This window comes from Eucyclogobius newberryi, unplaced genomic scaffold, assembly GCF_026437365.1.
Source record: "Eucyclogobius newberryi isolate DKJ021-1_F unplaced genomic scaffold, fEucNew1.0.hap1 SCAF_13, whole genome shotgun sequence".
Classification (NCBI taxonomy): Eukaryota; Metazoa; Chordata; class Actinopteri; order Gobiiformes; family Gobiidae; genus Eucyclogobius; species Eucyclogobius newberryi.
In genome coordinates, this window is record NW_027315757.1 from 28175122 (window position 1) to 28245358 (window position 70237).

Genomic DNA, 70237 nt, shown 5'->3' on the forward strand with positions numbered 1-70237 from the left:
AACAGAAAGATGAATGCAGCAGTGTACGGAGAGCTCCTTGGGTTAGGGTCAGACCTGCTCCAGTGCTGCCCGGTGGTCGAGTGGTTGAGTCACAGCACACGTCTGCCAGGTCCGCTGAGTCGTGAGTTTGAATTTTGAAGTTTTGAAGTTTGCATGTCCTTCCTTTTCTCTCATCCCCCATTTCACACTGTCTTTCCTGTCTAATAAAGCCTAGCGGTCAAAAATCATTAAAATAAAATAAAACAAAAACACTAGTCCAGAGCGCTCTGGACTCAGGGCCAAAGGTTCCTCTGAGCACACAACCAGGATAACAGAAGTGGCTACAGGACGACTCTGTGGATGCCCTTGAGTGGCCCAGCCAGAGCCCAGACTTTAACATCTCTGGAGAGCTGAAAATGGCTGTGAACCGATGCTCATCATCCAACCTGATGGAGCTTGAGAGGTTCTGTAAAGAAGAATGGGCGAAACAGTCCATAAATAGATGTGCCAAGCTTGTGGCGTTACACTCAAAAAGAAAAGGGCTGTAATCAGTGCCAAAGGTGCTTCAACAAAGTATTGAGCAAAGGCTGTGAATACTTATGTCCCTATGTTATATATACATTTGCAAAGAATTCTAACAACCTTCTTTCGAGGCAAATAATCAATTGAATATATTTTGTGTTGTTACATGACAAAAAGGGGAAGTGTAAATACTTTCCAGATGCATAGGCTACTTAAACAGATTAGCAAGAGGCCTAGACTATTCATGTACAAGACAACCTGGATAGAGTATTCAAACCACATGCAGCAAGTAAAGTAATGTCAAAAGTAACTAAAGTAAATGTACCGGTACGTTACTAGGGAAACCTTTTGGGTATCTGTTTACTTAAGTAACTTTTACAGTGGATACTTTTCACATTTACGTCACTGCAGTTGAAATCATCTGTACTTCCTACTCCGCTATCTTTTTTTTAACTGGACTGAAAACATTGTATTTTTCCTTATGTTTTTAGCATGTTTATGCTGACATCCAGTTTAAAGCTTTTGAGTTCAAGTTCCAGCTTTGAACCAACCAAGAACATTTAGCCTATCTAAAAAAATATTGCCTAAATAAGAAGCTATGAATTCAGTCGCTTCCACTGACTAAAAAATCAGCACCATTTTGAAGAGTTTTTAAAAATGTCTGTGAAATACTTTTACTTATTTGCTGTAAAAGTACATTTTCAAACCGCAATGCTACCAATAAATCCAATAAGTACTTTTACTCACACTTTAGGTTCTTTTATCTGTTACAATTCCTTAAGTATTGTATCTTTTCCTTGCTGTATCTGTACAACTGGTAGCAGCTTGTCAACACTGCACCTGGGACGATTCCACTGCAGAAAGTCCCAGACGTCCAGCTCCATTGTTAAACTCCTTCCTCCTGTTCTTTGATCGTCTGACCAGCTTGTGTTGTTGTTGTTCATCTTGAATTTTAAACGCATCAACGCCTCAGATGATTCACATGAACTCAATATCCACCTTGTCAACATTTTTACAGGTCACATGCGTTGCTTGCAGCGGCATGAAAGCCACGGTTGCGTCCAGGATTTGGCGCGACGGCGTTTGGTGCTTACATTCTTCAGGCCTCAGTGTGGTGTTCCTGTGAGGAGGGGCCCGGGGTCAGGTTCGGACACTGTGGGGTGCAATGTGCTCCTTCGTGTGGTCGAAAATACAGCAGAAGGGCAGAGGAAGGGGGCTGGACTGTGAGGGGGAAGGCCTCTGCGAGCTTCTGGGAAACCGCCTGGGCCTGATTGGAGGCTCGCTGGCCGCACATGGGTTCACTTTATACGGGTGGAGCGTCCCGGGACCACAGAGACCTAATAGATCCACCTGGGCCTTTAGCAAACATCAGCAGCCACAAGTGACTCAGTAGAGGACATCCTATCATATTTTGGTTCAGCCGGGTCCACATGCAGTGGGGGAAAGTTCACTGACTTAACAGTTGAGTGCGTATGACAGGTTAGACTACACATATTTCACAAAAAAACTAGTGAAATTGATTATATTTAAGATTTAGATCAAAACGTTGCCTAGTTTTCCACAGTTTTACCATTTTAGTCACGTTCCTGGTTGGAGGTGAGCAGCAGATGTGACATGAGGTAATCCCACAACTATTACTATAGCGACCAGATTGTAAACAAGGCCAAAATCCATGTATAATAGTTACGCTTTGTCAAAAAAAAGAGGCTAATGCCAGATCACGTTTGGTGAAATGCTTGTTAAAACTGTCCAAAAATGTGTCAGTTGTGTGTAAATTGTCGTAGCATTTTGGAGTAAATGTCGCTTATTGATGACATAGACAGGTTATGTTCCATTTTAGAACTCAGCGCTACTTACTGTAACTTATATTTTTCAGATTTTCTTCAGAACTGAACTGCAACTCGACTGATGTAAAACTATGATAACTATTTACCGCAGATTCTATCCCACCAAACTAAGTCATAATGAGAAACACATGAGAACCTGTCATATATGCACTTTTGAGTAATTTTTACTATTGCAGGTACTGTGTCTGTCGACTACTTTCTACTCCATTACATTTTTGAACTGGACTGAATAGTAGAAAGTACTTTTCATATGGTTTGAGCTGTTCTTTGTAGCACATTCAGCCCCAACTTTAAGCAAACAAAAACAGACACATCAAATTCACATAAACAAATAAGAAATGCATAGAAATGGATCTTTGTTGACCAAATAACAGCACAATTCTCAGGCTCTTTTTTACCTAAAGTATGTATTCCTCCTGTATCTAAACTTTCACTTCACTAAAGATAATTGTGTACTTTGTCCACCATTGGTCATTGGTGACATGTCCCGTGCCATGAAGGCTTTTCTTCTTGACTGAGTACATCTTGTTCCACTCAGATCTACATCCTCGTCCTTCTATTGTTAGTCCACTAGAACTGCTGGACATATCAGTTTCGTCAAATCTCTTGAGTGGGTACGTTTTAAAGGGGCATTTTTTTTATCCACGGAAATCTGAGCAGGCCAAGAACAGCACACATGGTACAAGATGCAAAAAAAGTCCCTTCTTTTCACTGTGGTGCATTTCCTCAGCTATTTTATTTTTCTGCTGTGGCAACATGCCTCGCATTTCCCATCAGCCACGGTCACCTCCTCTGGCCCCTCTATAATTCTCTCAAACAACAGCATCTCACTTTACTGTAGCAACACAAGTGGGCTATTGTTTGACTTCAAGGATTACAGGCCCTTTTTGTTGATGTGACAAGGTTTGCATGTTTGTATCTCAGTTTACAGGAAAAGGGAGGAATGCCGCATTCTGCACAATGATGGCTAAAACCAACTTATTTGAACAATATCAGTCGGTTATCCTCGTCGGGTTGCACTCCAGACTGAAGCTGTTTCTGAACTCTTTGGAGTAAATGACTGGGCTCTTTGTGAAGCTGACACTCTGTAGCTTTGGCCTCTACTCTCCGATTTACTCAAATTAGAAGTGGTAACGAGCTCTGCCCAGAGAAACATCACATTTCAAATCCTGCTCAGATTTTGAGGGGGTAAATAAGGAGGAATGGACTGAGAAACAATAGATTGAGCTGTTGTTGGGTCTTGGCAATTCTTATAAAGTAGAAATAAAAGTCCAGGCTATAAAATGGCTTTTGAAATTTGGGAATTTTAGGCTTATTTTTTTTATTCGTGGGTTTGAAGTACAAACTGGTCCTGATTACCAAAATGGTTGATTTGACTGAACAAAAAGCTTTCTGGACTGTTTTACATGGCCAGAAGCTTTGCAATTCTCTTTTATCAAATGATTTAAACAAATATGTCTAAATGGGGAAAAGTCCCTCCAGTTTTACAGGAAATTATGCCGTGAATTATGAGTGCATTGAAAAAACTTCTGCATGTCTTCATATAGTATCTAATTTACAAAGGAGATAAGGCAATTTGTCAGTTTCTTTATTTGGAATCAACAGTATTCACAAGAAATTCACTGTCAGGTCTCCCTTTAGCAACAGAATGATGAGATATTGTCCCAAATGTCAAATGTCACGTCATGAATATGCCAATTGCCTAAAATGACACAATGGCTGAAGGTTTTTCTTCACTTTGCTGACTCCAAACATGCCCTTCATTGCAGCTCTTTTTAATCCGCTGTGTTTCCTGTACTGCCCCTTCCACTGAGGAAAAGTCATTTCTATTGATTGCTTTTCCAGGCATCATTTAATATGATACATATTCACTTGTAAATATCGACCTTTCCCCACTGTGCTGACATTTATGCCATAAATACCTTAAAATGCGCACAAGTGAAAAGGAGATGTAATAAAGCTGTAAATAAGGCCACAAAGGGACATTACGTGTTAAAAAAAAAGAAAAAGCCTTTGGTGTGGAGCCAGGAAGGTTAAGTTTCAATGGCGCGTGCAGCATTTGTGAATAACGGGTCAGTCTGGAGCTGATGGCAAAAGGCGCAATTTAGGTGCAGTCAATAACCGAGACGCGCTATTAGCAGTTTGTGGTGCACAGCGCCACCTGCTGGAACATGAAGACAAATGAACACATGGTTTGGTGGGACTAGAGTAATTTTTTTTGCACATCTATATTTTTACCCGTTTAAAAATATACTTAAATCACACAAAAACATGGCTTTCACAAAATTTGAGAACAGTTAGTTTTGAATGTAGGGATTTTTTAAAATAAATTGGGCTGATTGGTCATCACTCAACAGTAGCAATTAAAAAAAATATTTAAATGTTTCTATTGAATTTTAGGTGATAAATGTGTGTTTGAAGCTGGAGCTCAACTTCAAAACCTTTAGACAGAATGTGACCATTAACTATCCCACAAACCATATGAAACGCTGCTTACTTTCTACTTTTCAGTCCAGTTTTAAATCTTTAATGGAGTAGACAGTAAATATACCAGCTCTTAAATCAAACAAAGTACATGTAAAAAGTATCTTAAAAACGACTAAAGTACAAATTGTTTTTCCTTTTGTAACCCTTCACCACTGGATACTACATATGCCTTAATTGTAGGGAACAATTGAAGATTTAGTAATTGAGAACGTTTTTTTTAAACAGAGTGAAAGTGCAGTTGAAGTAAATATTTTATTTTTCCTTCACATTTCTCTATTTTTATTTTATTTTGACTAAATGACAATGACAGAATTCTTAAAACATTAGCCAGTAGCAACAGAAACGGTACAATGAAAAGAATGACAGAAATGAACACATTTGCCCAATATACAGTTTAGTATATACAAGTATGTGATAAATAAAACCAATACTGTCTCGATTTATGATTGTTTTGCATCATCTTTGTTTTAATATCAATGGGGGAAGGAGTTTAAACAAAAGATGACAGAATAATGATCAGCAGGCACAAAGTATACAAAAAATATGTAGTAATCAAACCAGAATGCAGTGACAAATTTACTTTAGATTATTTTGGCAAAACTTTGAAAAGCTTTGTCTTTCGAGCAACGCGTGACATGCACTGCACTGTGTCTTTGGAGGACATTACATTCCTGACAATGAGCACATTAAGTCTGGTTTGATCCTGAGACGCCCAGATCCTCTTAAGCTTCCATACGCATCACTATGGAAATACCACTGATACACTCCAACTATTAAGTATAATAGCCTACATGAGCACTATTGCAACAATATGGTACAACTCTTAATAAACTTTCACTTTAAAATGAATTGGTTTAAATTAACAGATAATTGTCTGGTTCTGATTAACAAAAAAGCATGACACAGATATAACAAAATAAGAACAGGGAATTACTCTCGCTAACCAGCAGCATTTTCGTGTTTAACCTAGAGCACCAGGCACTATTATAGCCACAAATGAAGTAACTATTAAATTTAAGGTTAGGCTTTTCAGTAAGAGTAGATATTTGATGTAGCAAGGGTTAAAACTGGACCAACCAATGGCCTGGCTACCTTCTTTGGGGAATGAAATGAGCACTGAAGTAGCAATTCATCCCAGGACCCTGGGTGCAACCGTAACCTGCTTCCACAGACCTGCAACTCCGCTATTCCTCTGCTTTATGTCCTGCCCACAGAGAAGAGAGGCTCATATATCTCATTCCACTGTGGGCAGCACTAAAGTGAAATAATCGAGGATTTGATGAGGCACGGTTTTGCAAATTGAATTGCAGCTCCAGTCCAGGCAGCTGCTACCTCACCTCAAACAGGATGTCCCACACGGAGCAGTCCTGCCCTCAAAACACCTTTCGTTTGGTGAACAGACTGGCCTTTCATTCCTAAGAGGGATCTGCATCAAAATATGCTTTAAAAAGTTTCTGGAACAATCTCCCAAGTGGCAACATTTTAAGAGAGCTGTACTTCAATCTTTGTATAAAATCCATCCGACACACGGCCTCTCTAACAGTTTTGACCTCAAAATGAAACAAATGAGAATACAAGGATGACTGGAGCTGACAAAAAAGCTGTAAAAATAGCCATATTTTAAAACATTAGAAATTTTCATTACACAAATATTTTGGTTTAGCATACAGCTGGTCAGACCTGCTGAGATTAAACCAGGTGTATGGGACATTTGTATTCACAGGTTATGTTGTTTTTAAAGGAGGGCCCGCGATGCCAACAGAGGGACATCCCCACAGGATTTGGAAAGAGGCTCCTGCTCCCAGCCGGCACAGTCCCAGGGCCAATTCAGTCAGAGTCCAAGCGCAAGACCCTGGAGAGGTCAGGGGCAGGAGTGGCCTGTGCTCCGACAAGTGCAACCATTGGAATGAACAACAGCTCTAGTGCCTCTTAATGGACGAGACCTTCTTCTTCCTTGCAGCAAGCATCTCATAGAAAGGGTCTCTGCTGATGGCAGCTCTGTGACACAACAGGGAAAGATTTCATTGTTAATTGTTAAAAATTAGGAGTAGAGTCCCTTGGGGTAATCGATCAAGATGGAAAAAAATCAAGACGACCAGTGGGAACAGCTGCCTTACTTGATACTGTTCATCCATTCATCCTTTTCCTCTGCTGTTGGGGCAGAGATTCGGTAGAAGGTATGGTTGCCCTCGACAACGCGGCCATCTGCCTCTGTTTTACAAGCTTTAATCACTTGATCCTTGTTGTCAGGAATGAACAGCTCAAAACTATTCTGTAGACAAAGAGGAATATTTAGTGTTTTTAAGAGTCGTTTTGTATCGCATTGACCAGCAGGGGGAGCTAAACTTACAGGCTTCTTGTCCTCAACTTCCCTGATGCTCAAGTTTTCTAATGGGATGATTCCTCTAGGTTCTTTGTCCTGCACAAATACACCTTATAAACACATTGAAAAACACACAAAGCAAATCTGCCGTGACAGAACAAACTTACAGTTGTGTACTCAAAGTAGTAGAGGCAATTGTCTGTGAGGATGAACCATCGCCTCTTCCAGGTTTTTACACGTCCCCCTGTGGAGCGGAGGGGTCAAATTAGAGGGGCTAAAGCGATGAAAAGACTATGATGGAAATGGAGAGATGAAGCACCAGGCCGGGCAGCAACAGGCAGACAGATGTATGGCCAGACAGACACATGAACACTGCTCAATGCACCCTTTCATTAAACCTCATGAGCCCCGTCTAAATCCACGCCTCCATGTTCTGAATACTAGCATTACATGAGGTCTGTCGTGTTTAAAATACTCTTTAAATGTACAGTATTTTTTTATAATCTTACCCTTTTGTCTGTAAACTGTTTAGTTGTTTTGTCAATTTTAGTTTACTTTTATTCTCTATGTAGGGCAGTTCCAAATGAAGTTAAAGCCGGTTCAGCAGTGAGGGGCTTTCTTGTTAAAATGCTCAACACTTGTGGCTGACCTTTGACCCTTTTGTTACCCAAACTTCCTGAGAGAAGATACCTGATCACAAGAGCAGATGGAGGGTGAATTGTGGGAGGCAGCCAACATGAGAGGCCTCGGCTAAAAGTTAAAAGCCCAGGGCTAAGCTTTCTGTGTCTATAGGCTGTTTGTTAATCAGAACATCCGGCTAAACCAGAGAAGAAGCGTTTCCAGACTATGCAGTCCCACCACCGCTGTTAGTGCAAACCTATCCACCAGAAAACTATGTGAAAGTATTAAACATCTAGAACACACTTGTACTATCATATAGCAACAGTAGCGCTGCATATGATAAGGCTTCTGCCCACATCGGTCTAAACATGTGAGAATCTACTTTGGACAGGCAGATCGCCACTAGATAAATGCAGACAAACACACAGATGAAATAATGGCAGAATCACAGGTTGAATAGTTGATTGGTTTGGAAGATTAGATTTGCTGATGTTCGATTCCTACAGCGGCAAAAATAGAGTAGGAGCCTCCTCCCGTGCAACAATGTGTGGAGCGAGATCTGGCGTTCCAGCGGATTGTTGCAGGGGTGAAGATGGTGCTAGGCTGAACCGGTTACTCGAATACATCGGATGACATTTTAAAGTACCCTTTAAAATGCAGGATGTAGGGATTGGTAAGTAATTTAGTTACACGGCGCCCAGTCCAGTCTAACATCCTGCCGACCACAGCCACGCTGGTTTTACAACTTTAGATTCTTATTAGCAAAAGCAACATGTTGAAAAAGGTGCAGTATTCCCTTCCATGAGCAGAAAAAGAGCCAATTGTGTGTCACATGGAGTAACTTTGTTGTGCTCGCTTGTATGGAGATGAGGTATAATGCAACTTTCACCAAAACAAGATCAAAAGACTGACCACCAGAGCAAACAGAGAAAAACAGGTTTAAAGTGCCCAGCAAGCGGTCACTAAGTAGCAGCTCCCTGAACCGAGGCCTGGCCCCTGGGTGACAACTCCACCCGCTGAGATAAAACGCCGTGGACCACCAGCTCAATAACAGACTACGTGTTTGATGTTTAGATATCGCCCAGTCAATGGAGACAGACAGTAAAAAACATTAAAACCCTGTATGGAAAAGAACAAAAGCATGGCAGACCACCAAAAGCACCGAAGAGCTGAGGAGATGGACTAGCATTAGAAGAGCAGATGTACATACCTCCTGAGGAAAAACAACAGCCAAAATCATGGGAACAAACGAACAAACGAAGAGGAAAAGAAACAAAATCATCAAATTAAATGATAAGGAATTACAGCACCACAGTCCTGTTAATTTGGTCCAAGGAGGGTTTAATTTAATGCTTCACAGCGTTGACAAGTCGGCGTAGTTCGTGTGTCGGCCCACAAGGGGGAGTCGTTGTGACTGTAAAACATGTGTCATTTACTGTGAAGCATTAGATCAAATATGAACCTCATGTTATTTACAAAACCATAACTTCCACCATGATTGTTGAGACTCATTTTTCAGTTAATTGTGTAGACTTTTTTAAGGAGGTCAGTCGTTTTGTTTGGAGATTGTTGCAACGATTCACAAGAGTGGACGGCAAAATAGTTTCATCGCTTGCGTTTCTTGTGAATCCGAACAACAAAAAGATGTGGCTTCAAAACAACTGAAAACATTTGACTTTAATGGCATTTTGCAGCTAAAACAATGGACTCACCCAGTTTGAGTAGCCAGCCCTCTCTGTCAGGATTAAAGAAAGTGTGTGTGAGGTCGTTGCCGTCATCTTCGGGGATTTTAAAAGGCTCGTTCTTTATGCTGTCGTACAGATTCTAGACAGCAGAGAGAACACGTTTTGAGTTACAATTCCCATGAAACATGACGGAAGAGACAAATGGAACAGGAGTGTGCCGGGTCTCACCCGGAGCAGGTCCTCGGGCAGGTCTCCGCCGTCGTTGATGCCTCGGTTCATTGAGATGAATCGCTCCACGGCTGGTTTGTCTTTCACGTTAGGGTTATGTAGACTTGTGTTCAGCATGATGATGGCAAATGACAGGATGTAACAGGTATCTGAAACAGGCACAAACATATTTTTAGATAAACTGAGGTGGAAGAAGAAGAAGAAGAAGAGTATGGGGTTAGCAAGCAAGGCTAATTATGTCTAATGTAGTGTTTAAATATGGATGTAAATGAGTAGAGTGAAGGAAGGGCTCTTCGGGGACCACAGTGAACACAAACTGCACACAGACTGCCTCATAGCAGTGGGAGGGGTCAGGGGCTGGGTGTGGGCTCTGAATATGCACTTTATCTGTACTGTTGGCCTGTGGAGAAATGTCATACATTATTCAACTCCATCTGCATCCATCTAAGAGGCAGTCATCAGTCCGATAGTGGAATAAATTCCAAACGCAATCTACATTCCTTTAATGCAGTGTTCTTTGGGCGACGTGATGTCTGTTGTATGAGCAATTAAGCAACAAGGAGAAGCTGAATGGCGTGCTGATCATGTGACAGAATATATCTTAAAGAGCGTCCTTGTACCTGTGGACTGAAAAACCCCAGGGTTGCATTGGCAGTAACGCTGAGCAAAGGCCTCCATCATACGGTCGATCTTCTGAGCTTCTCCAGGAAGACGGAAACTCCACAGGAACTGTCTGTGAGGAGACGGAAAAGAGTCATTAGAATAAGACATATATTACTCTGCGGTTAAAGTCTGTTTTGTTTTGTACCTTAAAGCCTGAACAAGGTTAAGGTCTGTGAATTCATGCAGCTCCACAAAAGCATGAAGCACCTCAATATTGAAGTCATCTCTGTGGAAAATAAATAGGACAATTAAATGGGTGAATAATATTGTCTGAAAATAAAAAAATAATAACTTCTGTCCCACCCGCCATCTCACTGATGACATCAGCCTTGAACTTTATACCCTTCAAAGTAAATTATATGCCCTGTGGGATCATGGGATGGATCTCACTGATACAAGTCATATCCAGTCAGAGTTCCCAGTGGACAAGTGACCAATCCTATCTCAGGTTCCCATAATATTTCCACCCTGCCTCACATCCTCAGAAAAGAGTGGTATGAGTAAGATAACTAAAGACAAATGTGGAGACGACTTAAATGTGAGCGTTTAAAGATGCGTTTATGGGTGTGTAAGGCACATTCACTCTGTTCTGCACTCTAAACTTTAATGCAGATAAGCTAAAAATAAAGTTTTGTTCTGACCTCTCTCCAAGGTAATCTCCGATGGCTGTTTTGTTAAGACCTTCTCCTTTGTAGAGGAACTGAGCAATATCATCACTTGTGTTTTTCAAGAGGTCATTCTCAATGAGGAACTGGATCCCCTGTGAAAGAAGAATACAGGTCAACTACATCCTGGTCCTGTCAGAAGACGCTCCTGTGCATATAAAACATTATCATTCTTTACCTTTTTGGGGTCCATGTTGAATTTCTTTCGGCCCATGGCCACTTGTTTATTCCTCTGCATATTTTTCCTGAAAATTACAGTACATTATTATGATGTCATAGTTGAAGTGGTTCTTGTCAAATGACACGCTCGAAAACTATTTTGGGCTCAAAGTTCACTTCATAAGTTGCCATGGTTACACTTCTACTTCAAAAAGGTGAGAGGTCACCAGTTTATTCCAAAGCATTCCTTTGGCTTTGTCAGCTCAAACCGAGGACCCTGGCTGGAGAATACAGAGCTCTCCATATAATGTCTTTGATCACACAATGCACTGGAAGCCTTAACGGGCCCGAGATCTGATCTGAACCGATAGTTCAGACCCGGCCGTACACTGCCTCCTCTGGGACCATGTATTGTCTGCTGCAGAGCCTACACCCACTGCATTATTGAAGGTGGTCTCCCTTGATGGGGGGGGGGGATAAAACATTTAGTGCCTTAAAAGCATAGCCAATTTGGGGGAAGGACCTGTGACGGGATTGGCCCGAATCTCCCATCAAACATGAATAATTGACCGCTTCATTTGCCGAGTTAATAGAGAGCAAGTGTGTTTGAGTGTTTTGCTCTTACCTCTCCTCCGTGGAGCCCAGGTTCTCGATCTCACATGTGACTTCTGCTATCTCATCCTTTAGCCTCTGTAGACGACATATACCATGTGTTGTAAACGTTTTGTTAGAAGAAGGATACGGAATTGCAGATGGAAGAGAAGGGTGTGACAGATGCAAACTACATGCAAAGTCTTCAGATAAAAAATAAAAAGAAACTATACATATACATAACTTTTCCTCTGTCAGATTTCCGATTCTGAATTTAATTATATAGATATAATATATGATAATACTAACGTGGTAGAATTGTATCAATGTATCGTGTTTGTTTTTAAGTAAGAACGTCTGAGTCACCTCCTGTTATTTAGTCTCATCTAATGTCATTTAAATAATTACTTCAATGAATTTTAGATGCATATATTATGTTACTATTGATCAAGCAAAAAGGGGTTAATTTTCCCTAAAGTTGAATGTACAAACAAATTGTATTAGATGATTTTACAACAGCCAAATTCTGATGTAAAATCAGCATTGCAACTTCAAAACTTCTGTGCGGTGTTTCCATCCGCGTCACGTCAGGTTTCAAAAGACAAGTGTCAAAATATCCTGTATGTGTTAATATACTGGAACAGAACTCTGAGTACACAGTAGTCTTGTATTTAAGGAACACATCATTTTGGCATCAACTGAAGTGAAAACATGCCTTTATTATCTTTTTTCAGCCTTGTCTGGGTAAAATTCTCATATTCACTGGCCTGTTGCGCTCTAAACAACTAATCGATTAATAAAAAGAGTAATCGCTAGACTAATTGATGACCAGGCCCTCCTCAAACTAGACCCTACAGACAGACGTACATGTGAAATGTAGTTTATAATAACCTATCACACGCCGCACAAAGAGGACATGTGTGTTTTAAGCCCTGCGTAATCACGACACATTCCTCAGATTCTTGACTCCTCGGACAAAGCTTGTGCTCTTGCAGGGAAGTGGGTGGCAGAGGTGGGGGTCCTGACTGTGGGAGGAGGTACGGAGGAGGAGAAGGGTCAGTGTCAATCTACAATGAGCAGAAGAAAGGGACGGCGAGAGGGACGGCGGGAGGGACGGCGGGAGGGAGGAGGGGAGGGCGGTGGCCCGAGCAGGGGAGGGGGGCAGTCGTGGTGGGCCGCACTCGTGAAAAGGCCTGGTGTCAGATCACGGCCCCTGGGTGAAGACATCTGGATTATAGCTCTCTGTTCTCTCTTACAGGCTGGTGCAGGTCGCAAATATCATCGTTGAGAAAACATTCAAAATGCCGATTTGAATCCAGGATTAGGATAAAAAGTTATTTTAGGAGCTTTGCTATCTTGTTAGTGATAAATAATTGCTTAAGACGCCCCCCCAGCTGTATTTCCTCTTCTATAAAAGCAAAAACATAACGTTTGTCTTTTTTTCCACCATTATAGAGTAAGTTATGAAGTAACTCGTGCGTAAACATGACGTAGTACTAATGCAATAATTACAAACATTTACAAATAGGTTTCATATGGGACCATTTGCTCTTCACAGTTTATATATTTAGAGATCATAAACCTTTGCCAAGAAAGTCATACCTTGGCAGGAAATTCTTTAAATTCCTCCCCAACTGAATGTTTACAGAGGCTTGGGAGAAAAATGGTAAACTCTAAATAAGGCAACAGTTTATCAAAACTAGCCACAAGCCAAAAGGAATTATAAAAAGCATGCATGTAAATGAAGTCTCTTTTCTTTGAACATTTCCTTACGGTGTTGGATCTTGGATCGGCCCATCAGAAATGTGACCACGTAAATACTACATTTTGGTCAGGATGTAGATTCACGGTGCCATTTACAGACTACACTTAAAGCATCAATCCCTTTATGCATCTTTCTACTTATGTTTTGTCCCTTACTATTTTAGAATGGTTGTGTATTGCCACATCTTATTGTAGATAGATTTTTTTCTTCCACAATCTTTTCTGTGTATCCGGGTCAGACCTGGGACTGGCAGAGATGTTTGGTTCCCTGGCTCACCATCATAAGTGAGCGTTTTGCTTGACCATTCACTGAAGATATTTACCTGAATGTCTTCCAGCAGCTCCTGTTTGCGCCGCCGGATATTCTCCAACTCCTGCTGTTCCTCTGGAGTGAGGTCGTCGGGCACTGAAAACACATCAGTAAAACATGTTCAGAGACAGATTCCTCATCTTCTAGTCTAGAGCTTATATTAAAGAGCATTTCTTATATTGCCACTTCTACATTTAAGTCAGCAGCGGTCAGATTTTGAAGTAAAAGAAATAGTCCAGGTCAGTCACAAAGTGCTAAGCTGCAGTTCCCGCGCAGCACAAATGTGACAGGTCTCAAAGCACCTGGCTGTCAGTCACTCTGAAAGTGGCTATAATTAGGTTGGTCTGAGCGGGGGACTGAAGGTCCTGATTGATGGGCACAGAGCACGTTCCTGCTCCTTCAAAGAAACAAACACCAGCATTAGGAGACACTACAACTGTATATAATCAGTGTTAAAGCCAGGAAATCATAGTAAATATTGACAATGTACAAATTCTTAAATATTACAACTGAGATACAATACACAAAGCATTTAATAGGATGCATTTAAGTAAAAATCTCAATTATAAACATCTTGCAAGATTTTGTAGATTTTACATATATAAAATGATCTTATTAGGATATATCAAAACATAAAAAGTCTATGTATATCTATGTAACATGTAGAGTAAAATAGTTTGCAATTAGGACTGAGCGATATTGACAATATATTTTGAGCGTATCTCTAACAATATCCAACAAATGTGCACAAATTTACGTCATAAGGCGCTGGTACAGCTAGCAGCCCGGTGTAAACGCTCTCTCTTCTTTCTCACACTTATTGTGCTTTATCTCCTATATTTTGTAAATATAGTTAGTATATTTTTTCTATTTTACTGTACGATAGGGACACGCGCTGGAATATTTTTTTTAATTCAACTGTTTTTGACTTTTTTCGGCTGGATTTGAGCGTTTTTGACGTGAGCTAGCTCCGAGCGAGTAATTTCCCGTATGGTTGGACATACTCCGCATTATTCCACTGTTGCTACGACACATTGCGCTGCTCCTCTCGCCTCCATCACTAAGGTCAATACTTCCCTCACACAGGAGGCCGTGTCAGTCCTTCAGTCAGGGGCGTCAGCGGCTGCTCAAGTACATTCTGTCACTGTTTCTCTGATTACACGGAGCACGAGCGCTGGGCGACCCCGCTGCCCTCGCCATTACACCCGCAGCACAAACCAAAGGTGAAACAGTCTGATGACAAGAGCTGCACCAACAGATCTGTGCCCACTAGGAACCAGGGTCACAGTTTAGGATCGCACAGAAACGACTAATGACAACATACCACACGCAAATACTGACACAAAGATGTTAAGTTGTACTTTACTCTGCACATGCGTAGAGAATGACTAGACTAGACACAAATAATCAAACTATTCACAATGTATAGCCCATAGTCTCAAACGAGATGTTAATAGTTGTAATAATAATTAGGAATGACAAGATTATTATTCAGTGTATCGATAATCGTAATTATTCAGGGCACAATATCAATCTAAGCAATTGTACGAACTAAAAAACAACAATCATGACCATTTTAGAAACAAAAATGTAATTTTGATTGAATCTACACGTGTATTAGAGTGTATTAAGGGAGTTATGGCTTGAGAATAAATGTAAAATTGTGATGTTTGCAACACTAAAATGTGATATCTTGTAACCAAAATGACTGAACTAGCTGAAGCGAGACAAAAAGTACAATTATACTAGACACACATCTAAAACAAATGGTGACATTACAAAGCAGGTAAGCAAGGTGAGAAAGACAGTTGTGCAAATCATCTTGAGAAATGAAGAAGAGTGGTTTAACATACTTTAAGTACAACCATTTGAAGTATGTGCTAATCTCAAAGCAAGCGGGGAGGATGGGCTGAAAGCAGGAAGCATGATGTCAGGTCGGGCGACTCGGGCCGCTTATAGAGCCACAGACACATGGAGAGATGGCGGGCCCCGGCACAACACAACCGCAGCATTCCGGGCTCAAAGGGCCACCACAAAGTGCACCCCGTGATGGGTTTGGAGAGCGGGAGAAAAGGCTATAATTCAACATCTCTGAGAAGATGGGGAAAACAACATTATCATTTGAGGGAAAGAAATTGGCAGTTCAAGATACGAAAACACCAAATAATCCTGAGATCTTGACGATTTAACAGCGAGTCGAAGAATCTATCGGGCAAAACTGACCCAAACAGGAAGGCTCCAAACCAGATCAGCGCAAGGAAAGGTCCGCCCACACTAACGCTAAAATATATAAGAGCGGAGAGATGCCATTTTTTCTGATCGGCGTAGACGAGAGCAGAGCCATTCACTTTGCTAAACGCTGATGGAGGCTGGGAACTCTGCCTAGCTGTCACTCGCCAAGACTCGGCATTGGCAAGTGAAATGAGCTCGTCATCAGAATCACAGGAGGTTAAACGGGCCAACTAAATTGAAGCGATAATAAATAAAGAGGCTATCGCACAGACAAAAAAATAAATAAAAAAAAATCAAATAAGTTTATGGTGATGATCCCATTTTAAAAGAAGAACTTACGGTGGAAGCAGCTGTTCTATTTATCCTCCGTGTGAATATAAAGAGTTGTTATAATAGCATATTTTCATCTAAATCCGGGACGCCTGAGCTGCGCGTCGCCCTTTCATCCTCCCGACCTTATTATTGCTAAGTGCAGTTTAACCCGAATCTCCTCCCGTCATATTCCACGTTCTCCCCCGCACGTCCTTTTGTAATATTGACGCGATTTCGACTATGCTAAAAAGTTGGCCGCGCCGAGCTACTTTTAAAGATCGCTGGGGCAAGGTGGCGGCAGGGGAGACGCCAATTATAGCTCTGCGTCCCATGGCAGCAGAGCCCGCTAATACTCGTCCCTATTGCTGTCCTGGCAGAAGACGCAGACATCTCATTTCCACCCAGATCACTGGAGAACTCTCCGTGGAAAATAAGGAAATTAGAATTCGGGGCTTGTAGACATGATGCCCCCCCCTTTTGCTGCACGTGACCCAATTTAGCGTCCTTAGCACAAGTCACCTATAAGTCAATAACCTCCTCATGTAATGTAGGCTGCACTTTTATAATAGATATCTTGGAGGATGATTAGAGACGTTTCTTGATTTGAAAGTGGGTGGTTGGTTTTTCCGCAGCAGATGGATGAAATCTGTGAATATGTTTACATTGCGACGCTACATACGATTTGCTGACGGAGCCAAAATGGAAGAGGATAGATTATTACACATTCATTATGCAGCCACGTGTCAAAAACGCAATTTCACAAGTATAAAGATGAAAAAAAAAAATAAAAAATTGCGTTTGTGGATTGATATTTACAAGTTTGCAATGTTTATTTCAGGTTGCGTTTCATCCTTTATCGGTCTTACAATTGCTCTGAAATGTACACTTTTTTAAAGAAGATCCATCCATCCATCTTGAATTGAACGATAACATACAGTAAGTGTATCTTTATTTTAGATTGTGTTTGTCATAAATAGCAATTCTGATCTAAAATGACTTGATAATTCAAACAAGTCCATTGACTTCCTGTTCAAAACAGCAGAACTGATAAGCCCCGCCTCTTCATAATAAAATGTCACTGTAACAAGCAATAGATGGTAATTTATATATTATTTATATGTTTTTATTCTTGAAAAGCATCTACGTGACATTTAACAACTCTACATGTGTTACTCAGAGTCTTCATTTTCAAATAATTACAACATACGTTCAGGGATGTGGGCGGGGATAGGGGGAAGGTGAAACCATGATTTTTCCAGTCCCAGGACAATACAGGAAACATGCATGCATCAATCTATATACAACATTGAGGAAACACTGTTGTAACAAGGTTAAAAGCTCATTAATAAAGGTGTTAACAATGACTGAACATTGGAACTACAAAAGTGCAAGTACAACAATGTGTCTGTTTATGATCATAAATCAGCGAGTAATGAAGCTTTTAGTATCAACACTAGACGACACTAATGCCTAAAAGTCTATGAACATCTCAATGACTTAACATTTCCCTGTCACTCCTATTGAGCTTTAGTCCAAACCAATGAGGTACACAGTTGTAAGAAGAAGCAGTCCACGGCATGATTAGATTTAATGCATGCAGTACAAAACAAACAATCAATAAAGTGAGGGGAGAAGGGGAAAATGGAGAGACAAAGCAAAGCACTCTCCGGCGCACCAAGGTCTATTAAATCACCCAAAGCTTTCTGATCTCCCGCTTTCAGCTAGTTCAACATAAAGCCAAGTGTATCGGCCTGATCTGAGCGGAATCTCTTTATTACAACAAATCCCTAAAGAACATTTCCTCATATAGATTTGAACTACATCGTCTGGACAAGGGATGACACGATGTCAAACGTTAGTGTTCCAGTTACCGTGGGAAAACAACACAATTGAAAGAATATTCATGATTACCAACAACTGAAATCTTTCGAAATATTTTCATTCCGATTGTCTGACACCTTACTATTCCCTACACTTGTGACCAGCTTTATGTATGACAAAATAATAATAAGTTCACGTGAAGAAGAAAACAAGTTATTGACATTTAGATTTTCTGGACTATATAGAATTAAAAAGCCTTCAATTTGATTGTAAAAAATCATCATTCCGTTTCCTTTTAGTTCTTACGATTATATTGTGACCTGAATAATCATATCAATCTGTCATCAATCATCTTGACATCCCTAATCTAGACCAATGACAGAAAGAGGGCTGAAAAGGACTCTTAATACAGGAGGTGGGTCTAAAAATACCACCTTTTACCTGTACAGCGTCACAACAATAACAACAGATGACTGAGAGGAACGGAGTGGTTAGACCGAGAGGTGGTTGTTGACGGCAGAATGGTCCTGCTGATCTGGATGACGTGGGATCAAAACAGTGGGAGCAGAGTTGGGACGTTTACAGCTCAGTCTTTGTGTGTCAAAGCAGCACTCGGGACATTCCTGGGGCAGGTCCAAGTGTGGAGACCAGCATCACAGCTTTGCAAGGGTCTCTCCTCCATGCCCTCACATTAGTCACATGGTCAAACATCAAGGACATGAAGCCTTCAGACACTAAACTCAGAACACTGCTCACTCGCCCTGTTGATTATCATTACACTGTACATCACACCTCTAGTCGAGCTTACAGAGCCAAAGCCATAGGACTGTTGTAAAACGACAGTAACACAACAATCAGTGAGCAGATTCCCATGTTATTACGCTTAAATAGTTACAGTACAAGCAAAACAAGACTTTATAACTAACCTGTACCAGAAATCTCCTTTATTGACACTTTGGAGTTGCTTCCTGGGTCATCATTAGCTACGTTCAGGGACTTGAAGGCGCAGATCCAGGCGTCCACATGCCAAGCAGCAGGGGCTAAACTGTACAGCGCAGCTCGCATCAGAGTGAGGCAGCCGGCACAGCTCTCCCACCGACAGAGCATATTTGGGAAGGATCCTTACTCACCTCCTCCCTCCCTTTGGCTCGCGCTCACCGCTTCACCATCAGGACCGTCAACAAGCAGGCTCCACCCAGTGGCCTGTCTCTGCCATATACAATATCAAGTGTCATCTATATATGTTTTATTTATGGTATATTTGTGTGGGAACGTGGGAACTGTACTTCTGTTTGAATAAAAATCATGTCCTTTAGTGTAATATAGACACATTTCCAACACGATTGTGACATTGAAAAAGCTTGATACTAATGATTATTTAAAAAAGAAAATATTTACTGAAAATGGATTGTCATTTTAGAAACAAAACAATAGCTTAATTTTTTAACCTTACATAAGTTTGAATAAAAATTATTGTAAAATTATCAAGGAAAGGTCCAAGTTGACTTATTTAATGATTTGTTTTCTGTATAAATCCTTGGGTGTTAATCAAAATGAGTATAGTGTATTATTATTAGTTTTATTATCACTTAGTGTCCAGGTATCAATTGTTGCATAGTAGCCTTTACATTACAAGTTGCATTCTCTTTCTTTTGCTTATTGTTTAAAAAATAATATCCTAAAAACTCAAATTGAACTATAAAAACCAGTGTTAGACCTAAAGACAATAACAAGAGTAAATAGAATTGTGATTAATCAAATCTTGATCTGCTAATCTGTAATAATTGTGAAAATTATTATTCTTTAATATGTTAATACAGGTCTATGCTCGAACCCAACGCTCATGCTAAATTGCTGAATAAGTTATGATATACCGTTTTTGCCGTCATACTGCGCCGTGTAGGAAGGACAAATATATAAATGAGGGAGTTGCCGATAAAAAGTTATGACTAATACTTTTTGAACAGATTAGGTCATCTGCCGTTCAAGTGGGACATGTCTGTGTGACTCAGCATTTAGTATGATCTGCTGTCCACTCAGCCTTGACCCATCACGCCACTGGCCATCACCGTCACCTCCCCTCAACTCCCAAACAATGGGACTGTTCCGACGCCCGACTATAACAAGCTTGTATTTTTACCAGAACAATGCATCAACTCACTGCTGACACGCCCAGTCTCTGCTGCGCTGCACATTCCTCCAGACTGTTGCATTGCTGCTCGTCATGTTGTTACGACATGGTGAGTCTCTTGTCTCATGGAAGCAGATGTGTCTAAGTGATGAGTGACTTTTGTGTTTAACAGAAACGGGGACGAGACTAGACGAGGAGGCGATGGTTTTTAACTAGTCTTCTAGTTAGTACATATAAAGTATACTACTTCATAATTATATAAGGTAAATTTGACATGTGTTTTATTAATTTTTATTAAGTCTGTATAGCTTGTATAACCCAACAATTCTCAAAATACTGTCACGATTATTCCAATTTCATTGTTGTAGCCCAATTCAACATACTTAATATGCATAATTTTGTGCATAAATTAGCTGCACAAACCATTTTCACTCTGTCACTAGAAGCCAAAGATCAGAATGATTAACAATAGAACAGAATAGTATTTGTATGTTCCAAGATAAAAACTGAAATTTGTCGACCACTTCAGATCACACATAACATAAAACTGAACATATAAAATCAGGTTTTAGAGAAAATACAGTTCACTTCACGCCTGGATGTGAAGTCTACAATGTGACATACAACCTACCATAAACTGTTAGAACACACATGACACATAATGGTCACATTAGAAGCATGTGTTGTGATGCTAATTATGGTGTAAGTGTATCAGTGTTGGATCGTTTACTCTACCAGGAAACTACCAGTTTCTATAAGACTGTTATTACTGGGAAAGTATCACATTGCTGTGTGGCTTTTGTTCTCCCTTTGCACAAAGGAAGCCAGAAAAATTATTTGAATAATTTCCAATCTCAAAACTATCCTGACGAGCAAAACTCTTAGAGAAGCAAATAAGTAACCAGGTGCTTTCTTGACCAAATGTTCCATTTTAAAATGTTACCAGTCTGGATTTAGACCAGGCATAGAACTACCACAGCTGCTACCAAAGTTAGAAATTATATTGTTATTGCATTGGATAATCAAGAATGTGTTGTTTGTGTTGATTTGTCAAAGGCCTTTGATTCAGTAGATCACTGTATTCTCTTGGATTGTCTGGATGCTTTTGGGTTCAATACAAATTCTAAAAAAGGGTTTACAGATTACCTGACAAATAGAGCTCAAGATGTTTCTGCTGATGTCTTTCAATCTGAATGTTCTTACCTTAATAAAAAGGTGTCAATTGGACATAATCTAAAACACGGTAGCATCCACTTGTATGCAGATGATGCAATTCTGTATGCTAAGTCTCCTTCTTGTGCTCAAATGATTCAAAATATGAAATATTGTATGCCTTTTAATGATTTTAAAGCACTGCGAAAGGACTACCCGCAGTACTGGTGCACTTGTTTTTTTTCATATAATTTTATCTCATATTGAATGTATAAATGTGTTATTATGTATTGGTTAATTTTACTGAATGTTTTATTTGTGTTTTAGTATCCTGTGTTAGTTATTTATTTATTGTTGTGTTTTAACAGGATAACTGTAAAAAAGATAGAATGAATGAACAAATCAGAGCTCCAAATCTTTGCAGATATTTTCGGGGAAGTCACACTGCTGTTCAAACAGACCCTCCCTGTCACCAAACCAAGAGCACCATGTTGACAAAGTTTGCCCTTGGTTCGTTAGCTGTGGCTGCGCTTCTGTGAAGGAATGCTGGGAACAGAGAACAAGTCTGGATTGGCAACAAGATCATACTACATATGGCATGGCTTTCCTGGGTACACTCCGCTTCAGCCGAACCCAAACACAAAATATAAACATCCGGCACGACTGACAGCTGCATGGACCATACCAAAATCCTTTAAACCCAACAAAGACCAGCCTAGAATAATCATTTGATACAGCATTTATCAACACTGGTGTTTTATAGGTCAATATTGAGGCTTACATTGTGAGGCTTAAAGGCAGGAAGGGCTATTTCTAATCATAATAGACACGTTTGTCTTTCAAGGCCGCCTGCCTTGATCCTTATCAGAGGCTGCTCTGCGTTCAGAGTCCTCTCACTCACAAACCCACGTATTACATGAGCCGTAGAGAAACAGTTCTCACACAAAGTAAGTGGCCCAATAAAAATGAGATGCTTTTCTGAGAAATAAAAACTTCAAACACAGAACATGGTCAAAAGAAGGACTAAAAGATGTGGTTTTAGAGAAATAAAAAGTTGGAAGCTACAAAGACGTGAAAAAATATATAAAATTTAATAAACTACAGAGGACCCCGTGTACCATAAAAAACAAACGTACTAGAATTTTACCTGAACCACTGAATTATCTTAATAATTATGATGCAGCTTAATGGAAATATTCTGAAGAAAACAAAACCCACACAAAAGACTAAACACTACTTCCTGTTAAGCATATCTGGCAAACCCTCTTCCTGTTTCAGAGTTTTCTCAGAGTTTACTCGCTGAGTGAAAGCTGTTATGTTGATGCACTCATCCGGTGAGAAAATGGCTTCTCCTTCCTTTGCGTAATCCATGGGCTCTATAATCCGGAACAATGTCAATATCATAAACAGCGGCTACTAAAACAGAGATAAGATGCTGAACGAAGTGGGAGAAAGGAAACATCACAACAAAGCAGCAAATTACATGTTCACACTTTAAAATGAGACTGTTGGAAAGGAGAGAAAGCTTGAGTAAATAATGCAAGAATAACACAATAAAATAATCATCACAAGGATTTTGATGGTGGTTTTGATGTATTATTCTGACAACTTAAAAAAGCATCAAACAAATTCAATTGAAGTTATTATTGTTAGACCCATTTCGACCCAAATCAAAAGTGATACTGTCCTTAGACTGTTAACAATGCACATACTGGGCGTTGTCAGGTTGCCAAAACACAAAACACCACACATAATAAGACGTCCATTAGAGCTGCACCATCTCATCCGCACGGAGAAAAGAGCGGTAGATTGCATCCAAACGGCGCACATAGAAAGCTTAAAATACAATTACGCGGAAGAAGATGGCGATTATCAACCCACAAGGGCATTAGTGCCAGCCAGGCCCGGGCACACAGTTCAGCAATCGCCATTACAGCTCTCCGTGTCCATCACCGTCACACTATTAAGTACTTTTAACCCCACTGACCACCCAGCACCAAGTGGCACACACACAAACAGCTCCTCGGGGGGGTTCACCCACAAAATCAAAGCTGGGGTACTACAATTTGTGCCAAAAAAAACATTAATACATATATATATATATATATATATATATATATATATATATATATATATATATATATATATATATATATATATATATATATATATATATATATATATATATATATATATATATATATATATATATATATATTACACACAGTTTCCCAGGCTTTACATGGGGAAAACAAAAGGCCAAGGCACATAACCGGATCAGTCTGACAGAAATCCAGTGTGTACTCTTAACAAGATTACAGCGACGCAGATCAGGGTGCCAACCAATCCAAAAAGAAACAGAAGTCCTATTACAAAGGCTTTGAGTGTGTTTCTAAATGTGTTTTCCTTAACTTTCGCACACATTAACACAGTGTGGCGACAAAAACAGTCTGTGTATAATGTCACTCTTTTCAGATGTCAACACAATCACTAGCCATCAAAATAAAATATACTATTGGAGAAGTATGTTATTACGACAGTGTGCAATGTAAACTGTGCCAGACTTAACAGCAGCTCACACCTGTTGCTGTTGATGGCTCAGCAGCAGTAAAAAGGGCATATATCGTTGCCATGGTGCGACTTGTACTTCAAACAAAAGCAGTTTTGCATTAAAGACGGGGCAGGAAAACAATGGCAGACGAAGTTTTGCGCGTGGGTATTGGGAGTAGGATTCAGACATCTATGTAGAATAATACAGCGATAGTAATTACTGCAATGACAACTGTAAACACAACATTTTCCGTGATTTTATTCCTAACTAAATCAACTTATGAAGCCAGTGCCGTAAACAAGGCCAGAGTGTCGAAAGGGCATTAACCACCATATTACATGTCGACATTTCACGCACAGATTCGACTCATAAATAAACAACTTTAAAGCGTGGTCTTTCACGTCGAATTCAAAACAAACATTAGATTTGATGCACTGAGAATACGACAGGCACGTACTTTGCGACAGTGTTGCGTGAAATACGGACAGTTTCACTCACCTATCCCGTCTTCCGACTTTAGCACCATGCTGCCGCCGCCCGCGTCTCGCTCCGTTTACAACAAAGTTTCGAGAGTAAATCGGAGAAAGAAATGTACCGGATACGGACGAACTCGAATCTAGACCGTACTGTGACTTCGAATAAGTTCTTGTTGTGGCGTTAACGAGTGTCTAGAGGAAGGATTCGTCGGTAAACGGAGGGTGGCGGTGTCGACAGCCCTTAGGAGCGGTTAAGACGGAATCTGCCTGCTCCAGCATCAAGACGGCGGAAGTGAAGCAACGCGCGTCCACTTGATGCCTTCAGAATAAAAGATGTCACGCGTATTTACTGTAACACGTTGTAAATACCGTGTTACGATTTCACAGTTAAATATGAAGACGCAGTAGTCGCTCCACTTATTTTACTATATTAAGACAGCGGCACGCAACAAAGACGCGAAAATTCAAAAGCAATCGGGCTGGTTTGGCGGTAATGTAACGCTGTGGATGCCAACCGTCACCAAAGAAGAAGAAAAAGCTTGTATGATAGTAATGAGAGAGAAAGAGAGAGGTGTTCTAGAACTACAAGTACTAGAACTACAAAGTTGAACTACAAAGTGAAACCTCTGGACGTGTAACTGAAATTTAAAAAAAAAAAAAATTGCAACTTCGATGACAAATCCCCCTCAAAAAACTACAAGACAGAGAAATATCAAAAAACAACAGCAAGAATCGCACAAAAAATATCTACAAAAAGAGCGTTCAATTACAAAAATTGGACAAGAAATGCGACCCATGAAACAGTCTGAAAAACGTATTTCTATTAAAATTAAAATAATAACGACCTACAAGAATACTCGGCAATAATAATGGCAACATTTATTTTGAAACGTAGACTTCCTTTTCATGTCTACTTTCTAGTCGTTCGACTAAAGGGAACAGACAGCACCAAATGGCCTAATAGATCCATGCAAATGGCCCAGATGACGCATTTGCTGCTTAGGTTTAACCAAAGTGAAGAGGGGGCAGGGTGAGTGGCACATGGGTTAGGTTTGGTTCACTGAACTGTTGAGATTGCACATCTTGTTCTGTTCTCCTCATCCTTTTGCATGGAGTCAACAATTTTCAAATGCAAAATGTCTTATATAACTCTAATGGCAATGGTGCATGTCAGCTGTCTGGAAAAGCTGAGCCTGTCTCTACCTGTAGACTTTGTGCACTGACAGAAGGAATGTAAGATCCAAAAGTTAAGAAGACAGTCATGCCGCCAGTTTCAGTGAGAACATCTTGGCAAATCAAAAGCTTGATTCTCCCAGCATTTTGTCTGTAACATATTGTGACTCTTGAATGCTTTGGTTGTGTTGGCCGGCTCTCACAGTAAGGTCTGTGTGATGTGACCCTTATTCATCAGAGATGAAGCAGGGTTCTATCGAGGCGGCCTCTTGAGCAGAGCACCACACTACAAAAGCTCAATCAGATAGTGACTTTCGCTGTCTTACTTGTGCCTCACTTATCTGGATATACAACCATTTGCACATTCTTTAAATGTTTTACTTATCAAATTACAGCTACACTTAAACATGTGACAGTGGCACGGTCTGATTTGCCTTCAGTTCAGAAGGCACTGGTTTTGTCCTTGTTTAAGGCACTTCATTTATTCATCTTTTATTGTATCACATGTCATAAACAGATGCTACTTTATCATCACAGTACTTTTACTGCTTGAATACTTGGAAGTAGTATCTAGTGATACATTGTTCTTGTCTTTTAATCTCTATAAGTGTTGCGTGTACTTGCAACATACATAGTCTGCATCATCAGCAATAAGCACATCAAACCATAACACATCTGAAAACCATAGTCTGCGCCAAACATAATTTAGGATTAACACATGAAGACTTTGTAATCACATTCCTGTGAGCTATTATGAAATACAGTTGTTAAGGCATATAAGGCTCCCCTCAATAGTTCAACTTTCAGATTTGGACAATTTGCACAGATAGAAATACACCAAACTAATGGACTTGTACAGTGGAAATAAAACAGTAGTGATATACTAGAAAAGAGAAGCAAAGAGAGGCTCCTAATAACAACCTGCTCACTACACTAAATGATAGACCTATAGAGTCAAATATTATTAGGTATAGTATATTGTATACTATATTATATTATATTAGTGTATATAGTTATTCATAAATACCATCTTTTATAGTTTCAAATGGGAACTAAATCCTGTACTCAAGGACTAAATAAGATCTGTAAAAGAACTAGCCAGTACCAGGACTGAACCAAAAATAAACCAGAGTAATTAAAGATTAGTGACGTGGAATAATAACAGACATATTGCGCACTTGTTTTTATGCAAATACCAGACAAGGTACTATTACGATGACTTCACAGCATTCTTCTGCATCAGACTGGAGTTTATGCTCCATGAGTCACTGCAGGTTTGAAAAGCACAGCGTTTATTCGACAGGTGCAGTTCTAGGTAATGGCCCCTTTGGGTGCTTTTCAGGTGTTCTATAATTTTCTGAGCGTTGGAGAAGGAGAGCACACCTGAATGATTAATTACTGGAGTGAGACATGTTATATAAGTTTATCATAACTCCCACATGTCTAAAAAATGATTTCATGTTAAAGCAATATGCAAATGCTGTTTATGTTTTTACATTTTAACATTTGTAACATTTTTCAAATATCAAATGAAAACAATACCTTACGATTTTTGTACACAAATCCATAACTATTGATAATATCTCTAAGGACACAACTCTTGTAGTAAGCTATGTTGATAATACACAACAAAAAAACAACAACAGTATTTACAATTCTAAACCAAATGCTTGAAAATACTTTTTCATGTAAGAACTTCTCTCTTTCCCGGCAACAATTCTGAATTCTGATTCAGATTTATTTTTTTATCAACTTGGATGAAAAAATTCAGACATCACATGATCAGATTAACAGGAGTTTCCAAACTTTTTTCACAGAGGGCCGCATTTTGAAACTTATACGGAGCAAGAGGGCCACAAACAACCCAACAATTCAAAATGTTGCATTTTACATAGTTTTGATGCACTTTCCACCTTTAATAAGACTTGGAACATTCATATTAGATTGGTAAAACATCAAAATAATTTATATTTTCCAATTTTACAGTAAAAAGTACTACTTGTTTGTTGTTTGGACCAACCAAAATTAGTTTGAGGGCCGCATATTGCCCCCGGGCCGTAGTTTGGACATGCCTGGATTAAAACATTTACAGTGTCTTGCCCAAGGACACAAGAGGGACGAGATTTAAATTGCAAACCATGACAACATTATCTTGCTTACTGTCGCCCCCTACTGGTTCCATACGATACTCATTGGTCAACATGAACATGAACAAGAACATGAACTGTTTCATCTCCACATTCCTGGACATTCCTATAGCTGCTTAAACGTGATTGTTCTGTAATATAAACATATGGGCCAATGTGTTGCAGACAGAGAGACAGCTGCTCAATATAACAGGTCCTGATGAGGTGCAACAGCTCCAGCCTGTCAAGGACATCTCCTCAGGCACTTTTCTCTTCCTGTCTGCACATAACACACACTGTTATAACAACCTGCACACCACAGGCACATTCATTTGTCCCTTTTCCATTTGGATATAATGTAGTAGTAGCAAGGCCTAATTAAATGTCAATCAGATCTGAAAATATAGATATTTTTGCATGATTTATTTTCAACTGGGTGCTGTCAAAATGATACAATTGTTTCATATTTTACTGCTATTTTAATCCATGTCTCTCTTCATATTAGAGACTAAATCTGACACTATTGTTAGAGAAATTGTAAGAGAAATTGTGCATACATTCAAGGATTTAAGATCATAGTCCGTCTTTCTTCAGCTAAATACTTTTACAGCTTTGTCCACCACCATAATATGTGTTCATCAATAACTTGAAGCTAGCAAAACAGAAAATACTATTTATTTCCTGCTGTATTGTCAAAGCCTCTTCACTTCATTGCTGCTCATCAGGATAAAAAGGCAACCATCAAAGATCTTCTCTGGCTTCCACAGCTGCGAGCTCAAATCCTCATTTACATTCCCACACAGCTCATGTCGAAGGCGCTCACTGGCAAACGTAGCCTGGTTCAGCATCCAAATCTCTCATAAAAACGGCACTAACATGAATCACACACGCCTCACGTAAGAGGTGGGAAAAGTATTGAAATGGTTTGTAATGAAAATGGTTGCGAAAAGAGCTGAATAAAAATGAAAGAGGAAATAACTTGTGTTGTAAAGCATTTAAAGATGTGTTGTAGCATATTTCTGGTGGATTGACACAATATCGTCTGAATATATTTACCGTGAGGCTAAAAAAGAAAAACAATAATATACATTTTTGTCAATATCATCCACTGGTATGACACAGGTAAGCTACGAGGAGGCTTTGTCATAATATATAGAAACTCATGTACTCTAGTGTTTATAGGGAATGTTGAACTGTATTTCACATATGAAACATGCCCTATTTGGAGCAATTCACCATTTTAACTTCACATAGGCCAATACATCTTTATTTGTACATAACAATACTGTCATTGTGAATGTGCCTGTCCCGATAATTACTATAAGTGATCGGGGACCATATTTTTGGGGCTTAAAATTAGGGCTGTGCAATCTGACAAAAACAATAGGCTAATAAAATTGGGTTTATTCAAAGCACGGTATAATTCTGTCATATCCTACAATTTAAGTAAATATAAACTGCCTTCCATTACTTATAGATATGTAACCTCATTTGATTTAGGTTCAATTATAATTAATTTGTGCCCACTCCTCAGAAAGTCAGGGGTAAACTTGTTTCAAACCTCAATTTCACACAATTTAGCAAATTTTCCCATTGTCAATTAGAAAACACAAATGAATCTAATACATTTGATAAAATGCCCAGCCCTACTTCAAATATATTGTGCAGAGGAGGTCAAATTAACTATTTAAGTGTTTCATTATTATTTCTTAATTATTAGGCCCGAGCGCCACAAGCTGGCGAGAGGCCTATTAATCTCATAAGGCCGTGCGAAGCACGGCTGCGAAAGTGCGTACGTAGTGCGCACGAAATCGAGCGCGAAGCGCTCGCCCACTTCCAAACACTCACTAACGCACTCCTTCACTCATGCACGCCCCGTGCATACTAATTAGTAGTAGGAAAATGGAACATTACCGTTGTAAACGGGCGAAGCCTGTGCAAAAGTGCGCACTAAACGAGCACTTTACATTGAGATGACGACCGCGAAGCGGTCGTCATCCCCATATAAAGCACTCATTTGCGTAGCTCACGAATACGTTCCCCATCTCTTGCATGTTCCGTGCATATAAGCATGTAATGCAAAAATTGAACATTATTACTGTATAGAGGGCCAAAAACACAAAGTGGGCGGAGCCCACTCAAAATTAACGAAAGTACCCGTCAGTGACCAGGGACCCACACCATGAGGTAGGAAAGCGCGAGCGCTTTCCGAAAATGTATAGTTTATGATATTTGAAAAATGGGAAACATTGTTTTCGCATCGGAATATTCTTCTTCTTCTTCTCGGGACCAACCCCCCTATTTTTCACCCAGTGAACATTGACGAAAAGTCACAAAAATGTTCACACCTCTAAAAATCGGGCCTCTCTACATTCTGGCTATTTCCCTTTTCTAAAATAAAAAAATTGGCGCGTCAGCGCCCCCAAATGTACCAAAAATGCATTGAGAGATGGGAAATGACCCAAAAAAAATCTGATCGTAGAATCATGAAATTTGGCGCAGAGGTAGATGGTGACAAGAGAAGTAAAAAATATTATTACGGCAACGCCGTCCGCCCAACCAAATGTCGGCAATATTGCTTCAAAAATGGCTAAACATGACTTCGGAGTTTTTCCAAACGTCGTACTTTTACGAACTCCTCCCAGGGCGTTGGCCCTAAAAAGCTGAAATTTGGTGAAAATGCTACTGAGGAGTGGGACATCAAAAGTTATCCAAATTACATTGATACCTCTCACGGTCTGTGCGGCGAAGCCGCAAACTGTAGCTAGAATTTCAGAAATCTCCCATATTTAAAATTTCTGCCGTTTGCGCAGATAAAGTCCGAATAGCGTCAAATTAGAATCAGTTGTTAAACTCTTTGCCCTAAACCTACTTGAAGTGAAATAAATTCATTTGGCGCCACAGCGCCCCCTACAGATTTTATATGGAGGTTAAATGTTTAGTTTTGCGAAATTATATGAAATGTGACACACAACTCAATTTTAGCATCCCCATCAAAAAAGTCAATGAGACCCATGTCATAATTGTTATGGCGTTGCCGTAACGATGACCGAAACCTTTCATGTTATTCCAATGGGGAAATCGCCAGAACATGTTTACACTTTAGACTTTCACAAACTCCTCCCAGGGCGTCAGCCCTATTAACCTGAAATTTGGTGAGACTCATCTTCAGGACCATCAAAAGTTATCCACATTTTCATTCAAAGAGTCACGGTGTCTGTGCGGCAAAGCTGCACATTTTGCCAAGAATTCAAAATAAAATAGCTTTTTGATGGTAAAACAAAGGGGAGAAGATGTGACAGCGTCACAGATTCAGCAGTAGGCGTAATAAAAGGACAATTGGGGCGCGTTAGCGCCCCCTCCTCTTGCGGCGTGGCGGCGGTGTGGCGGCGGTGTGGCGGCGGTGTGGCGGCGGTGTGGCGGCGGTGTGGCGAGGGCCGATCATTGCCGCTTGCGGCTATATTTTTTCTTGTTCTTCATCGCTTTGAACTCTAATTTGACCCCCTGAACATGCTCAAAAACTCACCAAACTTTGCCCAAAATTCAGAATCGGCAAAAAATTTTGTTTTTTCTGGGCCATTTTTTTTTTCCTAAAAAAATGGCGCGACAGCGCCACCAACAAAAGTCAAAATACATTGCGCCTATGGGAGACGCCCCGAGGTCAACTTTGTCGTAAAGCTACGAAATTCGGAACACGCATTCCTCTTGTGAGGACAAAAAACAAATATTATTGTGGCCACGCCCCCAGACTTACCCTATGGCCGCCATCTTCCTTTGAAAATGAAAACACGCTGTGTTAGCCATTTTGTTCACGTCAAACTTTGACGAACTCCTCCTAGGGCGTTTTGCCCACCAACTTCAAAATCGGCGTACGTCCTCTGGACAAGTGGGGCCGCACATTTTGCCAAGAATTCAAAATAAAATAGCTTTTTGATGGTAAAACAAAGGGGAGAAGATGTGACAGCGTCACAGATTCAGCAGTAGGCGTAATAAAAGGACAATTGGGGCGCGTTAGCGCCCCCTCCTCTTGCGGCGTGGCGGCGGCGTGGCGAGGGCCGATCATTGCCGCTTGCGGCTATATTTTTTCTTATTTTTTTTTATAAGAGTTTATTCGTATGGTTATTGCATTAGTGGAATCGTTTCAATATCATAATTTATCTGGACATTGTAGCAATATATCAAACTTCTACATTTGTTGACAATGACAATATGATTTTAGCTAGACATATTCTATTATTTGCTGCAGCTCCAATGTTGTTTTTAACTATGAATTCCTGTAACAAGATTTTGACACAATCCGTCTCTTTTCGTCGATCTGATTTAGCGAAGACAACGGCTTTGTCTTATAAACACGTTGACAGTCTGCCTGGAGACTAAACCAGTGTAATCACCAAATATTATCAAACGCAGGAACGTGTGCTGACAGTGTCTGCCTGTGTTTTCTGGGACATAATGAATCACACTTCTCATACCCATACGAGTTTACTGTAACATCCACAGATAAGGGCTATAAACTCTGCCAAACTCCACGTAAAGTCGCTAAAGAGCTCTTAGAACCACTCATGAAAGGCAATGAACTCGCTGTGAATCACTTATGAATGAGTCATTTCAAATATAATCCAATCACTCCCACAGCGTTTTACAGTCACGTTTTGAACACCGTTACAGTTATAGGTGTCATGAACTGGCACCCGTTCATTTCTCACACTGGAAAACGGTATGTAGGGGGAAAAACAAACAAAAAACTTGACAATTTGCTTTGTATTATTATCTGTGCAGTTAGATAAGATTGTGAAGTGTACTAAATTTACGTCTTTATCACAAGTTTACCAGAGTATTTCAACTTTCCAACCTGAAAAGTAACCTTTATTTACTTTTTGAGTCTAAATAAATTATAAAATAAGCAACGGTGATGCATGTCCATGTCCAGAAATTCCTCTTGAAAATAAAGATATTTGGAAAAGGGAGATAAATAGTAGAAGTATAACGTTTTCCATCATTGTCAGAAGCACAAAAAGTCAATATATCGTCGATCGACGATATATTATATATATATATATATATATATATATATATATATATATAATATAAGATAAGATATTCCTTTATTGTCCCACATGGGGAAATTTCATTGGTGCAACGCAGGTAGATACAGAGGTAGATACAGAAGAACAGATCACTTATAGGAAGTCTGAATATATCGTCTTGTTTGAATCATACAGTTCCTCTGTCTTAGTAGTAGTTCTCTCCAGTTCACGTCCAGAAGTACCCCCTGTATTCAAACATTTCACCAATCCCAGTGCTGATTAGGTTATTTAGAAACCCCTGAGACAGCATTGCTTCCCCTTTCCCCTGCTTTGCTTTGCTTTGCTTTGTGCAGTCAGCTGATTCAACACAAACACATGTAAAGCCCGTCGTGTCGACCCATGTCCGGGAGCGCACAATGTCACTAAGGGAGACGTGCGCTCCACTAGAGATTTGAGCCCGAGCCTGCTCAAATCTACCTGGGAGTTGCTTATCCAGGTTAAGAGGGTGATTAGAGCTCACCCTGATGTTGTAAACACTAGGTTGGATTCTATAAACACAAGTATTTATACACGTATTGCTTTAAAACTAGTAATTCAACATCTAACAAATTATTCGACAATATTTGGGATGTTAACAATTCTATTATGTATTAAAATGTCGAAATTGTCCGATTTAGGAGAAGGCTTTGATACCTGGAGGCGTCTGAGCAGAATTGGCTGGGCACAAGAAGCTCTGAAGGCTGGACACGCACAGTTCGCTCACGGTCCCCATGGCTCTGGTGATGGCACATACAGCGGGCGTCCTGTAGCCTCCTCGACGTGAACGTAAAGTCAATCCAGAGCGGTGTGTCCTCAGACAGCCTCCTGGTTCTGCACCGGCGCCCTAATCCCCGGAGAGGTGAACGCACAGCTCGGCCTGTCACACTTTCGCTTCGGCCTGGATTCGTGCGCCAAAAGTTCTTCAGACTTTTTTTTCTTTTCGATGAGACTTCTGCTTTCTCCTGGTTCCTCATTCGTCTCGGGCTTGTGCCATCCTCCTCTGCTCTCGCTGCCTCGCTCTCTCCCACGTGCTACTTCACATTCTCATTCAGGAGATATTCAACAAAACAAGGGCGTGTTGTGACCACTGCACTGGGAACGCATTGACCACAAATATGTTTAGCAATATTAGGTTGTCAGCCAAAGCCATTGCATGACGGTCTTTAAAAGAGACAAAAAGAGTAGCTAATGTATTCAGTAAAGACTCTTTACTGAATACATTAGCTACTCTTTTAGTTTTAACTTTAGTTGCTTGGTAACCAGATGGAAAATAAGGATTTAAAAAAAGAAAAAAAGAAAGAAATTGGCATCATATTCAGTTGTTTATTCTAAATATTGCATGATTCACTTTTCATCTAAAAATTAATCGACCTGCTTGTTCCCATGAAAATGCTATTGCTTTAATAGTGTGGCAAGCCTGGGATTCTTTCACACTGCGAAAGGAGGAAGTGCACTTTTAGAAGAGCTTTTCTGAGATGTTGAAGTGAAGCTGGGGCTGGCCACACAAGCACAGCCAATCGACAATACTTTATTATTACATGCAGACAGCGTACTGTACATGGGTCTCATTTTTGTCACAAAGTCCTGCTTTGGGGGGAAAAACACAAAATGTACTAATTTACAAAACAAAAACAGGAACGGCAGCTCACCATTTATTAAACTAAATGTGTATATATGTAAAATACCTTGAGGAGCATGTATTCTTACTGTGAGTGGGGCCAACTATCCACAGTTGGACCTGCAACTTGGCCAGCTTGTCTCTGGTGAAAGGAAAGTGTAATGCCATAGTGTTGGCAAAGCAATGACCTCTCCATGGAGACAAGCAGGAGACACTTCACTTACAAACAATCACTTTGAGTATAGTAATAGTTGTTAGATTTTAGACTTGCCCAGAACTAAATTTGACATGTATTACAAACCACAACTTATGTTAAAAAGATTATTAATTCCCATGGTTTTAAAGGTTCAATTTAGCATCAACTCACACATTTGAACAGCTATTATTATAAGTCTGTCATAAATGTAACAAAGATCTGCTAAATGTGATATGGGCATGTCACAGGTGCAGATTCTGCCTCCACTGGCATTGCTCCCACACTTTCCACTGTGACAGGGGAAGTCAAAATTGCAGCAGCAGCAGCAGCAGCAGCAGCAGCAGCAGCAGCAGCAGCAGCACCAGCAGCAGCAGCAGCAGCAGCAGCAGCAGCAGCAGCAGCAGCATTGTCACGGGATGAAAAGCAGTCAGCATAATAAGCAAACATGTCTTCCATTTACAGAAATACTGCTGCTATAAATATGTCTAGACCTGAACCCCACAACAACAGCCGAGCGTGTGTGTGACTTGCAAATTTAGAATAGAAATGTATAGAATCAAAGATAAAATGGTGTTTAAAGGGAGGAATTTAGATGTGAAATACTTCCTCCGGTGGACAAAGAGTGTAACAACAGATTCCAGACCATTTCACCATCTAGTTAATCACTGCTAGTAGTTCAACTGGTGACTATGCTGCCCCTGAACATAGAGATGTAACATAACACAAAATACTATCTATCTATCTATCTATTCCTAAATGCATGCGAGTCCTGTATTCATATTTCAGTGGTTTCTCTAATTATTCCTGGATATGTATAAAAATGTGCACATGAAAAACTGATGCAGTTATTGCACTTCATTAAATCCTCTGCCCTACTTATCGAGATATATAGTTATACTGCAATCCCATGGAAGGAACCGAATGAATGAAAAGTGGAGGTGGGCAATATATCGATCATGTAGCTGCCATTTTGGGGCAAAGTCCTTGAAAAGGTTGTTTATCAACAGCTCACAGATTTCCTCTTAATAAACAACTCATTTGATGTTTTTCAGTCAGGTTTTAGACCTCATCACAGCACTGAGACTGCTCTTGTCAAGGTGACAAATGACATCCGCCTGAACACTGACACGGGCAAAGCTTCAGTCTTAATTCTGTTAGATCTGAGTGCTGCTTTTGACACTGTCGATCATGGGATCCTCTTACAGAGACTAGAGGACTGGGTGGGCATCACTGGCACTGCCCTAAACTGGTTAAAGTCCTATCTGGAAGACAGGAAGTACTTTGTTGAAATTGGTAGCTGTGTCTCAGACCACATGACCCTGACCTGTGGAATGCCCCAAGGGTCAGTCCTGGGTCCCCTTCTGTTCAACCTCTACATGCTGCCGTTAAGACACATTTTCACTGCGTATCAACTGACCTATCACAATTATGCAGACGACACTCAGATCTATGTTTCACTATCGGCAGGTGACTATGGACCAGTAGATTCACTCTGTCACTGCATCCAACAGATCAGTGTGTGGATGCAAAACAACTTTCTCTAGCTGAACTCAGACAAGACTGAAATAATCGTTTTTGGCCCACAGAAACAAAGAGAAAGTGTTAGCGGTCACCTCCAGAGTCTCGCTCTAAAACCTACAAACCAAATTAGAAATCTGGGGGTAATAATGGACTCAGACTTGAACTTTAATAGCCACGTCAAATCAATAACATGAGCAGCTTTTTACCATCTAAAAAACATTGCCAAAATCAAAAATATAGTGTCTAAACCAGACTTGGAGAGACTCATCTGTGCGTTTGTCTCCAGTAGATTAGACTACTGTAACGGCCTGCTCACTGGTCTCTCCAAACGAGTTGTAAAACAGCTGCAGTACATCCAGAACGCTGCTGCTCGGGTCCTGACTAGAACCAGGAAATATGATCACATTAGTCCTGTTCTCAGGTCTCTGCACTGGCTCCTGTGGCTCAGAGAATAGACTTTAAAGCAGCTCTGCTTGTGTACAAGTATCTCCATGGCCTAGCACCAAAGTACATCTTGGATATGTTAGTGCCATATGAACCATCTCGGACTCTGAGGACCTCAGGGACCGGCCTCCTGCTGGTGCCAGAGTCAGGACTAAACATGGGGAATCTGTGTTTCAGTTTTATGCAGCTAAAATCTGGAACAGTCTTCCTGAAGATGTGAGACAGGCTTCAACTCTGACAATGTTCAAATCTAAGCTAAAAACAGTTTTGTTTAGCTGTGCATATGACTGAAACAATTTTTTCTTTGCACTTTTCTCTTTTGTTTGTGATTTTATTAGTTTAGACAATCAGTTGGATTGATAATTTTTAATTTAGTCAATTTTATTGTATTTCTGTTTCTGTAATTTCTTTGTGATTTGAATGCATTTTTCCTGCTGTGTGAAGCACTTTGAATTGCCTTGTGTATGAAATGTGCTCTACAAATAAACTTGCCTTGCCTTGCCTAGATAATATTGTGAATGCTGTTTTGAAGACATGTCAAATTAGACTATGTAATTTAAAGTTAGAAAAAGAGCTGATTAAAAATACAAATGATATTTAATCCTCAACTAATACGTTTAAAGACACGTTTTAACATATTTCTGTTGGACTGACATAATATTGTCTGACTATTGTCATCGACTCTGCTCCGAAACATATTGAAATATACATTTTTGTCGCTATTTCCAACAGGAAGGACTTTTGTTCAATATGACAACGCAAAAAGTCAAATGCAGTCAGCAAGTATGTTTTGATCCAGTGGGAGGTAAATCACAAAGACAGTGAGTTGCTGGACCTCCTACACAATACAGACCGACTTCTGATAACTAACTGCTGATTTTCTATTCAAATCAGCACAACAGCATCATATTTCAGAGGCACAGTATTCACAAACCCTTCAAAAATGCCAGATATATTATTAAAATGACAGCTGATAAGGCCAACATATGAGAAAAACACAAGGCACTTTTAAGTTTTCTCAAGGCTCGTCTTATTATAGCAACCTTTGTTATTCCTCTTTCAGCAGCCTCAAAGTAAAGTCTACTACGCCTTGAAACTAGAGCAGCAGAAATTGGGCGCCTCAAAACATGTCACTTTGCTTATCTGGAACATAGTGAGGCTTTCAGAAGGAAATTATCATGTTATAAGGGACAAATAACCATTAAGAAAAACCAGGCATGGCCACCGAATGTTCAAAGTAGCAGTTTGAAAAGGAAAAACTGTATTGATGACACCCAAAACCACAGCAGCGCCACACCTAAACACAGACTACTTCCTTTGTATGCATTATCTGTAGAGAAATGGAGCTTTTCAGGAAGTGGATAGAAAGAGAGAAACTGTATAAAGCACACCCAAAGATATAGATCATAACAGACTGAATTCTCCCTAGAACTTGGTCAAATGTTACAAAAGGACAGCAGATTAAATGATTTTGTATGGGTTATACAGTAGGTATGCACTCTTTTTTCTTGTAAGGTAAGTGAGTCTTCATCTGATCCTAGTCCACGCACACGTCCTCTTTCAAATACTTCATTCCTTTGCTTGAGTTATAGGATATGAACTCAGTAGTGAGAAAATAACCACAATGGGCAAGTCAAGTCTTAACAATAATTCATTCTCTAACTGCATGAGCCCACACAATGCATATTATAGGACTTACTCCCCAGCACTACAGAGCTGTCAGTGAATTGTAAGCGCTCTGGCTGTGAAATGCTTTCTCTTTATGCGTCACAAATTAACAGATTATTACATAACTCTTGAACTGAACTTTAACCAGGACGTGGTTCAACTGCAAAAAAATAAATAGATAACCACATAAACTGTTCAAAAATTTAACCTTAAAAATACTAGACATAAAATATTTTGTATATAACTCGAACTACTGAGTATTTATTTCACTGGCAGAGCTTTGCACAGATCTGGGAGAGTAAACACTTTGCCTAATCATTATTATGTGTATCCTCACTCTCCTAAATGGTGAGACTTCCCCTACTTTTTCAATGTAACAGATGCAGTTGTGAAATGAGGGCATTTCTATTTTCAGAAGCATTTAGCAGACAGAGAACTAAAGTGTTAAATAATTGAGACATTGGTGCTGGTGCACACTGAGCATCCTGGATAATCACATGTCACATACAGAGCAGGACCGTGGCTGGAGACGCATTATGAGTTTGTATCTACTTTAAACAGGCCACGATACTTCAGTCAGCAGTAGATATGTATACTAACACTTCAGCAACACAACTGCAGCGTGATGATGTTACATGATCCACCTGTTTAGAAGGTTTCAAAAGATAATGTTAAATCACGCCAGCGTCAAATCCCGTCTGGACTCTAGACACAACATGCAGGACAGACCCACGCGGCTGTGGGACTGTGACAGAAGAAGAGCGCACACATGAGGACATCAGTGAGACCACGGGGATGAGACCACGAGGGTGAGACGTACCGTGAGTGCCCTGCATCCTGCTCCACGGGCTTCGCTCCAGACCTGGTCCTTCCCGCTCCGTCAGTGGCTGATGTCGCGGGGAGGATAATCCGCCTGTGAAAAAGGGCTGTGCTCGGAGTTGGTGGTCCTCCTCACTGCGGCTGTCGTGCCCCTCTGCCTCCTGACAGTGCTTGCCCACTGCGCTTTAGGAAAAGCCCGAGCGCCTCGAGCCGTGCCCATCTGGTAGTGACGTCACGTGGCAACTCCTGAAACTGACCGGACATTTTACTGCTCAGGCCAACTTGTCCTGGTGACTAAACACATTTAATATGACCCTACTCAATAATAATTCCCATACACAGACACATGACTGGAGTCACAACTTTATTGCACCCTGATATTCAACGAAAGAGTAGTAAGAGACTTTCACTATGAAAGCTCTTTTCCCTGGTCAGAAAACCTGGTGCAAAATATCAAACACCAGAGGATGATCCAGTCACGCTGGATAAAGTCACTGTTCTGTCCTCATTAGTGACACAGAAAAGTAGTTCCTATACACACAAATGACCAGCACATTTCCAGATAAATCTCAAGTTCAACATCGGCTGATCCATTGCTTGTACATTAAAGACCTCTCGTATATCTTAAATATTCATATCATAAAATCCTAAAGTTCTTTGTGCCAATTTAAGGCAACATCTCTAGAACGGACAAAATGCATGGACGAGTCTATACAGCATGATGGACTGTACAGTCTTCTATTTTTGCAAAGCATGTTGAATTTGTGACAAACACATCTAAACATCTGTGCTAAGACAATCCATTGGCTCCAACACCTCTGGTAATTGTATAAAACAGTTTCTACATGATGTACAAGATGCAACATCTTTTTAACAGATGATCAAAATAAGGTAGAGGATAAAGTTTCTTCCTGAAGCTTAGCCCAGTTTTAGTGACCAGCAAGTTCTGTAGAAATTGCATAGATACGAAAATAGATGGTGGAAACAGTTCCTTAGCATGTTGTAATACATTCTAACACAACGGCTAAAGATGAAAATAAAATAGTTTTATTTAGATACAATAATTAAGATTGTGGTGAAGTTAATTACAGAAAGTCAAGTCAAACCTTCAGACAGGAGAATGTAGGACTGGTGGATATGAGACTCATGGGAGAATAGCTGCATCATTTCACTGCGCACTTCAAGGCTTCTCCAACCTTAACCTCGTCATTACAAAAACAATTGCACTTTTAAGTTGTTGATGAACCAAACTCAAAATGATAAAAATATCTAAAAATGAACTGAAGATAAAAACTGATAAAACTAATCAAAACAGCATGCATGGTTAGAACATTGTGGCAACTTTAAAGTCAGATTTTTTTTTTAACCAAAAGGCAGGTAAAGCTTGGTCCTTTAAAACAAGCCACAAGCAACAAAACAAAATGGCGGAAAATAAAAAATATAGCAAAACATTATTGTAAAACTATATTTGTATGTAATTTGGTATAATAGAATTTCAAAGAAGATTAGAAAGGTCACTTCTACATCGAACCACGAGCCCTTGGCTGAACTCCATGACTGTATCAGCAGCAGCCACTTCCTCCCAGACCATAGCCTTAGAAAGTGGCTTTATTGTATCCATTTGATATAATTAGACCCCATTAAAGATGTGTTCACACTTACGATAATTTATGCAAAATGTGTAATTTATGTTAAATATTTGTTAACCAGGACACAAAGAACCTGCTGTATTTACGATCAATACCTTTTCTCTCAGCCCCGCAGCATAAGCAACACAAGGTTAAAGTAACAAAGGTATCTGTCGGAATAAGGTGAACATGTGTCCATTTCTAGATAGTTCCATCTCAGCGCCTGATCCCGAAAGCCCTCCTGCCTCCGGGGGTCACAGACCACTTGTTCCTCTGGTCCTGGATCTTCTGGAAGATGCTGCCGCTTCTCCACTTCTCTCTTTTATAGTTTTTCACTTTTTTCACCTGTTCAAAAGAAATGACATTAACACACAATAACATTAAAGGTTTATACTGTTTATCGTATTGTCTTTACCTTTCCCCTGTCAAAATCTTCATCCCATTCATCGATCACAGTGTTGCATTTGGCGTGGCGTGCATCCGCAGAGGCATCTCTACTGACCGCAGACGACTCGCCGTCCCAACTGAGGACTAGAGAACCATCCAAACATCTTAGCACAAACACATGGTACAATACAGTTCACATTGTTGCATTAGCCCACCATTAGCTCCATAGGCCTTGTCGGTGGAATTCTTGAGCAGCTCCACAACCACATCGCCCGTCTTTTTACCGTCCCACGCAGAAGGAGCAGGGCGAGCAGCACGAGCCGGAGCGTCCTCGGACTCTTGTGCAACAGAAGCCGGAGCCTGGCTGCGCTTGTACCCGTCTTTCACTTGACTGTCCCACAATACTACAGTGGCTGGAAGACACAGTGTGTGCAAAAGAGAGTGATAAATTAAGGCTAACGTCACATAAAGCTGATTAAACACTAGAAATTAATATTGATCTACTGGATGATTTGAATGAGAGAAAATGAAGGGCTTCACTGTTGGCGTCGTCATGGTTATATGTACTTAAGGTAATGAAGGTTTGGTTTCTCTTACCAGTAGTTTTTTTGCTCGTCTTTTCTTTTTCTGTGGTTTGAGGATCCTCTAGTTCTTGTGGCCCCGTACTTTCAACCCGTTCGCTCTCCTCCGACGGTTCCATTTCTTTTAGCCTCTTCTTCTTGATTTTCTTTTTCAATTTGATCAAAGCTCCTGTGTTTCTCTTACTAAGTGCGGACGTTGACTGTTGAAAGCTGTGATGGAACAAAATCAGACGACAACGTTAACACAAAATATGCAAATATGCTCTAAATAGACAAAAAACAAACAGCTTTTGGATGACGCACCTTTCAGAAAAACTGCACGTCAAAGCCGTGGCCTGCAGAGCCTCAAGTACCTTTTTCCTCTTCTTCTTTTTCGTATTCTTTTTGATCAAACCCTGACTATCTTCCTTGTTGATCGAATGGGACTCGCGACGCTCTGGGCTGGCGCAAACGGCCTCGTCTTTAGTCTTTCCGACGTCAGGGCAGGACGAAAGACTCCAAATCCCCCCCTCGCACCAGTCCTCGTCTTGAGCCGACGTTTCTAGGTGGTTTGGGACGCTTTGCTTTTCCGTAACGTCTCCGTTCTTTCGCTTGCGTTTTTTCCGTTTCTTCTTGCGTTTCTTTACGCTCGCAGGTTCGCCGGTTTCAGCGCGCGTCTCCGCTTCTGCCGCCACGTCGCAATCCGCCTCGGAATGTCGCCTCTTCTTTCTCTTCTTCTTCCTCTTCTTTTGAGTGACCTCGGGATCTAAACCACCGTGTTGCATTTGTACAGTGACGTCGACGGTGCTGGAGGACTTGCTGGTCTTTGGGGCCAGATTGTGAAGCCCATTGGTGATAAAAGAAAGGCTGGGGTTGAGTTTTTTGTGAGGGGAAAGCAGAGGCTGTGTCTGGGGGCTCTGCTGTTTGAAGGTTCCACTTGTGTGAACTTTGGGTGAATGGAATGGGTCAGCTCTACGGAGAGATAAATAGAAAAATGTATGAAGACTTGTTATTTTGCTAAAACATTGTCTCTAATGCATTTGCTGATGACAATATTCTAAAAATCTTAATTCCTTCCTGTCAGATTCAAATAATAGAGAACAATTCGCTGCATTTCAAAAAAAAAAAAACATTTTTTGTTCTAAATCACTCACTGCACCACATATGTAAATTCAACTGTAAATTATGTGTAAAGTGAGCCTATTTCTTTTTTATCTTAATAGCCTATTCTTATTTTTATCCTATAGCAGATTTAAATTGTTTTTCTTTTTTATTTATATAGATTATTTTCTTTTCTATTTTTAGAACAATGATAAAACAGTGTTTATTTTACCATTATTATTAGTATTATCTTGTCTTGCGCTAGCAGTTTTTATTTTATCTTTATTTTTCCCTTCCATTCCTTATTAGGAAATTAGGTTTTGTCTATAGGAGATTTTGTGTATAAAAGTTCTTCTATTTAAAGTGTTTTTTTAAACTTCCTATAAGTTATCTGTCCTTTTCCTCTGTATCTACCTGCGTTGCAACAATGAAATTTCCCCATGTGTGGACAATAAAAGAATATCTTATCTTCACCAAAGCAAGTTCCTATGTTCTGTTCAGTGACAATGGCAATACACCTTTTATGATTCTAAAATCTGTGATAATATTCTTTGCTAGTCGAGGATAGTATGTATCAAAAGTAGTGTCAGTATGTGCATTTCAATAAACAGGCATCCATGACGACGCTGTAATGACATGTTTCATCGTGTATGGACCTGCAGCTACGACACTGCTCTCGGCGCGTGGGCCAACAACAGGAGAGCGTGTCAGAAGGTTGTACCTGTGAGAGTGCCCCGATGGCAAAGAAAGAGGGTGTAGTTGAGTTTGATGCATAGGGTCACTGGGCAGCTGGCGTGGCAAAGAGGGCAAGGCATCAGTGCTGTTGGGACTCTCCCTGCGAGCCTGCAGTTATCGACATAAATAAAAACTTGGTGGTCTAAAGAAAATAGCAATGAATGTAACAAAACAAAAAGGTACAAATAAGGATTTGGGCAATGAATGGTGAAAAATATGAAGGGAGTAGAACAAAAGGGAGAGAGGATGTCGAAAGAATTAGAAATGTTTTAAGAAAAGAAAGCAAAGGAATAAAGACAAACTGCGCAAGGAAACTATGTGACAGATTAGAAAGGCACATTAGGCATCAAATGATATAGAAAATATTGGATATCAAATATATCACTTGACTTAGAGGACAAACTGCACTCCTATATAATTAAAGAAAAGCGTACCATACATTCAAGATATTTAAAGTAGCGTAAGACCTTGAGGTACACTTTTGGTGTACAACTACTGCAAGGCGCCCAAAATTGTTAATGTAAGTTTAATACACACATTTGCATTGTTACGTGGTGCTCACCAAATTTGGCACATTAGTAACTATTGTTACACACCCCAACAATATATTTCCTTTGCAATGCGACTGGCATATCACAACAGTCATATTGCAATAATGTTGATATGCAGCAAAGCTAAATGCATCTCACATTAGTAATAGTTAGAACTCTGTAATGTAAAGTAAAAGGTCACCTTCTTTGCAGACAGGGCCAGTTTTTTGGCAGGTGGAGGAGACATGGTGCTGGTGGCTTCAGCTGAGATGTTGTTGAGTGATGCAGTTTTTATTTTTGTCTTCTGTTCTTCTGTGCTCTGCGAGCGCTCCACACTTTTGGCCGGAGATGCCACACCATTAGAACCTTTGCGAGGAGTGGACTGTGTCTCTCCTACTGGTGCACTTTTAGGTCCATAAGAATCCTAGATCAAAATTAAAAAAAACATTTCTAATTCTATAAAATAAATATGTACATTTACTTCAAAAGCACAATTCAAAATGTATTTTAGGTGCTTCACAATACCATATAAAAACAAATCACCTTTGAATCCGTAGTGTCTGACGAGGATGAGTCTGACAGAGACTTGATTGAGGTAGACGCTGCTAGACCCCGGCTCTCACTGCCCTGCTTTTTGTCCCCCTCAGTCCGACTGGCTCCATTCACAAAAGGAGTGGGGGTGCTGCTGCGTGACTGGCTCTGAGGAGTGGGTTTCTTCATCTTTTTAAACGGTTCCTCGATGACAGTGGGGCCACTCGGTTGTTTGGGTAGACCGGTCCAACTGGACAGCCTCGGCTGTGATTGGCTGCCCACACCATTTCTAGAAATGGATAAACCCAAACCTCCATCCATGGACTGAATTTTGCGGAGCTGGGCAGGCTCAAGTTTCTAAAAAAGAAGCTCAGATATGTTAGAAAATGCACTGATTACTTACCAGTTACTCTTAAATATTGAATACTTCTCACCTTTGTGACCTGTGGAGACGACAGTGGGCCATTGGTTCTTCTTATTTGGTCTGAAGACGCACCGTTTCTCACAGGATTCAATGCTGCCTGCTTTGCGGTCTGTCCATCTGCATTTTTCTTGGTCTCAGGGATACTAAAAATTGAGGAGAAACCAATAATGTTATCAGGTTCTATATTATAGATGCATATATTTTGCAGATGACACTTACCGCAGATAGAACAGCACGTACGCTTGCTGGTTCAACACCACTTTGATATTACTGGAGTGCACCATTGAATCATTCATTTGGTACCATTGCCCATTGCTTGCCTTTGTAGTGAGAACAAGGGAAAAATCACAATAAAAATGTCTATCAATTGATTCATTATTTAGCATTTGAGTGTTGGATATGTACCTTGACGTAGCAGTAGTAATGGCCAGCATGACAGCTGTAGCCAGAATGCACCAGCACAGCATAAAGGCCGTACATGACTGGATCACCTGAGCTATGAGACATGTAAGGGCGGATGTTAAGAAATTCTGGATATCCAACATCCTGAAAACAACAAATGTGTAATCAATATTTTGCACAGATTTAAAGACCCTTTCATTGAACAACTTTAATGCACCTTGGATATTTTCCCTCCACTAAAGTTTGCAAATCTCTTCAGGGAAAGCGTGAGCACATTTGACGTTCGATGAATTGTAAAGCGCTTGGTCGCTGGCACTTTCTTTTTGCACCTGAATAAAGTTATTCATGAATATTTAAGTCTTATTAAACACATTAGATTCAAGAAGAAATATGAATATGGATGTCAGCTCGACTTACTTGGCACACATGTAGGCATTTTCTCCACTCAACACATCTGGTTTGACAAATAGCTCCAGAGCCCGCACAATGTTGGCAGCTTGCTAAAAACCCCAAATATAACCGATTAAGTTACAGCTTCAGTGACATTATACATATCACGCTTATGCAGTTCAGCGTGTTTACCATACCCGAATCTCGACTGCAATATCCAGGTAGGGATCATACGTATCGGACACACTTTTGCAAATAGAGCATTTCACTGAAGGACACAAATGGAAACAGTCAACAAACCCATATAAAAAGGAAAGTAAATGTATAGAAAAGCGGGAAACCAAAGTAAATACCTCTTGACCTGAGGTAACCACCAAAGATCTGGTGGACCAACGTTGTGGCTTGGGTTTGCCGGTCAAGCCTAAAAACAAAGACAAATAAATATTAGTACAAAAACTGAAATGGGAGATTGCGTAAAATTATAAAAGGTCTTACTTTGGGTATCCATTAAGACAGGCTTTTTGCATGGCATCAATGGTGTACCGCAAAAACTCGTGCGCATCCTCCTGGCTGCCGAAACGAAAGTGTCTGGCAATCTCTGAGGAAAATAAAAGTGCATTATAGCCTCTAAACGCAACCATTAGTGCATTAAAGGGCTTTAAGTGCAAGTCTGCCAGCGTTTCAACACAACTTTTATCAGGCACACCCGTGGATTATTTAGTATACAAAAGGCAGAGAAAATTGCTGTAACGATTTGAAAAGATTTAGCAATTATCAAAGTCCAAATGTCATTCAAAAAAATGCCTTCAAAGACTGCAAATCCATGACAAACCTCATTTGAATAAGCAGTACACGTCATTTCAAGAACTAAAGAATAATAAAACGCACACTTTAACCAATCCTGCAGTTAATATTTTCAAATATCTCAAAACAAAATCGCGGCAGCTTAAGAGGACAAGGATAGAGTAGAGAAGGTCAATGTCTGTACTGACTTATAGCATGGAGGAGGTGTATTTTGTGCTAATGCTGTTCCTCTCAGGCTGCAGTCACAAGGAGACAGAGAGGGCATCTGGGAAACAGGGAGGGAGGGGCGCAGAACAACACCGTTTCACCAGCAGATAGCAAAGTAGGTCCGGTGCAAAGGGAGGCGAGTGCGAGCTATATTGTGTTTTAGTCACCCCCTCCTACAGCCTGGCGTTCATTCACGGCTTGTAATCTCTGTGCCCCACATATGCACTGCAGTTACGCGGCAGGCGGGGGTCGGTGTTGCGTCACTAAGCCTCTGGCAGCGAACGTCAGGTGTCGGTCTTCTCACCGCACCTTCGGCGAGGGCAGTGCAATGGGAAAGGATGGTGAAGAAACTTACTCTTGAGGTCTCTGATGAAGGAGACTGGCTTTATGGCGTTACCAGTGTTTGCAAAGGCTTGGATGATGTGATTCTGCATTACACAGATCATACAAAACCCTGACTGGTGGCCTGAGAAAACAACAACACCACAATGTTTACCGTTTCTACCTTCTTTTACAGGATATTATTGACATTTGGCATGAGAAGTGAACTACTCACAAGCTCGACTGTGCTCCTTTGAGAGTAAGTAGTTGGCGAGTGGTGGTGTGTAGGTGAGACACTGCACTGTGGAGTTGAGGAAGCAGGTGTTCCCGAGGTTGTGGAGGCCGGCTCCCACTCTGTACACTCGCTCCCATTTAAGGGTCAGCTTGTTCCCAGGGAAAAGGAATTTCTGAGGAGCTGGGATCCCATCGCTGTGATTTCCAATTACATTTTCTGAAACTGAAATCAAATATATACAATAATACCCTAAGCTGACAACAGGGCTAATTCATTATTAGGATGCCTTGTCTCGTCTTACCTTGCCTTTTGATTTGGACAGGCTCTGTGACCTTCTTTCCAGGAGAAGTCTCATTCTTGGGATTGAGGATCACATACTTGTTCTTTAAGCTGTCCAGCTGATAGGAGAATCCCTTGCTTGCAGGTTCAAACTCAATTTTTTGCAAAAGGACCTTTTTGGCTGAAGACGCCAGCAATTTGTTGAGATCTCCTTCATCGCTAGTGTCCTTTCGTCCAGGTTTCAATGCCTCTTTGAGTTTATCTACTATCGGCATTGTTGAAACATTACTGCAGAAAGACAGCATAGGTTAAGTTGAGTTCACAAGTGATGACAACTGAGTGAAGAACCTTTTAACAAATGTAGGTGAAAACGAGTATCACGTTCGACCAGTACACATAAAACTGTCAATATAAATTAATACAATAAAGCATGAGATATGTCTGTTTTACTGTAAATAAGTACAGTTACAGAAAAAAAAAATACAGAAATAAATGTATCCAGAAAATATCAAATAAGAGAAATAATTGGGATGTGTCATCCAATAACATTCTAGTGCGCAGGGACCCATGAATGACACAGGGAGGACTCAGAGGACCAGAGTTGTGCTCATCTGAGTGGGCAGTGACGTCATCAAGAGAGGAGAGAGGAAGCACAAAGAGCATGCATTATATGCACAAGGGCACAATGACCTTCACATTAGATGCCGATACTAGAAAAGCTAAAACACCAGCTGAACAGATTGTTAAGTCACAGAAAGGTTATTTACATTAGAACATTATGCAACATTGATGTAATAATCACTCACACATCCGTCTAATAGTTTTATAGAGTTCCTCTACACAATTATAGAGCCCTAAAAAGCCGTTCTGAATTAGATTCAATACAAAATCTGTTTATTTGTTCAGCGTCTTTTTTACATTAGAAAGATAGATGGATAGGCAACAATCAAAATTTCCCCTAAACATTTTTAGTGCAGCTGTGACTTTTTTCTTGTTCTTTAAAGCAAAATATTGAACAAAGGCATAAGAATTTGAACTGTGTAATTAATGTGTAATATTGTCTTGTGTAATGTACAGTGAAAACTGCTTACAAATGAATTGCATTGATAGAGAAAATGTATTTATTTGGATTACATGATTGATCTACAGGATTTCTTTGAGATATTTATGTAAATGGATGTAAAGTCTTCATAGCATATTTACCTTCACTGCAGAGGAATATAGGAATATATACTGAGAGGATATAATTCCTCTATGTAATGAGACGTTCATAAACAAGTATACCACACACTCGAAGTGTCTTGCCCAAGGGCACCACGGAAATGTGTAAGTAAATAGGAGTGAGGATCAAGTTGATAGAGGAAAAAAGCCTCCATTTCTACCACTGTGCCCTGCATTATTATATTACATCCTAATAACAGTTATGGAGAAGTTTTTTATTTTTATTTAGACTAACCTGAACAAAATACTGACTGTGCCTAAATTGAAAAATATTAGCAAATAGGAATAAAAACAAAATAGTTGAATGGATGAAATCTCCATTGAAGAGTGACTTTGACGCATTCCTCTTCATTCAAAAGTACGTGGCAGTGCGAGGTCTACATTACATGGGCCAATCGTCCGAGCTAGTGATACAGAGCTAAAGTGCTAACCATGATCACACTGACTGCAGAGCTTTACACAACATCGAAACAATGCCACGTCTTATTTCACGTGTATGTAAAGAATACCGTGTTGGAGTAAAGAGTAAGCTATACATCTAGAGGAAGATACTGCTTTGTCTCATTTGTCTGTATTTGACAGACACAGAAACATTAGCACAGGAGCTAACTTAACGTGGCTCGCGTCTCCCTGAGCTGCAATGTGCTTTAGCACCTCGGCGTCCCGAGGTTAACAAGCGCTGTAGACGCTAAATTTGTACAATTTACACAACGACATGATGACAATAGAACACATTATTAATCATAACATCCACTCGAAATACAATTCACTGCTTACCTTTTACTTAGAAAGAGAAATGCGCAATCTAAAAGGTCTCGCTGGTCTCAGCTGTAGCACTCGGGTCTGGTATTTTCGCCCATGCTGCATTATGAGAGGGCGGAGCGAAACTTGATTGACAGGATTCAAGAGCCAATCCCAGAATTAGCAACGTAGACGCACATTGTTTTAGCCAATCAGACATTAGATGGACGTTGCGCTGTACAACAAGAGGACGTTGTTTACCATTGATGCAATTGGGATGATACATGGTAACAGTTTTTAATGAGTTTAGCGGCCTCCTTTGTACTCGTGCTTGGTGCACACCATCCATGGTACACACCTGATGTGTGCTTACATCACACAGAAACTGACTCCCATCCAACAGGAGACATCAATCATCAGCCCCTCTTCCATTTCAGATTTGTGAAACACGGGCCAGGCAACGTGACATTTGCCCTCTTCAGTTCGGTCGCTGATAACTGACTGTATCCTGAGTCTGATGTCACTATTTCACCTCACATTGAACTGCAATCCTCTTGAACAGGCCTATTCAGGCCTTTCCGACTCCTGTTTATAGGGGATATTTTCAGTACTTTTGTAATGGATCTGACATTTGCCCTTTCAAAATATTTACTATTTTGTGTTGAACTGTTAATTGCAATGGCATCTATGTTAGATTTTCATCACTCTGAAACCCATGGATAGTCCAACTACTGTCACTGCCACAGACTGTGGATGCTTTATCCAGGACTCTCCACCAGGGGGCAACAAAGCTACACGTCCAAATGCATGGCCCAGATTGAAAAGCAAAACAAAACAAAAAACTACAGATCTAATGGTAAGAGTTCAGTTCAGAATAACCTAGACTAGTGGTTCTCAACCTTTTCCCCCTCAAACCCCCTAAAACCATTGGCATTCGTTACCCCAAAACATAAAACGTGGACTACCCCCAAAGTGATAATGGAGCCTCATGTCTAGTGTTTTATTTTATCTTGAAGATATTAACCTAGATAAATGACTTTGGTAAGCCAACAAAGAATAATCTACATTTACCTCTGCATTTGGAGGGGGTCAAGACTTGTTCAAGACTATAGTATGAATTTTCAATTGTACCCTCATATCTGGGGACCCCCTGAAATACTTTTGCAACCCACTTGGGGTCCTGACCCCAAGGTTGAGAACCACTAACCCAGGCCACCTATCTTTTTATTGGTGCCTTTAAATACAACTCTTACTAGGCCCACACCAGCACATCTTGACTAGTTCTAGTTATCTTATTCTGCTGTTCACCCAGCCCGCAGTCAGAGTAGCAATAAAATTGTGTTGAAACATAATCACTCAATTTAATATACCATGAAATAAAAAACATAATAATAGGCCCACAAAGTAAGTAAAGATTTGAATTAAAAAAAATTACAAAGTACAAAAAGGAAGATTCAATCCTCCGGAAACATTTATTATAGAACAATTGTTGATCCACTTGTGTGCAAAGTGCATTCTCACCTTTTCTTTACAAAATTATTTGAAGATTTTAAAAACATATAAAAACACAATGAAAATGCTAGACAGAGGCAAAAGAGAAGTGGGCTGCAGCTCAGCCCATGCTTTGTTGACAAAATGACTGGTTGCCAGCTTCCAGTAAAACTACTGATTAAAACATACAACATTTACTTTAATTATTTAAGTTTAAGTACAAAAAAGACATCAGCAAATGAATACAGGTATAATGTAATACTGCATTATGAAAACCCCTTTATATCAGCTGTAGGTAAAGTGGTTTTTGAAGAAGTGCTTTATAGTAGAAGTGTAGTTGATTGTGAGGTGCAGAGTTTGTAATACAGGAGTCCTGTGTTTGTATTGTACAATTATTGCATGTGGAGAAAAAAAACACTTTTCTCAACTTAGGGGTCTTCGATGTCCAGGAAGTCCTTTTTTGGTGGAGCAGATCCTCTATACCAGGCACAGGAGTCATCGCTCCTCTTGATGCAGGCAAAGTGCTTGGCCTGATTTCCCATCCTAGTCTTTTCCATCACCCAATCTGTCCATAGGCATTCTGCTGGTCCACTGATTACGCAGGGGATGGAGCTGCAGTGAGTGATCTAAAAAGGTTAAAAAAATATATATATACACATTTAAAAAATAACGAAAATAATAATAATAATAATAATAATAATAATAATAATAATCCTACCTTGCAGTCACAACCCATTTCATAGCGCTGAGCAAGACTTTTCTTCTGTGTAGCACTGAGCCCCTCCCAAGGTTCAATGAAGTCACACAGAGTTACATGCATTGTCCCATCGGACTCCAATTTGCCTACAAATTGTAGAAAATTGTTGTAAAGACAAAACATTTGTAAACTAGTTTTGACAAGGTTGTTGCCATACCTGAGATAAGATACTCATTGCCGGTGGTTTCCAGAGTCACCCCACACACTGTAGAGGTGGGTGCAGTGTAGATCACATCGAAATGCTGGTTTGGACCTTTGAACATCTAAAGGCAGAAACAAAACATTGTGTGAAAAATAATCCCAACCATGAAAAGATTGAATGGCCAGATCCCAGTCATTACCTTGACCATTTTCACATCATACTTGACTCTCTTGATGGCATTTCCATAGATGTCATTGCCAGCATCGATCACCTGAGAGCCAACCACTCTCGCTCGGATAACTGCGAAACGCACACAACAGTGTTAAGGCCGCCGAATACATTTGATCGCATAGGTAGTTTCCCACATCACATTGCTTGGACTTATGAGGGGCTTGCAGCATGTGCCAGGTGCTGGGAAACAGTGGGACATCAGTGTTTCATCAGCTGCAATCAAAGGAAGGAATTTGTGCCTGCCCTCTCAGAGCACAGAGGAAACCAGTCAGCATTCTTCAAAACGCTGAACTCAAATGCTTCCCGGGCCTCGTCTCTTGGCAAGCCGGTCTGGATCAAGATGCTGACATGCAAATCAAAGTTTTTATTTCGCTTGCATGTCTTTTCACTTAAAATTCAGTGTTGTTTAGTCGAGAAAGGAAAAACTGTAATGATTCAAGCCAAATATTATTAGACCAATATGAATAAGCCTTGAAGCTTACAGAAGTCAGGAGGCATACGTCCAACAAAAATCACGAGTAACGCCTTTTGCAAACCTCTGTCATGTATTTCCAGATGTTTAAGTGTGCTGACGACTGATCAAGAGCCTATCACAGCAAATCACTGGTGACATATACAGCGATGAAACTATATTGGCATGAAATGTTTAAAAAAAAGTACCCTAGAGACTGGATCATAAGCAGACATAATAACATTCAGATGTCTGGGGATCTACCAACTCTACTTTGACTGCAAATGTGCTGGGAAATACATTTTTATACCATCAACCCTAACAAAAAAAGGGCAGATGAAAACAATTTTGACTGCAAGAATTGAATAATCTGGAAACACACAGGGTTTCATACAGTAAGTCATGGCCGTGCTTACAGTAAATGTCAACTGTTTGTTTGTACAAACCTTCTGCTGCTCAGGGCAAAGAAGAAATGCTTGCATGTCATGTAATTGTAGGGTCGTTCCAGCTTTGTTTGACTCCAGGAGCGCACACAGCGGTTAGAGCTCATGTGAAGTTAAGAAACACTCATATTCATTCCCTCCGTTCTTGTGACGAGAGCTGTTGTTGAGGGAGTTTGGTTGCACGATGGGAAATCTGCTTTTAAATGTGCTTTGTTTAAACAGCTTGCACACAGGGCTGTTTGCACCGTGAGTCCATTCACTTTTAGGAGCAACAAGAGGGAAGCAAATACATGACACAGCATGACCAGTGGCATTCCTCAGCTCCAGCCAAAAGACACTTTTCCATTGGACAGAACGCAGGAACATTATGCCCAAACAGTAAAATAAAGTAAGGAAACACTGAAGTGAGGTAAACCGACAAAAACAGGAGGGTTGTTTGGATGAGACAATGATTAGTCTATGATTATAAAAAGCTTGATAAATACTTTAGGAGTACTTTTCCAAACTGACCCCACACTTGTGTAGAGCAAGTCATACTTTCACTAAATAGTAGTTTCTCCTTCAAACGTCTTACTGTGCAGAATTACCACATCATTACAGTGGGAAGTCTCTGCCAACGGTGTAACGTGCCAAAACAACACTTTGAGTGGTTTTTCCATCTCTGATTCCGCAACCCTGATAGTGTATACACGGACAGTGCTGGAGTTTAGTGCCACTAGTTTGTCACTAGTCACTGTCAACGTGTGTTAAGACTCTGACGCTTATTACCATTCTGTTAGTATTCAGGTCAAACGTTGAATTGAGTCTTATTTTCAAAGCTGCTGCATAAATGGTCACCTATGAAAGAGAACACTGTGAGGTCTTTGGATCCAAAAGCAAAGGGAAACTTTTGAATGGACCTCTTCTTTACACTGGGGCACACATACCACACATCAACAACCATGAAAAAAACCAATATACCAGGACAGACTGTTTACTGATGAACTAGAAGCCAGAATCAACCCAATAGGCTGCTTTTTGTGCACTACACATGCACAACACAGTAACAACAGTGTAAATATGAGGACTGTGCCTATACTTTCATACGCTCTGGGGACTTTTTCCACATAGATTGCAGCCCACCACACGCACAAAGCCCCTGCAATAAGACTGCGGGCTATAAAACCACTGTCAACAGGACATTACAGAGGCGGGAGGGGGGCATCAGGAATGAGTCAGAAGTTTCCAGAGTTCCAGATGTGTAAATAATAGGTCACTATATTATGCCCCCGACCCGTACGCGGGACATAAACCGTATCCTCTGTGATGCATGGGGCCGACACTAAGGTGGGTCACAATGTGCTCCTTGGGTCTCATAAAATGTGTCTTGACTTACCGACGCCGGAGTTGCAGAACGCCTGCTGCGGATGCGCCGGGGAGCAGCTGCAGGCCTCCGCGAGTTTTTCCACTCGCCAAATGAAAAGGATGGCCAGAGTGACGAGAACGCTGTTACCCGTCCAAGACATTTTGTGAACTACGCAACTTCTGAAGTGAGGAGTAAACAAACACGAACAAACGACAACTAGTCTTATGACGCAGGCTGAAACGAAATGCGCAGCAGCTGACAAAATCGGAGATGCACAAGTCAAAAAAGCGAGTTCATTCTAGTGACGGCTGCACATCCCAGTGTGTTTGTCCTGCAGCAGCAGCTGTCTGAGCTTTATGAGCAGCCAGGGCAGAGGCCCCGCCCACTCTGTGCTCAGAGCCAATCACAGTCTGTGAATAAACCGCAGCTCAGTCACATCTTTACACTCGTTTCTCTGTGTCGTGGTGACCCTAAACTGCACACGTGAACACGCGGAGATAGTTCCCTATTTTGTGTGACTTCCACATTATGGTTTCATAAGCTTGCGGTTTCATAAGCTTGGGGTTCCCTAAAGTGCAGTGTGGCCCCTTGGGGGCCTACATGGGGGTGTCTAAGGACAAGGGTGCTCTGGGACAGTCATCCATTTGCTTAATTCCTGTAAACGTCAGTTAATCTACTTATCTATTATTGACCAATGCCCGTTTCTTTCTTTAATTTCCAAACCTTTGCTGGTGAAATCAACTATTTTGTAAAATCCTGTGAGGAAACTGTTCTTGAGCTTGAGGAAAAATAATAATGTATTTAAATGGAAATAGAAAACCATAACTGCCCTTACATGGGCTGGAGGAGCCCCCGCCTCATTGTTTCCAAGGAAATGTTGTTCTTTGGCTATAATATTCCACAGTGTAGCATAAATCTATCTCCATGAAGACTGTTCAGAAGTATGTTTTTTATTATTGCATTATGAACTGTAGAGCTGAAAGTGACATGTAAATGTGTGTGGTTTCAATTGTTGGTGAAACCAAAGGAAAATGCCCATGTGTGGTCAATAAAGTTTTCATATTCATATTCATATTTACACTCATATTCATATGGTACAGGATCATATGTATATATAATCAACTAAATACATGATTATTATTAAAGACAGAATTATAATATTATTATATAAGCATTGTACTTTCAAGTTTGGTAAAGAAAATAATATCTTAAACACTCAAAAAGACAAAGGTATGGATGGTCTGAACAGCAAACGTCTGAAATAGTCCCTGAAGTTTATCTTGTTGCAGGTTTCCTTCTGAAAAGAGTCAAAATAATACCAATGCCTAAGAACACATTTGCATAATGTATTCTTGTTCAAACTGTGGTCCGATTAGTCTTTTACCATTGTTGAGTAAAATAATCAAAAGGTTGTTTCTGATCAGGTCGAAATCTCTTATAAATGGATTATTCACAGATTTCCAGCTCGCCCTCAGAAGGAGTCGCTCTCCTGACACAGATGAGAGACCAACGGCTCAGACAAATAGACCAGAAGAATACTGTTTGTTTGCGCGGAAATGTTTGATTTTTCTGCTGCTTTTGATATTATTCATATCAAATACTCCTGGATAAACTTAAGTATTATGGTTTTGAAATGTTACTTATACAGAACTCAATCTGTCTTTTTTAATAGTATAGTACCATCACTATATCTACTACCGCTACTAATGGTATTGTTATAGGTTCAAGGCATTCATCTAGTAAATATTCAGAGTTAAATTTAATAATTTTGTTGATAGTTGAAAGCAGGAAACCAAACTGCTTGGAATTACACTAGAAAAAAATGTACATGGAAACAGCTTTTATATAGCCGGTATATTGTCTTCTATTAAAATAACTTTTTAAACCAACATGCACCAAAGCTGAAATTAGCTATGCTAATAAAATGCTGACCTGAAAAACTACAAAAGATTTAGTACAAAGCAGCACAACACTGAAAAGGAATTACAGATCAACTGTGAAACAAATGCATAAAGACTTAAACTGGTTATTTGGGAAGGACTGACTGCTGTAACCATTGTATACTTTAATTGAATAAATGAATAAATGTTTGAGAAATGCAAACTCCATTCATGTGGTACATGTGTACAACACCAGGAATGCAATGAGAAGGAACTTTGAACAATTCCAAAACAAATTTCACAAAGGTAGTCAAATATAATTTAAATCAACAATAAAAGAATACCTGGGTAATGATAGGAAGAGCAAGGTTTGAACAACTACGAATTAATACAAAAGTGTTAGCGGATATGAGTTTAATGTGTTCAAAGTGTACTATACTGACCTATTGAAAGGTCAGTATATAAGGTCACCTTTACTTACATTTGATATGTTACTGTAATTGTCAGAATCAGAATAAAGTTTATTGCCATTTGTTAATGAACAGGATTCACAGACATAGGAACTCGTCCTGGCAGTTTGGTGCAACACAAACATCAAACACTGAACAATTAATACAACTTATGATAAATATGGATTACACAATTGTACAATTCATCTTTTAAATATCTCCCCAGGAAGAATAGTGGCAGCTCCTAATAAAACAAACAACAAAAAATGAAGAGAAAATGTATGCCGTATCACCAATTAAATTATTGCATATTTTCTGTTTTATGGCAGAAGAAACCACAAGCCAGAAAAAATAAATAAATTTGTATTTGTGCCATTTATCAAAAACAAAAATATCTTCTGTAATCATACTGCATAGAAGCATGTAAAAATAGTTTATTGGGTGTTTGTTCTTTTTGCTTGTTCGTTTTTGGCTGCCAATAAATCGAAAGAACTATGTTAAAAAAAAAGAAAAAGTTTTATGCTTCTAATTGTTATTGTTTGAAAAAGCTTTTTAAATGTGACGCCTTCTGTGTTTCCCTGGGGCATTTTGGAACTATGACGCACGTCAGGCTCATACTACAGTCACGGGCCTCGTCTCATGTCTCACACCTTGGGCCTGACACAAGCGCTGAAATATTTTCGGTGCGGCCCCTGGGAAACAGAAGATGTCTTGACTCTTGAGTTTAAACTTTGCGGTCTTTTCTGTTGATATTGGCGTCAGGGTGATACGATCATTTGCACTGATGATGAATAATGAAACGGGCTGGAGATATTGCGGCTGCTTCGCTCCGTGACATCATTCTTGGCAACCATCTGCCTTCTGGCCACTGGCAAAATATTCCTGTTCTTTTCCATAGATTTGCATTTTTTGTCTCGTTGCTTTTCCTCTCACGCATTCCCAGTGTCTGGAAGACCAAGACTGTCTGTTGGGAAATCGAGACAATTCACGGGTTGTTTTGCAGGGCATTTATTTGTTTTTATGGTTACGGCGGCACAAGTTCCTCTGGGTGACAAATTTCCAAGTTGTGGAGGATTTTGCAAGTGGCTATGACTCGCAGTCTAGTGGAAGTTACCAAGCGCGTAAGAGAAGCTGCACAACAAGTGAAGTGAAGGGCAGAGGAAATGACACAACCAAGTGCAAAAGGGTAAGAGATGTCGAAGCCTTCATTTGATTTCTAAACTAAAATATGGTACGAGCACTGAATTTAAACGTGATAAAATAATAGAAGGCTTTAACTGAGAACTTGTTTTGGGTTTTTTGAGCAAACGCCGTACCGATGAGCCGCGATTATTCAAGTGGAAGAAATACTACTCTATTTGTATGAACGCCTCCCAAATGTCTTTCCATGTCTTTACAATAACCCAATTCTGTCAGGATGTGATATGATAAACTGTATATTATTGTTCCAGAGTTATGGGGCACTAAAAGTAAAGAATAATTCAGGTCGTTGCCAGTTTTTGACATCTGGTCCAGAAATCAAAATGTCATTCACAGTCTGTAATGACAAAACTTTGCAATAGTTGTTAAATAAATGCTTAAAGTGTCTGTACTTTGGAGCGCAGGGGCCTGGCTTTGAGCAAAGATGGTGCCATTAAATAGACTACTTTGACATTATAAGACAAATTCAACTCCACACACCAAATTTGAAATAAGTCCACAGTGGTATTTTTGAATTTTAATTTAACCACACAATGTTAATATGGAATCAATGAGCACCTTCTCCTCAAATGTAGCGTTTTTTTGCCCTGTTGAGCAATGTATCGCCACATTACAAATGACCTCACACGATAATCATCCTCAACTCCAGTGGCTTCTTTTCCCATACTGCAACTCTTCTTTTAGACCTGGTTTCTCTCCCACTGCTCAAAACCTGGAATATCATATCAACATTTGGTTTTGAGTGTTTTTTTTTTTTTTTTAAAGAAGTGCAATGTAAGCAGACCTGTGTGGACCACAACAAAAGTTAACACGCCACCTTAATACTTAAATGACAGGCTTCCAATGCCAGGAATACACTCAAAGGGAAGTGCCTGGCAGGACAGAAAAAGTGGGTCTCATTGTGGACTCTGGTGGGTGTTGTGGTGGTATCGCCCACATCCTTTGACCACTGACCGATGCCCCTTTGTCTGTATCGACGCCCATATAAGGAAAGGCCCGACTACGAGCCACTTACCGTCCGCTGCAAACAAATTTGACGTTAAAATATGTGCAAGAGTGAATAAGCACAGACAGTAGTGAGAGATGGGGGAAGGAATAACACATTGCGTTGTGTAGTGACTTGCAGGTCAGGGATCCACTCTGACCACAGGGATTTGTGATACGAGTTTGTTAGACATTGAAGTGGACAAACTTTCACTCTTAAAGTAATAGTCATGTCTGTCCACATCCAACCCCAGACCATAATGAACTGTGAGAGGGGGTGGGAATTCAACAACTTGGAATGTTTTGTTGTTGTTGTTTTTTTTAATGTAAACCATGAGTCACCATGGTAACGCAGTGGTTCGCCTACAAACCTGAAGATTGTGAGATTCAAAGGTTGCACTGGATCAATGCCAGGTCCAACTAGGGTAGGGGTGTCAAATTCATTTGGGCCGCGGGCCGAATTTTGACGCTCAGGCTGGGTCGCGGGCCAAACATAACGTAAAACATAAAACAATTTAAAAAATAAGAAATGAATAGCGTTATATAGCCTGTTTTTGAAGCAATTACTCGATCGATTAAAAAAAAATTACAAAACGTTTGTTCTCATAAACTGAAATTTATTAAGAAAAAGTAGTGTAATTTCAACAATACTGTGCTTCAGTTTATGTGCATTACAACTTCAGAGTTGATCTACAGAGATAAACTTTTGGAACTGAAAAATATTGTATTTGACTTTATAACAAAATAAACTTCTCAAGATCTAAAAAACCTTTTAAATGTACTAAGTATCATTTCCACGTCTGTGTAGTTATCTGTACACCTGAACTGACTCACCACAAAATAAAAACAAACGTGGGAGCGTTTAAGTAAGTGCATGAGCCACAGCATGAGCCACAGTCTTCAATCAAACCAAACTCTTTTGTCAAATTTCGACGCTATAGCTGAGTCGTGGGCCAAATATTATGAACAAAATAAAACAGTAAAAAATATAAGAAATAAATAGCTTTTTTACAGCCTAGTATTAGTTGTGGAGACTGTTGCACAGGTGAAAGACTGAGTCCATATTCATGCAGCAGCAGAAACAGGAACATGGACTTTTGATGTGATTTCTGATGTGAAATGTTGATATCACAGACATGTTTCTGCTCAAACTCAATATGAGATCGCTATTTTAAGCTGATCTTAGTGACAAATTATTCATGTAGTGACTCAAATGTGGTCATTGTGTTTGTGTTCACAGTCACATTAGTGTGGACACAGTCATGTTCATACTTTATTACACTCTGACCTGTGTTTTTACCTGCGGCTGCTGATCTGTCCAGGTTTGTAGAGGATGTTTTCATCACAGAAGTTTGTTTTCTTGTTGTTAGTTCCACATTAGCTCCACTTTTAGCACAACTCTAACATCCACAAAACCAAATTTTATATATATATATATATATATATATATATATATATTTTAAATATAAATTCGAAATGTTTGGCGGGCCGGATTAAAACGTCTGGCGGGCCTTGTATATGACACATGTGAAGTAGGGACTTTGTTGTTGTGCCCTAGTGCTGTGTTTGTGTCCTTGGGCAAGACACTTTTTACCACATTAGTGGTGACATGTCGGTGTAATCCCTCATTTGTCCAGGAGTGTTCCATTGTAGTAAAAAAGATTCAGTTGTAGCAAAATAAACCAGAGTCCAGATGACTACAACTGAATCTTTTTTACCTTATTAGTGGTGGTTGAAAATCATAAATCATTAGAGTGGAGATGAACAATCTAGAGTCTAACTTCTAAAGCGTGCGTATGTAGAAAAATGTTACGTGCACAACTTTCTAAGGTAAGTTCTAAGTTGACTTGAGGTGGGAGTGAGCGGTGAGTTGGTGCTTTCAGAGGAGGAAGAAGGCAATCTGTGCTAAAAGAGAGTTGAACAGTGTTAGGAGCTTTGTGGAAGTTTGTGTTTTCCCGTAAGTACACCTTTAGTCAAAAATCTACGTAAAGGTTTATAAATGAGACCCCTGGCTTGTACTGTAGTGCTCTGAGAGGTTTGTCAAGATTCTAAAGCACATTTGGAAGCCATGAAGGTGCTTTGCTGAGTGTTATAAAGCCATGATAAATGTCTTAAGTTTTAAACAATTCCTATAGATGCACTGTCTAGACATATGCCAAGCTTTAGTGGCTTATTCTGATTCTTTTACTGAGTCACTAGCATTACAGACATCTTTGTTCTTTTTTGTTTGCCTCTCTTTTTTGTCACGTGTATTCTCGTAAATAAAATAAGTGTTGCATCATTTGGGAAAACGACATGCCAGAACACATTTGAATTGCTTGTAAGGTTAGTCAAAAGAAACCACGCAAACGCCAAGTCAGAATGAGTAAACCTTCACGACAACAAGAAAACATGATCTTCTTCTAACAAATGAACTCAGAACAGTTGGACTCAAGCTGCGTTCTAGCACGAGGGACCTGTCCTGACACATCAGTACGGGAAATCTGGAAGACGGCATTTGGCACGATTGTGAAATATACTTACTTATATACTACTGTAGAAAGAGCACACCAAGTCATTATATTTCAAACAGGGATGGATGGATATTGTCTTGGTGTAAAGGCCAATGACAAACTGGGCATGACAGATTAGGAGACAACTAAATATCTCAAAAAAGGTTTATTGCCATTGCCAATGAACAGAATTCACAAACACCTCTGTTAAATAGCAAGGAATTTGTCCCAATATTAAAAAGATAAATAAATGCCACAATATTACCGATACCCATATTAGCACCAATTTATTTTCCATCCTTAATATGCATTTATTATTGTTTTTATTTGTACTAAGTTAGCGTTCAAGAAAACTCACTCAAAGATGCAGTAGTGAACAAAATAAGAGACATACATAGAGTTTTAAAACCATTTATTTATGTGTAACCCATAGAAACAACAGTGGTTATAAATGCTAGTGCATGTTGAGAGTAAAATATTAAAATTGGAAACATATTTCAGTGCTTCAACTACATTAAAAATACTAATGATGCATGACCTTGGAATTAATCAACAAGGACAATGATCAAAACTGAGGCCTGTTTCTTAGATGTATTCAGGTCTCACTACAAAAATGAACTGGTACTGGTCATTTGGGCATGGATAGGTTGAAGACTGTGTAGAATTTTTGGAAATGGATGCCATGCTCTCCTTGAAGTCCTGAACCTCAAAAATATACCTGTTCTGGCACATCAGCAGAAGCCGGTTCCCAAACACGACGCCTGGGAAGTTGCTTCCATGATTATGCAGCCTGGCCATTGGCAGAGAGTTACATCTCAAACCTTGATTGGAACACTGGTATTGTTGTGTGAAGATTTGCGCAAGCCAGTTTGTCGTTTTGTCCCGGAACATCAAGCTGCTGTGATATGGGGCTAAGATAGATCTACGACTGTCAACATTGTGATGATTATTAAACGACCGTGTTGGCATAGTGGGTGCAAACATAGCTCTACGACTGCCACCATAGTGACGTTTTAATTGATACGACCGCGTTGCCATAGTGGGTGCAACGATCTGACCATATGAATTATACGACTGTGTTTGCACAGTGGGTGCTAAGGACACGCTCCACAAGGCAGAGGTGTAGATCCGAGGCTGGTAAGAAACATCATCAATGAACATCTTCACTCGAGACTTAATATTGGTTAAAAGCTGCACATTAAACTGCAGGGCCTTGAGAATATTATCATTGAAGATACTTTGATGCGTGCCGTACAGTGAGAAGTTTGACAACATTTGAGTGGCGGTCAGCTGTTCAGCAGGCATCATGGGAAATCGCACTAGAGATAACAGTTTGGCCAGGGAGTCCAAACTAGTGTTAACATTGTTTAAGATCCAGTTTTCCACAACTTCAAGCACAAACAACTCATCTGGCACAACTATATCTGAGCGGAGTAGAAGGTTGCTCAGGAGATCCTCAGAGATCTGGGTCCAAACTGGACTCGTGGAGAAGTTCTGGAAGTTCCAGGCCAAATACCGGACACAGGTTTCTTGCAGGACGAAGTCTTGGGTCTCGATGGCATATTCATGAATAGACACTTGTGTTTCAAACGAGCTGTCGTCGGGAATGATTTGGTTGAAAAGAAGAGCCGTGTCCCTCATCAGTTGTTCCACCCTGAACTGAGAGGCCAACCAGTGAAGACATTGCACCGAGGAGAAGACGACGTCAATCTTACGAGTGTACAGATACCTAAAGAAACAACAGAAGCATTTAAATGTCGGAGGTTTGCTACGGCAAATAAAGGCGTACATTTGTGTGTCCTCCATTTATCAGTATGATTTAGTGTAATGTAAGAACTACAAGTTAATACATTAAGACATACGCCAAGTTAAACTCTATGTCAGGGGTGGGCAAACTACGGCCCGTGGGCCACATCCGGCCCGCAGGGCCTTTCAATCCGGGCCGCCAAGCTTGTCCAAGTAATATTTAAAAAAAAAACTAAAAAAAAAAACCTTTTTTGCCCTCAGGCATCTGCCTGCACTTGTATCCTTAATAAATATGACGTGAAATGAATTAAATAATATATTCAATAGCCTACAATTGACAGAAAAGTGATATTTTATTTGATATTTAATTTTTGGGATTTTATTTTTTCACACCAATGATTGGGGGCCGGCCCTCCGCTGCTTGCCTGGATTCGAATATGGCCCTTGGAGGGAAATAATTGCCCACCCCTGCTCTATGTAATGCTTTAACGTTATCAGTAAAAAAGTGGATCTAATCATCAAAAACTGAGTAATTAAAAGATGAATCTGGCAAACTTACTACACACACTATTCCACCACGATCACAATACTACAAATACTTAACCGTGATATTTTAAGCACAATAAATACCTTATAAAAGCGGGAAAATGGGGGAGGCACTTCGGGACGACTTCCACCGTGACTTTTTGTGTATCCATCGTGATATTGAAAGCGTGCACACGTGACAGGATCATTTTGTGTGCGCAGAACGTGGTCGAATCTGTTATTTGCAGTGTTTCGGCGGCAGAACTTTGAGCGGTGACGGAGAGGTCACACAAACGCTCACTGTCGAAGAGTTCACCCAGCTCTTCGGACAGAGCAATACTGTGGTCCAGGGTTTGGGATGAGGTCGGCAAATCAGTTTCGACTGTAACAAAAATACAGAGAATGGAAAAAAAAGTAATGATTCGTCACAGGGCATATAAACATAATAGGAGGAAAATAGTTATTCATATTATGGGTCACCGTTGTTAGTATTTTATTTACCTCTTGGTTCACATTGTATAACGACGTCCTCCTTGTGGCTGCAGTCAGTTACTCCCCAGCCTTTGAAAGTACACGCATGTAGGTACTTCTCTGTGCCTTTACATTCCATGTCGTCCATCCATATTGGTCCAAGTGCTACGATAAACAGGCAGTAATACATTTGGGATGTCAAGATCATTCAGATAATCATATCACATAATGATAAGAACTAAGACAATCCCTATTGTGAATATTAAAGAAGCAAAATAAAGCGGTTTTAAATTCAAAATTATATATAGAAATACATTTTAATAATTGAATAAAGTTTGCCCCAACTTGAGGAATAATACGGTGTTGGGTGAGATTTCAGTAATACCTTTACTATAACTAACAATAACTATACTATAACTAACTATAACTATTAAAGAAGCAAAATAAAGCGGTTTTAAATTCAAAATTATATAAAGAAATACATCTTAATAATTGAATAAAGTTGGTCACAAACTTGAGGAATAATACGGTGTTAGGTGAGATCTCAGTAATAATTGTGAAACACTAGAATTTGACATCCCTGGTCACAATATAATAGAAAAAAACTAAAAGAATGATACAAATAATTTCAATTAAATCTATACTATTGCTTATGTCACACAAACTACTTCAGCCTTGGTCCTGGTGTCAATAATAGTGACTAAAACTGTGACGTTTCCCTTCACAATAATCTCTCTCGGTTGCGAACAGCGCCCCCTCCTGGTAGAAAGAAGAAGAATAAAACCAAACCTTTAGGATCATCCAATTCTTTCGTCACGACAGATTTAGCCCGGGGGAATTTGAGCTGGCGACACACGACGTTTGCTTCGTTCATGTCCCATCCATCGTCGCACACCGTCCCCCACTGTCCCGCGTGGTAGATCTCCACGCGGCCCCCGAAGAGGAGCCTCGACCCCACGAGCCTCACGTCCCCCTCCTGCGCCACTGAAGTCCGCTCTGCACACAAACGCGTTTAACCCCAAAAGCACGCGCAAACACACCGATTAAACACGCAAATCTCCCCCAAAAACTCACTGAAGCTGCTGAACTGCGTTGACACGTCGCAGACCAGGAAAAGCAAAACGCCAAAACTCTGATATTTCAACATTTTGAACTCGAAGGGCAGTGATTGTCTGTGAAATGAAAAATAACATGCACTAAACTGCAAGACAGATCCATCTACTTAATAATGATAATACATTTAGGCAGAGAACACTAAATGCATACTGTTTATCAGACAGTAGTGTAAAGAAGTTAATTAAAAATACATCCGAATGCAAAACTGATGATAATTCTTACGTCCAAAACTTACCCTCTCACAAGCTCCGACTCACAGAAGTGCTTCTCTTTGTCTCAAGGTTTGAAAACAACTGGAGCTTAAAAAGGGAGTTGAAGTTTCGTTTCACCAAAAGTGCAAGTGCAAAGTGCAAGTCTGGGCAAGATGAGGTCGAGATTATACTGTAGATATAGTTTGAACTGTAATACAAGGAACACAATGAAGACTAGATTGTTTTGTTCTTTGTTTTTACTTTCCCCCCCAAAGATTGCATAAAGAAAAACTTAATTTAAAGAAAAAAAATGTCTTTTAAACTTAAATAGCAAGTTGTGTATTATTGCGCATTATGCAGAGTGTGTGTATAAAATTAAACATTGCAGACAAAGTCACAGTCTAATTCAATTCACTTGGTTTACATTCATCATTTTTAAAAAACTTTACAGTACCGTACAGGCATTTATTAGAGAAAACCTGCCCCTTATTGTACTTCCAACTGCAGTGTAAACAGGACAGACCCACAGTGCAGTGGCCTCATGAACAAAAGTGCACTAAATGAACTCGACGCCTTCGTATTTCACGTCCCCAATCTTGGTCTCTGGCAGAAGAACGCGTCCGTCGAGGGTGAAGGCCATAATGTATGAAGCTATTTTCCCAGCGTCTTCCTCAGACTTCAGAGCCAGAATGATTTGGTCGTCTGTGTTGGGCACAAACTTGAAGGAGGAGAAGCCGTGCGTGGGGTTGAGCTCCCCTACGTGGCTCACATGGATGTGTTTAAAGTCCGCGGAGCAGCTGAGCACCATGTCCGTGCCCCGACGCTCATCGGCCGTTTCCTCGTAGCGCTGTTTACTGGCACGACGTGGAAGGAAGAACCAGCGCTGCAGCGTGTCACTCCAGGCCGCCGATTCGTGTATAAAATAACCTGTGGGGAAATGTAACTTAAATCAGAATGGGTTTTAATGCCATAATCAGTGCTTTGGCGTCATAAAAACAATGTATATAATATAATAGTAAAAGGTATAGACTATGCTCAAATAAGATGAACTAAATATGCACGATACAGCCTAACTTGTGTATCAAGTATGAAGTTACTATGGCCTTTCTCCAGTTCTTTTGCTACAAAAAGGGGTGTGGATTGACCAAACAAGTTCGTGCACATTACTAACGTCAGATCATGATTGATTTACCTGGAGGTTCTATTCCTGCAGCCGCTTTAAGAGCCTTGTACCGCGGCACCCAGTTCTCGTGTCTGACGTCTCCTCTGAAGCCCACCACTTTCACCCACTCGGGGTTGTTGTTGACGAATTCACCCTCCGTAGTCGTCCACTCCTTCCCCAGACCGCCAACGTAGAGATGCTCATCTTTCACCGCGAGCCACTCGGCTTTAAACCCTATGGACACATGATGGTTGGGACAGTACAGTCACTATATTTAAAATGTATATAATGCTGTATTATATAATTACATTATACCAACAAACCTTTGGCAACACTGCCGTCCCCATCAGGCAGAATGACCCAGGGCACAGCATTATTTCCTTCAATTAGATAAACCACTCCTGTGCGGTCGTCAACAGAGTACAACTTCCCATTGAATGCCACCAGCTCGGACAGCTCCATTCCTCTTCCTTTCTCAGAGAGGTGGCTCTCCAGCACTACACGCTCTACATCCCACTCCACACTCACTTTGTCCCCACTCTCAGAGACCAGCAGGTGTCCTCGCCGCATGTGACTGAACCAGGTCAGCTTCTTGTCACTCAGTGAGCTTGTGTCCAGGTCAGCGATGACCCCTATGCGGTAGCGAGTGCCCTGGGGAGTGCGCTCTGGTGACGTGAGGGGGTATGTGTCATTGTAATGGGGCTCCTGATTAGACTGCCTAGGACTGGACTTCCAGCTGGTAGAGGGTGAAAAGCTTCTGGGGTGAAAGCCCGCGTTCAGGTGAGCGAGAAGCAGCAGAACCAGAGTTAACGAGAGCACCACAACAACTATGGGCTTCCATTTTAGGCGGAAACGAGAGTCAGTTGTTTTGGCCATGGAAGCCAACATAGGGAGGTCTCCTACAGAGATGTGCAGAGGGTTCATAGGATCATCTTGCTTCAGTCGTGTGGTGCCTGGGACAGCCGGCATGGAGGACGAGGGCCTAGGCTGACCTACAAGAGAAACAAGAATATACACTGTATTACAAAGGAGTCATTATCAAATTATGTGGATGAAAACTAGATTAGCAATATGTCAAGGCCATTTAGTTCTAGTTGAACACACTCCACATTGTCCATGTCTGACTACTGTAAACTCGATTTGAAAGACCAGTTTGTCTTGTCAAGTGAGAACAATATACCAAACATGAGGATAGATACTCTTCCTGGTTATACATACTCAGTGTTAGTAAAAAAAAACACAACTACTGAAGAAACTGAAAATATGGACCGCCCAAAGAAATTACTCACAAGTTAGTCTCTTCAACCCAATCCTGTTCGATTATCCTGACATTTGCCCTTAATAATTGAAATTGAAATAATACATGTTGCAGTAACGCTGAAGACAAATGGGAGCATTCTGGGTTGACAAGAGGAGCCACTCCAGACAAGCAAATCAGGAAATGCTTTAACAACCCACCAGGGCTAAAGGCATGCAAACCTTTAATTAATTTAAATTGCCTTATTATTATTAGTTCTATAGTTCACACATATAAAAGATTGCAGCACACATCTTCAGATAAAAACATAGAAATGAATGTATTTTTCACTAGTTAGAGTCCATACACCTCTCACCCGTAGCATGAGATTCGGGTCAAGCAAAGAAGCTGAAAGACTCTTTCATAAAGCGGCCTTGTGCCAAACAGAAGATCATTTTACCAGGATCTTGCAGCACTGTGCTTTTCCTCTCAAGACACTCTCACACGTTACTGTCACAACCCTGCTGACAACTTAACATACATAAAAGAAACAACTTATTTGATACTCTTACCCCTTCGTCTCCTGCCCATTCTTGAAGTCTGTGTCATTAAATTTATTTTACAACTTCATATACAGCGTCTAAAACGTTTGGTCTACACTCCTGAGTATTTGCCTTTCGGACAGAAGTAGAGGAACAATAGCTGTGAACTTTAGCTAGGTTAAAGATTATAAAAGAGTCCAAAGGGTCAAACTGAGTGCTTTATTTATATTGGCCAAGTATTGGTCCAATCAAAGACAACTAATATTTTACCGTAGTTAAGGGAAACGTTACCTTCTGCCGGCATAAACATCGACGGGTGGTATATTTTCTAAGGAGACAAGAGGTGAGTCTAATTATTTCTGAGCCGCAGTACAAAGATCAGCAGCAGTCACAATCAGATGAAACACTGAAGGTTCAGAGTGGTCTCAACTCTTGGACATTGTAAGTCATTATGAATAAGATAAGAAAAGCTTTATTGGTCCCACAATGAGGAAATTCTAGTGTTGCAACAAACATTAGACACAGAAGTATAATCAGGAAAAACAGGTAACTCTTCTAATCTTAATAATAATAATAATAATAATAATAACACTCTTATTTACAGCTGCTTTATGGACAGAAAACATTGCAGCAGGGATGATTGACACTATGTCACAGTATTGCACATGAATGATGAAAAGACATGTCCAGGGCCAACAGTGTTTGCTGTAAAGTCTGACAGGAGCAGGAAGTAAAGACCTGTGAATAGGCTACGAACCAGAACATAAGAAAAAGTGCCTTAAGTGTGGTCATAAAATGAAGCATCACGAACAGTTTTAGAAGCACTTTAAAGAATAATTCATTTCAGTCTAAACCTCCTAAACAGACTGTTCTGACTGCTTCAACCCTGACAAATACAGTCATGTTTAAGCTCTTCCTAAACAGACCCAAATGCTGTTATTTACATCAGAATAAAGGCTGTAAACTATCAATATCTACAATATGCGAGTGGTGTCCCTGCCCCTGCTGCAGCTCCTCACGAGAAGAGACAAGAAGAAGGGGGGAAAGATGCCATCACAGGTCATTTCACAGCACCACGAAACATTCCCCACGTCGCTGTGCCTCGCTGTACGTTGCACTCACCACATGTGCTCGATGTGCCGCGCTCAGTCCAGGCTCACGCCACCTTTAAACACCATCTCGGCACTTCTCTGCTTGGTTCTTCATGTGTGTTGCTCCAGTTGCCACAGATCCGACGTTCATTACTTCCGGTACGTGACGACATGACGTGGCGGGTTTACGCGCACCCGACACGCGCTGCTTTCAGGGTCCCTCGGAAATATGAATGCGCCCCCCGAAGAGAGCGCGCCCCGAAAGTCAGGTGACCTCAGATGGAAGGCGGAAAGTACTGTGGTTATTGACACACTTCTTCTATCAGGCTGTGTATAAACAGTCTTAGCAGTTGTAAAATACACAATGAAACAGGAACTTGTTGATGAGAATTATACTAAAGGCCAAACAAAGCACTCCATGTGTTCAACCTCACTAAGAGCCTGTGTAAATATGTGCCCAGGTTTTGGTCATATAAATAAATACATCCGCATTCAGACACAATTTATTTGGCAAAAGATGCTACACAAGAGTGTTGTCAAGGGCAAAAGCATTGAATAACTGTGAAGCGTGTGACTATGTGACTATGAAGCATTTATGACAGTTGTGATTGTTATGTTCCATGGTCAGACTATAAAATAAAGAGT

General features: G+C 40.3%; 5 protein-coding genes across 7 annotated transcripts; all 5 read right to left on the bottom strand.

The window, feature by feature from the left end:
• Window positions 1-5274: 5274 nt before the first annotated feature.
• cyth1a (cytohesin 1a) lies at window positions 5275-33733 on the bottom strand. 3 transcript variants are annotated; one of them, XM_072443273.1, is made up of 13 exons: window positions 33539-33733; window positions 13858-13940; window positions 11805-11869; window positions 11199-11265; window positions 10997-11115; window positions 10501-10581; window positions 10313-10425; window positions 9693-9841; window positions 9492-9603; window positions 7326-7402; window positions 7186-7254; window positions 6953-7107; window positions 5275-6833 (listed from the first exon to the last, which is right to left on the bottom strand). In XM_072443273.1, the coding sequence occupies exons 1-13, from the start codon at window positions 33615-33617 to the stop codon at window positions 6755-6757; spliced, it is 1248 nt and encodes a 415-aa protein (XP_072299374.1). In that variant the 5' UTR covers window positions 33618-33733; the 3' UTR covers window positions 5275-6754. The 3 variants fall into 3 exon arrangements, with proteins under 3 accessions (XP_072299374.1, XP_072299375.1, XP_072299373.1); XM_072443274.1 differs by lacking the exon at window positions 33539-33733 and adding an exon at window positions 24542-24750 and having other exon boundaries at window positions 7326-7404; window positions 9491-9603; XM_072443272.1 differs by lacking the exon at window positions 33539-33733 and adding an exon at window positions 19136-19263.
• A 5768-nt stretch (window positions 33734-39501) lies between these two features.
• On the bottom strand, window positions 39502-49838 carry usp36 (ubiquitin specific peptidase 36). The gene is made up of 20 exons (XM_072443275.1): window positions 49683-49838; window positions 47707-47972; window positions 47406-47627; window positions 47205-47315; window positions 46334-46436; window positions 46192-46259; window positions 46036-46106; window positions 45866-45948; window positions 45666-45777; window positions 45452-45592; window positions 45266-45366; window positions 45057-45189; window positions 44635-44979; window positions 44294-44515; window positions 43548-43669; window positions 42050-42697; window positions 41763-41956; window positions 41381-41578; window positions 41194-41309; window positions 39502-41123 (listed from the first exon to the last, which is right to left on the bottom strand). Exons 2-20 carry the CDS (start codon window positions 47957-47959, stop codon window positions 40995-40997), a joined length of 3372 nt encoding a protein of 1123 aa, XP_072299376.1. The 5' UTR covers window positions 47960-47972; window positions 49683-49838; the 3' UTR covers window positions 39502-40994.
• A 1247-nt stretch (window positions 49839-51085) lies between these two features.
• Window positions 51086-54823, bottom strand: timp2b (TIMP metallopeptidase inhibitor 2b). The gene is made up of 5 exons (XM_072443276.1): window positions 54537-54823; window positions 52236-52336; window positions 52052-52157; window positions 51856-51980; window positions 51086-51763 (listed from the first exon to the last, which is right to left on the bottom strand). Exons 1-5 carry the CDS (start codon window positions 54664-54666, stop codon window positions 51566-51568), a joined length of 660 nt encoding a protein of 219 aa, XP_072299377.1. The 5' UTR covers window positions 54667-54823; the 3' UTR covers window positions 51086-51565.
• A 7199-nt stretch (window positions 54824-62022) lies between these two features.
• Window positions 62023-65425, bottom strand: lgals3bp.1 (galectin 3 binding protein, tandem duplicate 1). The gene is made up of 5 exons (XM_072443277.1): window positions 65328-65425; window positions 65043-65249; window positions 64284-64418; window positions 63888-64164; window positions 62023-63240 (listed from the first exon to the last, which is right to left on the bottom strand). Exons 1-5 carry the CDS (start codon window positions 65398-65400, stop codon window positions 62097-62099), a joined length of 1836 nt encoding a protein of 611 aa, XP_072299378.1. The 5' UTR covers window positions 65401-65425; the 3' UTR covers window positions 62023-62096.
• A 668-nt stretch (window positions 65426-66093) lies between these two features.
• cant1a (calcium activated nucleotidase 1a) lies at window positions 66094-68663 on the bottom strand. The gene is made up of 4 exons (XM_072443278.1): window positions 68532-68663; window positions 67046-67714; window positions 66753-66956; window positions 66094-66487 (listed from the first exon to the last, which is right to left on the bottom strand). Exons 1-4 carry the CDS (start codon window positions 68566-68568, stop codon window positions 66117-66119), a joined length of 1281 nt encoding a protein of 426 aa, XP_072299379.1. The 5' UTR covers window positions 68569-68663; the 3' UTR covers window positions 66094-66116.
• Between the last annotated feature and the right edge of the window lie 1574 nt (window positions 68664-70237).

Excerpts from the sequence above, each read along its gene's own strand:
- cyth1a (XM_072443273.1), bottom strand. The coding sequence starts at position 33,617 with ATGGGGACCGTGAGCGAACTGTGCGTGTCCAGCCTTCAGAGCTTCTTG. Across the intron at positions 9,842-10,312 it reads TGGGGTTTTTCAGTCCACAG|ATACCTGTTACATCCTGTCA; the intron begins GTACAAGGACGC and ends TGCCTGTTTCAG. Across the intron at positions 7,108-7,185 it reads AAGTTGAGGACAAGAAGCCT|AATAGTTTTGAGCTGTTCAT; the intron begins GTAAGTTTAGCT and ends CTTTGTCTACAG.
- lgals3bp.1 (XM_072443277.1), bottom strand. The coding sequence starts at position 65,400 with ATGTTGAAATATCAGAGTTTTGGCGTTTTGCTTTTCCTGGTCTGCGAC. Across the intron at positions 64,419-65,042 it reads AGAATTGGATGATCCTAAAG|CACTTGGACCAATATGGATG; the intron begins GTTTGGTTTTAT and ends TGTTTATCGTAG. Across the intron at positions 64,165-64,283 it reads TATACAATGTGAACCAAGAG|TCGAAACTGATTTGCCGACC; the intron begins GTAAATAAAATA and ends TTTTTGTTACAG.
- timp2b (XM_072443276.1), bottom strand. The coding sequence starts at position 54,666 with ATGTCTTGGACGGGTAACAGCGTTCTCGTCACTCTGGCCATCCTTTTC. Across the intron at positions 52,158-52,235 it reads ATGATGTGAAAATGGTCAAG|ATGTTCAAAGGTCCAAACCA; the intron begins GTAATGACTGGG and ends TTCTGCCTTTAG. Across the intron at positions 51,764-51,855 it reads AAATGGGTTGTGACTGCAAG|ATCACTCACTGCAGCTCCAT; the intron begins GTAGGATTATTA and ends TAACCTTTTTAG.
- cant1a (XM_072443278.1), bottom strand. The coding sequence starts at position 68,568 with ATGACACAGACTTCAAGAATGGGCAGGAGACGAAGGG. Across the intron at positions 67,715-68,531 it reads AATGGGCAGGAGACGAAGGG|GTCAGCCTAGGCCCTCGTCC; the intron begins GTAAGAGTATCA and ends TTTCTCTTGTAG. Across the intron at positions 66,957-67,045 it reads GGACGGCAGTGTTGCCAAAG|GGTTTAAAGCCGAGTGGCTC; the intron begins GTTTGTTGGTAT and ends ATGTGTCCATAG.
- usp36 (XM_072443275.1), bottom strand. The coding sequence starts at position 47,959 with ATGCCGATAGTAGATAAACTCAAAGAGGCATTGAAACCTGGACGAAAG. Across the intron at positions 46,107-46,191 it reads TGGTTACCTCAGGTCAAGAG|TGAAATGCTCTATTTGCAAA; the intron begins GTATTTACTTTG and ends TGTGTCCTTCAG. Across the intron at positions 42,698-43,547 it reads CCATCGGGGCACTCTCACAG|AGCTGACCCATTCCATTCAC; the intron begins GTACAACCTTCT and ends ATCTCTCCGTAG.